General features: G+C 33.6%; 5 protein-coding genes and 1 non-coding gene across 9 annotated transcripts; 3 read left to right on the top strand and 3 right to left on the bottom strand.

Moving 5' to 3' along the window:
* Positions 1-3,127: 3,127 nt before the first annotated feature.
* LOC144569679 (F-box/kelch-repeat protein At5g60570-like) lies at positions 3,128-6,801 on the bottom strand. Of its 2 annotated transcripts, none has more exons than XM_078320131.1 (5): positions 6,655-6,801; positions 6,500-6,539; positions 6,323-6,376; positions 6,203-6,225; positions 3,128-5,159 (listed from the first exon to the last, which is right to left on the bottom strand). In XM_078320131.1, exon 5 carries the CDS (start codon positions 5,068-5,070, stop codon positions 3,739-3,741), a length of 1,332 nt encoding a protein of 443 aa, XP_078176257.1. In that variant the 5' UTR covers positions 5,071-5,159; positions 6,203-6,225; positions 6,323-6,376; positions 6,500-6,539; positions 6,655-6,801; the 3' UTR covers positions 3,128-3,738. The 2 variants fall into 2 exon arrangements, 1 of the variants encoding a protein (XP_078176257.1); XR_013516128.1 differs by lacking the exon at positions 3,128-5,159 and adding an exon at positions 6,111-6,149.
* A 17,184-nt stretch (positions 6,802-23,985) lies between these two features.
* Positions 23,986-30,689, bottom strand: DOT2 (SART-1 family). Its single transcript, XM_078319475.1, has 12 exons — positions 29,893-30,689; positions 29,661-29,787; positions 29,153-29,216; positions 28,922-29,035; positions 28,086-28,182; positions 27,904-27,970; positions 27,761-27,820; positions 26,985-27,603; positions 26,078-26,448; positions 25,663-25,883; positions 25,258-25,339; positions 23,986-24,383 (listed from the first exon to the last, which is right to left on the bottom strand). The coding sequence occupies exons 1-12, from the start codon at positions 30,474-30,476 to the stop codon at positions 24,300-24,302; spliced, it is 2,490 nt and encodes an 829-aa protein (XP_078175601.1). The 5' UTR covers positions 30,477-30,689; the 3' UTR covers positions 23,986-24,299.
* A 1,011-nt stretch (positions 30,690-31,700) lies between these two features.
* Positions 31,701-36,256, bottom strand: LOC144569619 (NAC domain-containing protein 21/22-like). Its single transcript, XM_078320071.1, has 3 exons — positions 35,980-36,256; positions 32,615-32,886; positions 31,701-32,289 (listed from the first exon to the last, which is right to left on the bottom strand). The coding sequence occupies exons 1-3, from the start codon at positions 36,161-36,163 to the stop codon at positions 31,924-31,926; spliced, it is 822 nt and encodes a 273-aa protein (XP_078176197.1). The 5' UTR covers positions 36,164-36,256; the 3' UTR covers positions 31,701-31,923.
* On the top strand, positions 32,982-33,055 carry TRNAV-AAC (transfer RNA valine (anticodon AAC)). Its single transcript has one exon. It is a non-coding gene; the product is annotated as a tRNA-Val (tRNA).
* A 15,450-nt stretch (positions 36,257-51,706) lies between the features above and the next one.
* On the top strand, positions 51,707-59,488 carry LOC144569459 (lysine-specific demethylase JMJ18-like). Of its 3 annotated transcripts, none has more exons than XM_078319819.1 (12): positions 51,707-51,970; positions 53,908-54,133; positions 54,233-54,304; positions 54,532-54,609; positions 54,705-55,301; positions 55,694-55,933; positions 56,051-56,212; positions 56,371-56,742; positions 57,124-57,736; positions 57,832-57,935; positions 58,515-58,700; positions 58,925-59,488. In XM_078319819.1, exons 2-12 carry the CDS (start codon positions 53,936-53,938, stop codon positions 59,273-59,275), a joined length of 2,973 nt encoding a protein of 990 aa, XP_078175945.1. In that variant the 5' UTR covers positions 51,707-51,970; positions 53,908-53,935; the 3' UTR covers positions 59,276-59,488. The 3 variants fall into 3 exon arrangements, with proteins under 3 accessions (XP_078175945.1, XP_078175947.1, XP_078175946.1); XM_078319821.1 differs by having other exon boundaries at positions 51,755-51,962; positions 53,905-54,133; XM_078319820.1 differs by having other exon boundaries at positions 51,755-51,970; positions 53,905-54,133.
* A 7,888-nt stretch (positions 59,489-67,376) lies between these two features.
* FLS2 (Leucine-rich receptor-like protein kinase family protein) lies at positions 67,377-71,487 on the top strand. Its single transcript, XM_078319818.1, has 2 exons — positions 67,377-70,618; positions 70,972-71,487. The coding sequence occupies exons 1-2, from the start codon at positions 67,441-67,443 to the stop codon at positions 71,304-71,306; spliced, it is 3,513 nt and encodes a 1,170-aa protein (XP_078175944.1). The 5' UTR covers positions 67,377-67,440; the 3' UTR covers positions 71,307-71,487.
* The last annotated feature ends 170 nt before the right edge of the window (positions 71,488-71,657 follow it).

Genomic DNA, 71,657 nt, shown 5'->3' with positions numbered 1-71,657 from the left:
TTTTCTAGTTGTCTTTCATCTTCTACCAATTGTTTTTCATTTTGTACTGGTTGTCTTTCGTCTTCTTCTACTTGCATTTCATCTTGTACTTGTTGTCTTTCATCTTGTGACACGCCTCCCCCCCTCCACTCATTCTAAAGTATATGAGTTTAACTGGTTCTAACCCTTCTCTTTTAGGTTTTCAAATTGATTAACATCGAGAGAGAGAGAGAGAGAGAAGGGAAATTTTCAGAATAAAGATTGCATTTTTGAGAGAAGGGGAAAAAGGAAACTCGGTTTCCAAAGAGCGAACGAGAGGAACTTTTCAGAGAGAAGGTGGAAATAAATCAGAGCAAAATGTGTCATTGACGAGTAGGACCTACCTGTCAGTGACACTGTAGACAGATTTGTAAACGAACAATGTTCTCGATTCAAATATTAGATATAAAGAATATATTTCATCTGCTCATTCATATCTGAAGTATACTAGAGAATACCTCTAAGAGGCAATTCCTCAAAGGGAAAAGCAGCACAATTGGTTAAGAAAAAGTCCTACGATCGTCGGTTATTCAGAGATCAAAAGTTCGATTTTTCTCACGACTTCACAGATTTTGTGAATGTTTTGAAAAAATGGGAGCAGTCCCTCCCATTTGTAAAATTGAAGTTTCCTGAAAAATCCTTTTGGCTTCTTTTATTAACAAAATTACTAGCTTCCTCACTGGTAAAGTCTCGACGATCTATTCTCTGTACATGTGTTTTTTCAATACTACAAGACAATTTGAGAAACCAAAATAAAACACAGCAACTCCATCCATATTACATTTTTTCAACATGTCACCTTTTTTATTCACTTGAAATCACTTTTAGTAATATTACTATTTTTCTAGAGTTTGTTATTAAATTCCAAGATAATCATTCAGTTTAATTTCTCGATTTAATGGGTTATATTGGATGAGTAATTAGTTCCTATTCTTTTGAATAAGAATAAATAATTACGTGATGTGCTTGTAATATTCTCCTGGATCAGATTCCAAGTTTACATTCACCTTTTTTTATCACACTTAAGTCCGAAAATTTACTTGTGTAAATAATAAAACTATGCTTTGCAGCCGCGCGAGGGCAAAAGAAAACATAACCTGATTGATTCATTGAACAGGTGAGCCCGCAAACAAATGCAGTTCAATGCCTAATTTAACAGCCCATTATTATTTTGGTGTAAATGGATTTGGGCTTGTAGTATGCAGAAGGCTAGCCTATACAAAACAACAGGCCCGTTATAGTATGTGAAACAGAGCATGGCCGAGCTAAGAGACGATATTGGAGAACATAATGCCTGGTTCAAAACAGAGCATTCATTATTGAAGTGGTCACAGCCCCAGGTTTCCATTCACTGCCCCAAGGATTCCATTATTAAATAGTAGGTGGCTTTTCTATGGAATATTCCCAAGTTATTCCTATAAAATGTGATTTGTGATAATATAGTTGTGCCCACAGATACAGATACAGATACAGAGTACATTGAGTTTTCTGCGAAAGCAAGGAAAAAAAAAATTGAATCAGGTTTTAGCTGACTCCTCAAGCGCAGAGATGAGTTTTTAAATCCACCCAATATGCTGTAGTGGAAGTTAAGGTCTATTCAGAAATAATAAAAGATTTAAGAGAATGCAAGCACTTACAAGAAAACTGATTTGTATCCATGATACTCCAATTGCTACTGCCTGACATGGATACCTTTCTCTTCATGTACTACATTTACACGAATGTTTTTGTATAATAACATTTTAACTCGGGCATAGGTCGTATATATAAATAAATAATAGTATCAACACAGGTCTTATGGGTTATATATAATAGGCCAAAGAGGAGAATAGCCGATAGGTATTCTGTTTAATTTTTGTTTTACATTAAAACATCTGACTCCCAAAGTGGTATTAACTATTAAATAAAGCATTTATTTTACTAAGTGCTGGACTTGCAGCACCACCTTATACGAATGACCACATTTACATCATTAATTAATTGTCGACTTATAACAGTTATATCATTTATTAATGAGTGAGTCTATGGTACTATGCATATTACGATTTGTTACTGTGCTACGGCTCTATATTTCAGTTTTTAAATCCTAACGGTCGATCCGAACCGTTCATCTTATTCTACATATTAATATGTGTTTGGAGACCAAATTTTACATTTTTTGAAATTTTTTTACTATTTTTTTAGATTTATTGAAAATCACTGTTTTTGGATGGTCCAGAATTTTCAGATCAAGTGATTTTCTAAATATCTAAAAAAAATAGTAATTTTTTTTCAAAAAATGTAAAATTTGGTCTCCAAACACATATTAATATGGAGAACAAAATGAACGGTTCGGATCGACCGTTAGAATTTGAAAACATGAATATAGATCCGTAGCACGGTAACAACCCGTGATATGCATAGTACCATAGACTCACTCTTTATTAATTGTCTACTTGCAACAGTACTACAGTATTGCTGTATAAACTATACATACCATAGACTCACTCTTTATTAATTGTCTACTTGCAACTTATTAATTGTCTACTTGCAACAGTACTACAGTATTGCTGTATAAACTATACACCGTCCCACTAGTGTCATGTTATAATACAAAATCAACCTTTTCTGTCGCTAATAATAGAGAAACCAGCAATTTACATTTTTTTTTAAGCTAGTGGCTTTAAATGCCTACTAACGAATTTACAATATTTTAAACCTTGCACCACTTTAATTTCTTTCATGGAGCCAAAAATTAAAGCAGCTTTATTTGATAATACTAAATGATTTCTACAAACGCAAGGTGACAATATTTGATGACGTAAAATTCTTTTTTAACCAATAATTAATGAACTTCTCCCATATTTTCATCTACCTGCTACTGTGTACACAATTCACGTATCATTTATGCACATTATGCAGATGCATTTGAAGATGTTTGGTATCAACGCACCAAGGTGCCAACACTAAATAGTCAGCAGTCACTAGTCAATATTATCAGTACATATTACTTAGCATAATAGCCCAAGTCTATGCCTCCATGGAGCCAACGATGGTGAAATTATAGGTAAAATTATGAACAAGAAAATGGAAAACATTCACAAGCATAAAAACAGAGAACACAGAGATAAGAGATGCAATAAAATTTATCCCATTAAGAGCACGGCAAAAAGAGTACAATGTTTTATGATAAAAGATATTAAAGCATATCTTTTTCCTCCTCTTTTGTTTTTTCCTCTTTTTCTATCTAACATACTCTACTGTTATAACCAACTAACCACTTGCTAGTTACTGCTACTCACCCAATTAGCAGAAAGCCTCCATCTTCAGCTTTCAATTTTTCTATGTTTGTTTCTTATTACATGTCTTTGAACAGTTTGTCACTCAGCACAGAAGGGGTTTATCAATAAGGAGAAGCACAGAGGAAGAAGGGTTCATATGCACGACACGGAGGATTGAGGGGTGGAAGAATTAAAAGAGAAGAAAAACAAAAGAGCAGGTTGGACACTATTTTTTTTTTTTTTTCACTTTTGGATTTAAGGGCAAAATTAAAGAAGGCAAGAATACGAGGGGGGAGGAGGGGAGAGGATACTTTTGGGATTTTTTGTTAGATATGAGGAAGAAATGAGAGAAGTAAAACAATTTCAGAAAATAAGGGAGAGCCACCTGCTAAACAGAAAAACCTACATTGACATCAGTCTTGCTACTATCAGTGCGCAATGTCCAAGGTTATGCTCTTACTCAACAACTCATGATCGCGCAATTTTCCACAAACAAACCAGCGCGTTCCCTGGCAACTAGAATCTCCCAAGGTGCATGTGGGTCCCCTTCAGGGGACCATGCATAAATCACTACCCCATGAGTCTCCGCCACCCACTGCCCCATGACCACTATCAGGCTATCCCCACAGCCTCTGAACGCCATGCCCCACCCATTTGTCGAGGCCTGCACAGGCAACCCCTTCACCACATGCCAGGTGTTGTTTTCCTTGTTGTATTTCTTCACGAGATTGTCGTCCTTATCTGCTGCATAAAGCTGATTGTTTACCACGGCCAAGAGAGGCGGCGACTGGGAGACCCTAACCCCAATTGGGCACATGTTCATGATCCGGCGCCAAACCCCAGTTTCCAAATCAAACTCCTCGCCACAAGTTAACGACTCACTATCTTGAGTCAGACCGCCTATGGCATAAAATTTGCCGTCCATGAAAAAACCAGCCGACAGTTTGCGAGCCTGCTTCAAGTCTGGTAAGGGTTCCCAGGTGCCTGTTTCAGAGTTGTACATTTCAGCCAAGTTAAGGACCTTTCCAGTAAGGTCGATTCCACCTGCTAAGATGGCAATGCTGTTAAGGCTAGCACATCCGAAAAGGCATCGTCCATGGAGCATCGGCTGGGCCCGTGACCACTGATTGGTGACCAGGTTGTACATCCAAATAGCAAGCTCAAAAGTTTGTCGGCCAAAAACCAGAAGTCGAGTTCCGACTGCCAGCGACTCCTTGTCGGCCATTTTGAAGCACTCATCACATGGGATTCGAGGCATTGGCATCCACCGCCTTATCGAAGGATCAAAGCCCTCCCATGGCATGCGGCTACTAGATACGTATATCCAGTGCTCTTGAATCCTGAGTGTCTGTCTGAGATTATACAAATAGCCACTTGAGATTAATGATTTTAAACTCCTGCTTACGCATGCAAGGATGGGGTAGTTCGACCGGCTTGATACTGCGAGGCAATCTAGGGCAAGTTCTTCAGGTAAACCAGGCAGGAGACAGTTGGCTGAGTGCTCATCACTGACTATCTGGCATTTCGAGTGCAGTTTGGAGATGATCTGCATCCTCGAGTGCAAGATAGAGAAATCTGGGTTTGGGACGGATATATTAGTTATTAGTTTTTTTAAGCTGTTTGAAAGAATGTCACTAGGGGATAGGAGGGACGCAAGTATGCTTCTATGCAAGGCATATGGGTCCCCACCTAGGGTTTTCAGGAGGTGAAGCATAATGGTGATTCGAGCAATAATCAGAGTTTTGAACTGGAAGAACTGGGAACTGTCCATTTTGTTTTGGGTCTGCACCATGTTGTTTTGGATTGGAATGCTTATTTCAGATTTGCAACCAAATTAGAATGAATGATAGAACGAACAAAAGTGGTTATGGTAATAATCTCCTGCGAGGAAATAGAATTGGAAGTAACAATGTTAAAAACTCAATGAAAATTAAGTACATAAAGAAAGCATTGCATGAAGAAGTAATTTAAAAGTTGGCAATGGTACAATTTTAGTTGCATGAACCTTGTTCTTTGGTGCCTTATTTTACCATCTACAATAACCTTTTGCATGTTTCAAATTTCTTTTTATCACTTGAGAAATTGAAATTCTTTTTTTTTTTAAATATAAATATATTCAAAATATCACTTTTTTTTAACTCTGATTTACATCCCCTTTATTTTTGCTACATTTCTAGGGAGTTTACAACATTAACATGTTTCAACCAACAATATCTCAATAAGATATCTTCCAAAAAAGATTCCCTTGTAAATTTATATAAAATACCACACACAATATTTGCGGAACCTTCATTGCTGCCACAGTTAAAAATTAGATATAAACTTCTACGTTACCCGTTTATAGGCAGTTTGAGAAATCAATAACAATTGGTTATAAATAAAATATCTTATCATTTTTAAAACCCATAATTAAAGACAACTTAAGTAACAAAAGGTACTTCTCTCGAGGATTAAAACTAATCTAACGCTGCAAAACGGATTATGGGAAATTTAGATAATATTTAAACTTGAAAATATGAATGCTTGATAATTTTTTACACAAAATTAGATGATTTCTTCCTTTGCCTTATTTAATATCGATTTAGATTAGTGACACACATCACCTGAACAAATTAATTGCTTTTAGAATTTCCTGAAGGGAACATCATGTAATATCCTAGAAATTAACCTACAATTTGATTTGGGGATCAAAGCTCCAAGTCACAAAATCAAAATTAGGTATTGTTCATAACTGAAAGGTACCACATTGAACTGGACATTAATTAAAAAAGAAAAAAGAATACAATGCAAAAAAGTAAAGCGTGCTTGTGTCAGCGTGTGTCGGTGTGTGCTTGTGTGTTTGTGTGATAGAGAGAGAGAGAGAGAGAGCACCTCACTGATCCTCTTGGCAGCCGCTGCCAAGTTTTTCAAAAAAAAGAAAGCACCTCACTGATCTCCAGAGATTAATCTGTTAAATCAACAAGAGAGAACGTCAGGATATCAAACTAGACGAGAACCAAATAAATCTAAGAAAAAGATGGAAAAACAAGAAAGTAGAACTTCACCTTTTTCCTTTTCCGAAAAACCTCAATCAATTGAAACTCAATCAACTCCGAAACCTGAGAAAAAAGAGAGAGCTGAAAACTATCAGTTCTACTCTAAAAATAAAAAGCGATATGTACCAAAAAGAATCGCAACAAATTTTAACTGAAGAAAAACTATATAGAAAACAAAAATCTGACCTTTCTCTCTGTGACCAATAGCGATTGTCAACTTTACTACCTGCGAAATGCCGCGTCATCCCATCCGCCATGAGCCGAAAGAACAACACTTTTCAAAATGAAAAAGACAAAGGAAGCAGGGGCAGAGAGGAGTAGAAATAAAGCTTCGATCTTACCGTTTGTTCCTCTCTTAAGCCACTTCTCTCGGTCCAATCAAAGATCGCCTGACGAGCCTGTATAATCAAGTGGTGGAGACCACCATTAGTCGCCAATTTTCGGACGAGAGAGGCGAAAGAAAGCAACCGATAGAGAGCCGTGCGACTGAGAGAGTGTGTGTTATATATTACTATATTAGTGCCTATGGACGAGAGTAGAAATATTTTATGAGCGGAAATGGATGAATGGATGGATAGGATGGAATTAAATGACCAGGGAGCCTTTTATAGTTGGAATCAGATGTCCTGTCTCTGGGTGCAGGAAATTTCTGCTTACAGAGTCACTGCGGGTGGACCCGATTACTGTTAAAGAGTCTTTTAACGAATTCGGGGCAAACCGATGGATAAACCACTGTTCTCGCGAACTCGCCTTCGGTTTCTGTGTTCTACTGTTCTTACTACCTGGCTGCTGACTGCCTCCAATGAAATGATCAAATGAAGCTTGAAGGATAATCTCTGAAGAACTTTAGCATTGCCCCCTCAAATGACATATTTTACATGTAGCAGATTGTTGAGTTCAGTTTAAAGAATGATTTTGGAGATGAGGTCATTCGTATTTTTTTGCTTCTGTCCATTTAATTTTAAATATTATATTTATTAAAATATAAATGTTTTTATTTTTATTTTCTTAAGGGAATATTTTTATTATCACTGCATGTCTATCATTATCAGAAAAATGACTCTATACATATAGTTATGTATGGTTTATTTTCAAAGGGCATTCATGCCTTCTTCCATCTTTAATATAAGCAGTTATGCACTTATTTATAATTCGTTTGATTATTAGTTTTTTTAATACATAAAATTATACAGAATATATCGATATAAACATTCTTATTCTACTATCCAAGCATATCCTTCTATAAAATTATTTCTTTTTTTATTTTGTTCTCACGGTTAGACACATTTTTAGATCACCGTTGTCATATATTTCTTAATTGGATTGATCATATCATAACATGTTAAGCAAAGTATTTCAATAATTGTTTTCATATAAATAAACATTTTTTATATTATAAAATCAATATGATACAACATAGAGAGGTGATATTAAGGACTCGTTGGAAAATCATGATATTCGATGTTTAAATTTCTAAAAAAAGAAAATATCTATCAAATTGCAGATTTATTACCCGTTAGATAGGATGGGCATCAGATATGGATTGATTTTGAAATTGATCAATCATGCACTGACATTTTGGAAATTTTAACTGTTCAATTTATCAAGTCTCAAACATTGGCCAAATGTTGTCCAAATTGTACTTGTCTTGATACAGATCTGATGTATTTGAAAAATAAAACATACATAATTTGGAATTTTTTTATTTTTACGAGTTGTGACTTTGTTATCATGTAAAACAAATAAGTATGTTTTACGATATCATTGCATCGTAATTCTAAATTCTTTTTCCTGAAGATGATATTCTACTTTTCTACTTTGTTAATTTTTTTTTTTTTAATATTGTCATGTCTACTTTAACAGAATTATTTCAAATTCTCACTTAAAAGCTCCACAAAAAACAGTTCCAACGAAACTTATTTTGAAACAAAATTTAAAGTATGAACCATACGTGGGTTTTACAATTTCAAAGATATATGGACACTTTGTTTTCTCAAGGTTTAACATCAATTTCGACTAAGAGAAGTTTTTATTGCAAGGAAATAGCCAAGGTGATAAAGGGCACTTTAGTAAAATGAAAAACCACGTGGGAGTAGCACGTAATTACTTTCAGGTAGGGTATTAATACTGGGGCGGGTACGGGTACCCCGGGTATACCCGGGTAGGGTACGGGTACGTCTCGGGTACGGGTAGGTCGGGTAGGACGGGTATAAGGGTAAGGGTATCTCGGGTATATTTTTCAAAAACCATACCCTACCCGTCCTATACCCGTACCCGTGTACCCTTGACGGGTAGGGCGGGTACGGGTATTTATTTATTTTTATTTTTTCTGGTTTTTTTCTGGTTTTTTTTTGCTGTTTTTTTCTGGTTTTTTTTTCTGGTTTTTTGTTGGTTTTTTCTGTTTTTTTTTTTGAGGGAAAAACAGAATTTTTGAATTTTGAATTCGGATGAACAGTACTCGGGTACTAGGGTACGGGTATAGTCGGGTAGGGTATGGTCGGGTATTGGTCCAAAAAAACGGGTCCGGTCCGGTTTATGCCCGTACCCGCATACCCGAGTACCCGACCCATACCCGGGCTCGGGCACGGGCGGGTATGGTCGGGTATACCCGACCCGGGTATTGTTAATCCACTACTTTCAGGCAGTGCATCTTTTATGCCTATCTGGCAACTTAACTACAATTCTAACCCATACAATTTCTTCATCTCCCAAGTGATATGATATGATATCTCAAAAACACAAGGCGGTATTGCAATATTTTATTTCGTTAGTCTCTGAATTCGCCAGTGTATCTATAATCTATCTACAACTGGCGGCGAATAATACTAAAACAAAAAGCTTATCTGAAGATAAAAAATAAACAAAGCCCGTGCAAAATCCGCGTTGCCAAATCGAACAGTCTGGATCGATGAGACGATGGCCAAATTATTTGAACGGTTTAGATTTATCAAAGAGAAACCCAGCATGCAGAGAGAGCGGTCAACCAGAGAAGTCATCCAGCAGGCCTGCACGTGAGGAGAGAATTTCCAATTCTTTTGCCTTCTAAAAATTGTATGCACCAGGTGTATAAATTATTAATAGCAAATTACAGCAGTATTATAGATGACACTTGCTTATTTTTTATTTGTCATATAGTAGGACTATTCTTTCGAACGAGTTTTTAACCTTTTATCTAAATTATATTTGTTGTGTAATAGGTGGTAATTTTATAGTGCGTGTATTTACTGGCCTTCTTTTGAGACATAGAGTACGTTATGAACCGGGTTCAGCCAATATTTTCAACCAGAAGTGAACACCGCAAGTGCCGTTGAGCCGACCAATGAAAACTCGATTCAAACAATTTTGCCAACTAATTATTATGTGTGTTTTGTAGAAAGATTTCGATGATATTATCGTATATGGTTTTGAATGTTGGTTTGATCTGTATTTATCGTCATGACTAGATAAGAAAACCTTGTACTAGCGTTTGATCGTTTGCAGACTTTTGCATGTATGTCCCCTAAAATGCTTTATCATTTTAGACAGAAAATTTTATTTTAAAAAATATAATTAAATATTTTGTCAAAAAGGAACAAGATATGGAAACATTTTTCGATTCAATAGAAAAAATGTCGATTCAATTCCTTTGTATATTTTTTGCGATTAACACCCTGTTTGGATGGAGAGCAGAGGAAGGAAGCGGAGGTGAAGAAAAGAAGGGAATGGGAATAAAATAGAAATGAAGATTAATATATTTAATATCTCCATGTTTAGATAATTAATGAGAGAAAATAAATTTAACTTTCTTTTTCATCTTATTTCTTGTTTGGTTAATTAAAATTTAGAAGGTTAATGTAACACCGTGAACTTTTAAAATTCAGATTTAATTAAAATAATAAGTGGTTAAATCAAATAATATATATATATACGTATATACGAAATTAGTGACGTGGATGGTGAAAAATAATTATACGATTAATTGTGTTAAGAGAGAGGAGCAATTGCGGTTATATAACTCATTTAAACAATATCGAACAAGTGGAGGGTTTATTTTGCAAAAATACCACTTACAAGTGGGGGCCCCTTGTCATTCCCTCCTCTTCCCCTCCTTCCTTTCCTTTCCTGCCCCCATCTCTTTTCTTCTTCTTTTCCTTTGTTTCCGCCAAGAGAGAAAGAACGAGAGAGAGAGAGAGTGAGAGAGAGACACCCCGGTGACCGTATTGCGCGAAAACGGAGATTTAGGAAGAGGAGCTCAAATCTCGCACATCCATCCGTTCCATTGGTAATTCCCCTTCCTATTTCTCTCTCATTTCGTGATTCCTTGTTTTTAGGGTTTCGGTGAAAACCCGTAGAATCGTACCAAACTTATTATTCCGTGCCTTTGTTGTTTCTATAGTGTAAATTGACTGATTCCGTGTTCCAAAGTGCCACCAAATTTCCAATTTACGGATTTTCCCAAAAATTGATTAGGGTCGAAATTGCAAAAGTGCCGGAATTTAATAAATTGACCTATGTATAGATCCTAACGAGCACGGCTAGCGGGATTGACGAGCTTACCGAGTCGCGAGATCGCGGACCCTCTACGTGCCCTACATAACCAGGTGCGGGGGTTCACGGGATCTGTTTTGGGGTTTATTCGTAGAACTAAATAACGGTGCATATTATTATATTTATGTTGATTGCTTGATTTAAATAAACTGTGCATAGCATGTTGAATCTCTGATTGAAAGCATTTGTTGCCGCATTGCATTAATTGTGATATTAGTGTAATTGAATTGTATAACTGTTATGATTCTCATGTTGGTACGGTTTATCGATTGTTGATCTGTCGTTTTGAATAAGTGAGTGGAACCACAGTATGACTTGGATTGATTGTGTGAAGTGAACAGTGTATCATAGTGGAAAGTCTAGCTAGCTACTAGACTTTCATCCAGGACCCTTATGCGCATCTGGAGAATGGCCCTAGTGAACCCAGTACCGGTTGGGTAAGGGAAGTGCAGTGTAATTTTAGGTAGAACTGTGGTTCGGTGATTCAGTGAAAGTGTCAGTGATTTCTTTTTGAGAAAAGTGATATTCTGTTGCATATTCGCGGAATATGCCCGTGTATATTTTAAGTGATGAATTGATGAAATTGTATGACTTGAAACCAGAAAATAGAACTGTTAAGCCAGAGGTGATCGATAGTTGATATCTGTACCTCATAACCAGACTTATATATATTATATCTGTAAAACCAAATCTTTCTGGAAATTCGTTGCTTGATGTTGATTTTTTTGTGAATTGAAACCCGTTTGAATCTATTCCCGGTACATGTGCATTTATTATTATTGGTGAATAAATAAATAGATGCCCTATTGCTAGTGTATTTAGTTCTGGTGATGGATTTCTCACAAATCCAGTAGCCCTTTAAATTCCGCACTGAGAAAACGGATGACAGGTTTTCTCACCCCCTCCCCTCGGGGAATTTTTCCCTTTGAACTGATATGTGCAGGTAAACGCGAGTGAAGTGGGACTCGGGCTCGACGCGTGAGTTTAGGCCGAGCTAATAGGTTATGCCAAACCCTTTATGTCCATTTTGAATGTGTAGTTGAACCCGTAGTCGGTTATTTTGATGAATAGGTTGTTATCGAACCGTATTATGTTCTAAAACCCTAACGGTATGTTTTAAATGGTTGTTATGATTTAAATGTTGAAATTGCATTTTAAATATCATTAAAATTGCTAGTGAATGGGGAATAATTGTTTAGTTATACGGGGATTTGATCGGGTTTGAAAACGGGGTGAAATTTCACGAAAATGGGCAAAGGAATGAAAATCAGTACCCTTATTGCGGGCCGCAATAACCCTATTGCGGGCCGCAATGAGAGTAGACAGAAAAATTCGCAGCTTAACAAGCCAACCAGGTCATTGCGGGCCGCAATGAATGGAGGCAGAGGCTCCCTTCAGAGGCTGGGAAATTTTGGAACTTGTTGCGGGCCGCAATAAATTCATTGCGGGCCGCAATGAATGGAGTCAGAGGTAGTTTGCAGAGGCTGGAAATTTTGGGAAGGGTTGCGGGCCGCAACAGCCCTATTGCGGGCCGCAATGGGTTCCCAAAAATACTGTTTTGGGTATAACTTGGCCAAATTAAATCGGTTTTGAACCAAACTTGTTTTAAATCAAATCATATGATAATTTGACTAATTTGGACCGTCGGTTAAAGGATTTTCATGCAATTTGACTTCTCCAAAATAAAATTTTTCGTGCTCTATTGAGCGGTGCTTCGTAACCTCAGACAACGCTCGCAGGGGGCTGCCGCCCCCCTGCCACCCCCCGCATACTAATAGAATCGGGCCCACACACATAAACATAACAATTTATATATATATATATATATAAATCTACATGAACAAAACCGTATTTTAAAACAAAACTGCGCGACCCCTGTTCCGGGGTGTGACAGTTAATGAGAAATTCAGTAAATGTTGTAGGTTTGTGACAAAATTTGTATGAGAATTATATTGGTAAAATATAGTATTGGATATTTGTGTGTGTGTGTTTTTTTTAATATTTGTAACGAAATTTCTTTTCATCCGTTATATTTCAAATTGAGAGAGAAACTAATTATATTAATTATAATAATACAAGATTAAATCTTTCACCTGTATCCTTCACTCCCGACATAATTTTATCAACCAAACATAATTCGACTAAAAAATTTCTTTTCTTTCCATTCCCTCCCTTCCTCTACTCTCCATCCAAACAAGGTGTAAAGATTGAAGTCTGCATACAAACTCTGAACCGAATCAAGAAAATGTTTAAAGAATTTCCTTTTTATTTAATACATTTTTAAAAATAAAAATAAATACATTTTAGAGGGGACTGTTAATTAAATCCCACAACAAACTTCTAACGCCATTTAAACTACGCGCAGTGCGTGCATTAAATTTTAGGTACAAATGATTTAGTCAAAGTTACAATTGATTGTGTTTCCAATTTCAAAATTTTAATGATAAACTTCTAATTAACATCATAAAAAAAATTCAATGTAACTGAATTTAGTGCGAGCATTAAGTGTATAGGTCATAATTTCAGTCCAGATGTAATTTATTTGTTTTCAAAGTCTATTAATATTCGCCCATGACAGTTTCACAATTGAGTTGTCCACCACCAATGCAAGTGCTGCTATACAACTTTTCAGACGAATTTTTTATTTTCACCATTTTTGAAAAACAAATAAATCAAATAGCAGCATTTTTTTTTTTTAAAATCATTTTTACCACGTCCGCAGTTTGAACTTGTGAAACCAACTTCTTCACAAGTTCAGATTGTGGGCGTGATTAAAAAAAAAAACTGGTAATTTGATTTTTTTTTTTTTTTGTTAGAGATGGTAAAAATATAATTTTCTGAACTTTTCAGTTTCAACCTCTAATATTATGCACAGGTACAATTAAAAAATGTAATAAAATATACTCCTTTTCGTTGTTTATTGATGTTTTTAATTCATATAATTTTTGTATAAGCTCATATAATTTGGAAGCGTCAGATTTGTTAGACGAACAATCATATATCATTAATATAGCGTGACAATTTTTCAAAAGATAGAGAAGCGTCATTCTAATGATATTTATGTCGTCTTACAATTTTATAGCAAGAAAAAAATATTTTTTTTCAAAATTCGTCGTGCATGGGACGTATCCACATCCATTTTTTAAGCAGTGTCTGCACACACAAAAAAAAAAAAATCTTAGGATCGTCTTTTTATTTTTTTTTCCCCATTTTTAATAACATTATTATCTATTTTATACATGACCGGATCTACTGTAGCACGGGGGCAGCTCCCCTCCTCCGAATGTTTAATTTGTAATTCGGGTTAAATTTAGTGTTAAAATCAAAATAAATTTCTTGAATTATGATTTGTAATATTAATTATAAGTTATAGAATCATAAATTATAAGTCAGGGTATTGGAAAATAAAAGTCAAAACATTATTTTTTTATCGAGTACCCAATTAGTTAATGGGTTTAAATCTGATAAGTTATTTAAACCCGATTCGATATTTTTTTTTTGCCCCCCGACGAAAATCCTGAGCCCATCTCTGATTTTGTAGACCTCATTTGAATATACTTTGGCCAAGCGTGGAAATAGAAAATAAAATAGTAAAGAAATCAAATGTCTGAAAATTTAACAATGAGGGGATCTTGAGTTTGTTCCGACTGAGCAATTAACGTAAGTGCTTTATTTTCAGCTTAATAACGTTATTATCTTGGTTATAAATAATATTATTAGAGACGGGCTATTGACCCATTGTGTTTTTCAAATTAAAGTCGTTACACAGATAGTTAGATTCAAACCATTTAACATTATATCTAGAGTGAGTCTATGGTAATATGCATATCACGGGTTGTTACCGTGCTACGGCTCTAAATTCAAGTTTTTAAATCCTAACAGTCGATCCGAACCGTTCATCTTGTTCTCCATATTAATATGTGTTTGGAGACCAAATTTTACATTTTTTGAAATTTTTTTACTATTTTTTTAGATATTTAGAAAATCACTTGATCTGAAAATTCTGGACCATCCAAAAACAGTGATTTTCAATAAATCTAAAAAAATTGTAAAAAAATTTCAAAAAATATAAAATTTGGTCTCCAAACACATATTAATATGGAAAACAAGATGAACGGTTCGGATCGACCGTTAGGATTTGAAAACTCGAATATAGAGCCGTAGCACGGTGCCAAATCGTGATATGCATATTACCATAGACTCACTCTTATATCTATATTAAAATATATGAGGAAGGCTTTTGTGCTATAGATAGCATAGGTCTTCTGTACTATGGTCTCAAAAATTTATCATATAAATTTCAAATTTGGATCTAAGTAGTTCAGTATATAAATTGATTATATAATGAACTTGTAAAATATCAATTTTTATTATTTTTTAAATCATTTTATTATTTTTTATGATTTTTGAAAGATGGCAAAAAATATCTTTAAACATTGACAATTTCCGTTTATTTTTAAGTCATTTTTTTTGCTATCTTTCATAAATAATAAAAATAGTAAAAATTTATATTCTACAACTTTATTATATAATCAATTTACTGAGCTACTTATACTATTCATAGCACCTAAACCTTGCTCAAAATGTATTTGGAAATTAAATTTTATATGTAGAAAATCATTGTTTTTAATGATGTACAATCTTTTGAAAAGCAATGATTTTTTATCGATCTAAATTATAGTAAAAAAAATTGAAAAATATATTTAATTTGATCTTCAAATATATTTTAATATGGAGATATGCTAAGTAATTTGAATTAATTATTTGAATTTTAGTTTTCAGGGGGTTAGAGCTAAACCTCGAGCAATATGTGCTAAAATTACTTTTCTTGTGTACAATTGCATTAGGATTTGAAATATGTGCTGATACCTTGGTGGGAAATGATATGATTAGAGGTATCTCAGGTGGCCAAAGGAAACGAAATTTTGGGTGACTTCAAAAGATAATAGATCATAGATACCAGAATGGGATTGACTGTCAACTTCTCACGAAATTTTGGGTTTGTGCCGGCCACCAAGTATCTAGCCTTAAATAAATATGTGCTGATACCTCGCTGCAACCACCAAGTATCTAGCCTCTCACGAAATTTTGGGTGACTTCAAAAGATAATAGATCTGTCCTTAAATTATCGTTAGTACTTCCTACTGATGTGTTGCATATTCCTATTTTTTGTGATGATTTGATTACACAGGAGGAGGATTTGGATGAGAGAGTGCAGGAGCACAGGGTCTCTATGCTTACAGATGGGTCCGACACATGGGAGGACGGTGAAATTTGATACTAGAGTGCAGCCATTTTGTTTTTAGTTTTGAGGCCGTTTCTTTTATTAGTGTTTGCTAATTGGTTGGTTATTGTTTTGGACTCTTGGATTTTGGTTTTTCGCTTTGATATGCTGTAGGTTGGTTTACATACGTTCTTTTGTAATTGATTGGTACAAGGAAGGACTAGTACCACTGGTACCAGTACTTGCCTAACATTGTATGGTTTCGATTTATAAAATCGGTGGAGTAGTCCACTATTATATAAAAGAAAACTATTTAAATTTTAAAAATAAAAATATAAACACGAACTAAAACAACATCTTTAATTTACAAATAACAATAACCCATCTCATATTATTAGCTAATTTAAATTTACCATGAACCAATTCAATTCAACAATAACAAATACTTTTTGAAAACAATATATCGGAAAAATCGGAAAAAAGATCGGCTGTTATTCTAATAACATCCGTTTAGATGTTTTCATGTGAGAATCTCAACAAGACATTTTTTCATACAAGAATCTAAACAAAATTAAACGGCTGCTATTGGAATAACAACCGATTTGTTTCCGGAACAATCACACCATCCTTTAATAACATTCAACCCACAAGAAATCAAGAATCCAACTGGATCACATCCCCTCTTCAGTCTTCACTGCCCTTGCTGTTAAATACATTAAATAAAAAGTTAATACTATACGAACTTTGAACATGAACAGCTGCGTTGTAGATAGAAGAATAAGAAGGAATAAATAAACAAATATTTTTTTTATCATCACACTCGTATCTCAGAACCTTCTTAGTTCTGCATCTTAGCTTCCTATCTAAAGGCCAGTTCGGCTGTCAGGTGGGAACGGAAATGGACTTGAATTCGGTTCCAATTTGAATGGTCAAAACACTGTGCGCGTGGGAAAAAAAAATTCACTCTGAGTGAATTTTTTTTTCCTTGAACACAATAACAGCCGAACATGATCTAATAAAGTACGAAAAACTTCCCTCGTAATTTCTCCTAAAAAAAATTTCCCTTGTAGTTTTTTCTATACCTTCAAATAAATTTGCTCTTGAAACAAAAGAAACCTATGTAATAGTTACTTTGTAAATTATTGGATCAATGCAATTGTCTACATGCTTTAAATCAAAAAAAAAAAAATTACTCTCGAAATTATCGTGAATTCGTGATAAAAGTGACAAAATTTTCTCCTATTTTTTTTTATGAACATCCGTAAAAATGTGAAGATTCAAATTTTCGAAGTTGCTAAATTAATTGACTTTTTAAAGTAGTTAATAACATAATCATATTCTTTATCTTTATCTCCACGCTTGCTTTTTGCTTCATCCAAATTATTTGATTTTCAGAGTCGCTAACAACATAAATGTGAAGATTAAAATTTTATGTTTTCACAGGCGTCAAATATTATAAAGTTGTTAAGATAAAGATGGAACAGATTTAGAGACTAGACTTGCCGATTTTTTTATTTATATCCAAAAAAAAATTGAATTTTAAAAACTAACTGAACCGGTTGTGAAATTTTAAATCTACCCAAACCGGTTCACGGTTAACCGGACCAAATTTCCGGTTAACGGTTAACCGGACCCTTTGAAATAGTCCGGTTAACCGTTAACCGGAAATTTGGTTTGGGTCCGCTTAACGGTTAACCGGATTTGTGCATTTTCCTTTCTTTTTTTTTTTTTTTGAAAACAGAAATTTTTTTTGTTTTTATTTTTTGTATTAAAATATTAGAAATGTTGAATATATTTCTTTGAAAATAGATGGAATACAATATAATTTGTTTTATTAGAAAAACTGCAACAAATAACCCGGATCAATATTTTTCAGATCGGATTTTTCGCGGCTGTAAGAAAAATTAATATATTTATTTATGTATTATTGGAAAAAAAATAAAAATGCTTAGATTCCGAGTTATTGATCCCGGTTCAAATGTCACTTCTAAGTAATCTAGAAAATATTATGATCTTTCTAATAGATTTAATTTATTAAAAGTTGTATCTATTTTGAAAAAAAAATAAAAACTTTAATTTATTTAATGATTGGTATTCAAAAATAATTCTCAAAATAGATACAACTTTTAATAAATTAAATGTACTAGAAAGATCATAATATTTTCTAGATTACTTAGAAGTGACTTTTGAACCGGGATCAATAACTCGGAATCTAAGCATTTTTATTTTTTTCCAATAACACATAAAGAAATATAGTAATTTTTCTTACAGTCGCGAAAAATATGATCTGAAAAATATTGATCCAGGTTATTTGTTGCAGTCTTTCTAATAAAACAAATTATATTGTATTCCATCTATTTTCAAAGAAATATATTCAACATTTCTAATATTTTAATACAAAAAAAAGAAGGAAAATGCACAAATCCGGTTAACCGTTAAGCGGACACAAACCAAATTTCCGGTTAACAGTTAACCGGACTATTTCAAAGGGTCCGGTTAACCGTTAACCGAAAATTTGGTCCGGTTAACCGTTAACCGGAAATTTGGTCCGGTTAACCGTTAACCGGAAATTTGGTCCGGTTAACCGTTAACCGGAAATTTGGTCCGGTTAACCGTGAACCGGTTTGGGTAGATTTAAAATTTCACAACCAGTTCAGTTAGTTTTTAAAATTCAATTTTTTTTTTTTGGATATAAATAAAAAAATCGGCTAGACTTGACATCGTTACACCGAATGGAAATAGAAATCTCCAAATTTTTTAAAAAGTATGATATATTTTTCTTATTTTATTATGCATATGAATATCAAAAATATTTATTAACAGTGATAACATATGTACATTTTAATGCGCGGAGCACTCACTCTTTAATGCAGCAGAAACATAATTTAAAATGCAATGGCTCAATTCATGCAACTTAATTTTAAGATGGATGCCAAACTGAACATATTGGATAAATTAACATGGCTAATTCCAACTAGCTCAATTAAACATAAAATTCTTACCTTAACAAGTTTAATATGTTCAGCAATACAGTAAAAACATAATTTAAAATGCAATGGCTTAATTCATGCAACTTAATGTTGGAATAGACGCCAAACTGAACATATTAGATAAATTAACATGGCTAATTCCAAAACTAGCTCAATTAAACAAAAAAGAATCTTATCTTAACAAGTTTAATATTTTCAGCTCAATTCATGCAACTTAATTTAAAATGTTCAATTTATGCAACTTATATGAGTAGTTAATAATCTCTCTATAATTGCTTGTAAGTCTGCTCCTACCAACTAGTCATTACCTCTAAAATTTTAATTCATGAATCATGCTACCCTATCAAACATAGAATGAGATCCGGTGTTATTCTTCCCATGCTCTTCTCTCTATCTCTTTCCCATGTGATGTTCTTTCTCTTTCTTCTCTTCTTTGAAGAGAGAGATAGAGAGGAAATGAATAGCAGCAGATTGGGATCCACCAAACATAGTTGTTACCTTTTTATTTTATAGAATTTTCTGTTTAAATTTATCTAGTATGTTCAGTTTATGCAACTTAATTTAAAATCAGCAATTTACTCTATTATAATTTTTTCATACTAATTCGCAAAACCCTAGTTGTTAGGTTTTAATGATAATTTTTGAAAATTAAGTAAAAACAAGATTTCTTTTTTGTACTTTTAAATACTGAATTCTCAATGTATACTTGAAGCTTCCGATCAATAAAATTCAGCTTATTTCTTTTCTTCTCTATTGGATAAAATTCTATTCTCGTTAGCTTTTATTCCGACCAGAGTGTTAGTCACATCTTCCAGGTACGATTCTTGAACCAGGTCTGACCTGACCGGAGCTAGATCTAAGATCAGCTCAATCCACTGGCGACCGGATCCGACAGGCCTAAAACCCGACTCGGTTTTTAACTGAGCTGACTAATTGCGATTTGCGAGCGTGGGAAACTGGGAATAAACGGCAGCTTTTAATTTTTTATCTCTTGCGTAAATAAATAGTCGACCTTTCTTTACAGGCTGTCAAAGTGGATAAGGATGCAGTCCTTTCAGCGAGAACTCGTCTTTTGTTTCCGTATCCTCTTCAATGTAACTTATTGAGCAGCAGCATGATGGCCGTCTCCAAAATGACCCGTTACACCTAAAAAGTATAAGTAGTTTCTCAGAAAATGAGAAATAGAATATTTACTCGACAGTACAAATCATAAGTGCAGGCTGAAAAGGTTTCTTTTACCAAAAGAAGGCAAACTCAGCATAAAATATCATGCCTAGCCCCTAGGGCTTTTCTGAGGGAAAAAAAAGGAAGCGTCACTTTTTTTTATTTTTATTTTTTTTATCACAGCCCGACGACTCGTAGGCTAAGGATTAGTAAGGAAGCGTCGCTTGATAAACAAAAGGAAATGGTAATTCTCAGGCCAAGTATTGAATGCGGCTTGGTTTACGACGTTAATCACGAAAATAACACTTTTGTCGCTTTGTTCTCTTTTTAAATGGTGCATTGGAGTTCCCGCCACATTTTGACCGTTATCATTCCGAAATTTTTATTCATATAAAAGTAAAAAAAACAAAAAAATAGAAAATGTGTAGGAAATTTAAAAATGAAGAGGTAGGATAGGAATGAGCCATAGTGTCCCTGCCATGCCATAAGACATTTCAAATAAAAAATATAATGAAAAAAATAAAAAAATACTCATGAGACCATAATTCATCTAAATCAGAAAAAGAAAAAAATTGAACCGCCATGACTCATTCATATCTAAATATTTAATTAAATGAATGATAGACATGATAGACTTCAGTAACACAATTAAAGAAATTCTTGAAGTAAAACTTCCGTGGATATGAATAGTTCATGGCAGCTCAGTTTTTTTTTTTTTTTCTGATTTTAGATGTGTTACTGCAGAACGTCAGAACTCCTTTCTGCCTTTCTATTTTTCAATTTTTCACGCACCATTTTCTATTTTTTATTTTCAATGGATAAAAATTTCGGCTCTTCTTTTGACCAAGTGCGGTTGATGAAGCCATGTCAGGTCAATTCCGCTGAAAGTTTGAACGATAAACAAATGATGACGGGCTATTTGGGGCCGTCGCCAGTCAGGTACCATTTAAATGGTTAACAATCAGTTTGTTGGAAATGTTGCTTCAATTCATATCAAGGTTCTAAATAGCGATTATAGCGGCATAGCGGGGAGACCAAAAAAAAAGCTATTGCGAATAGCGTAGCTATAGCGGAAGCTATCATACATAGCGATTTTCCCTTTTCAAACTTTATATTCTATATTTCTACTAATTATCAACATAATCAATATTAGAGAATTGATGTAACAACTAATCTAAGTCTATACATTTTATCAATTACGCAAATAAGAAGAAAAAAAAAATCTAAAAAGTAACATTATTTAATAGTTTATACTTCATGGTATTACATATTATAATAGACAAAGAGCAATTAATTTTATAAGGTAAATGAAGTCAATATACATATTTAAACATTTTATAATTATAATAATAATCAAAATCAGCTTTCAATTGAAACGAAAGATAATAATTTTACAAATGAACACTATAAAAAGAGTAATCAAAATGAAGAATTAGTATTTGAATGTTTCTCGATATAGAATGATATAATAAATCACAAATAAAAATAGAATCATATAGTTTGGTTTAGTATACTTATCGTAGAAGACCATGTAGTATTAGAAATAAGAATAGAAGTACAGAAGTCCATATAAATTGTAAAAAAAAAAACCATGTAGCATAGCGGTAGCTATAGCGGGTCTCATATAGCGGTAATAGCGGTCAGCTATTATAGCTATAGCGGTCGTAGCTGAGTTAGCGCAATTTTATCTCATAGCTTAGCGTTTATGGTCCGGAAAAGCTATAGCTAGCTATTTAGAACCCTGATTCATATACATCATGTTGTTTTTCTATGAGGCATGCAATGTAGCGCTCCATAGTGCATACAACCGAGATAAACTCCAAGGTCTCCCAGCTGTGGTCCCGGGGAATCAGAATTGATTTTAAAATAAAGATGCATTATTTTAAATTACTATGTACCGATTTTTTGTATGTATATAAAGTTTATCTGAAATTAATTTTTTTCGGAAATATTATATCCACAGTAGAATCTTGATACAAAGTACTAGCATGTCCAAAAATCATATCCACAAGTCATTAGCATAAGTGTGTCCAGAAGTCGGACACGCTAATGCCGTCTCCTTCTTCATAGCTAACATGCTTACTTCTATTTCCTCTCAAAAAGTAAAAAAAAAAAAATGCAACTTTATGTTGTTGAAAATAATTAATTCAATTTGGTGATGGAATTAAATTTGAATCACTAATTATTTCATCATTTGTCGAATTAACAAATTTCTTAATGGACGTGTCCAATTCGAATAAAGGAGTTACCAGTAGCGTGTCCAAAAAAGAGCTGACAATATCCCAACCCACTTTAAACGTGCCATGGCCAGTTACCAGCTTATTTGGTTTCTTTTTTAATTGACAACAGTCAAAGATTCTGGCTAAGTTACCAGCAGTAACGTGTCCGGTTTGGTTAAGAAGTTAGCAGCAGTATGTCCAAACTCTGAGAAAGGAGTTAGAGAACACTGAGAAAATCACTTAGATCTAAAAAAATTCTGCACTATTCAGATATTTAATTTTCTAAAAATCTAAAAAATAGTAAAAAAATTCTAAAAAATATAAAATTTGGTTTGCAAGTACATATTTATATGGAGATTATGTTGAACGGTTCGGATCGACCATTAGAATTTTGAAAACTCAAATATTAAGCCGTTGCATAGAGGCCTTCTGTGCAACCCATAGCACCGTAGCCTTACTTTTTGATAAATAGAGAACAGAATGGACTGGTCACTCAATGGCGTGTTCAGAATGGGAGGCGATATTGTCAACTCTTTTTCCGGATTAATGGTAGCTCCTTTGTTTGAGATGGGACATGTTACGCCAAATTCATTTTTAAAATTAATAACGTTACTGTCAAAAAGATCCTTTCTAAAAGTTCCGACATATTATTAGCAACTCTTTCATCCGATTGAACGTACAGCCTTCTCATCGCTTTCTCTTAGGATATAAATCTTAGGACATGTTATAGACTAGTAACTACAGACCCAAAAGTATTGGATACTGCCTTCTCATCGCTTTCTCTTAGGATATAAATCTTAGGACATGTTATAGACTAGTAACTACAGACCCAAAAGTATTGGATACTGCCTTCTCATCGCTTTCTCTTTCCCATTTTACTCTTGCTTCCCTTCCAAGGATCACAATCAACTATCAAGATCGAACCCAAGAGATTTTCTCGTACCAGTTGGCAGGCGTTACGACATAACTATAGGAAGGATCATGTCCTAAAAGGTCACTCTTAACCTCCTACAATGAATCGTGTGTAAACTTTTTGTTTCTGTATCTCACAACCGAACTAAATTTTGGAACTTCATCCAAAGTTCTAACATCTAGAGAAGTGGGATGTGCAAATCAATGTTGCAGATCAAATCGTGTATGTAACATCTAGAGAGGTTCCCCAGTCTCAGACTGCTGTCATGCACTCAACTTTTCTCGAAATGGAACAGAAAACTTCCAACAAGAACACACAAGCTACAAATGTACCTGTTATGGTATTTTTTTTCAGATTCCAGTACATGAATAAACCGCTTTTAAGTATCAGAAAAACTGCGCCACTAGCTTGTTATGGTTGAAATATAAAATTCATCGTGAAAACATCCCATGCCAATTTTTGATAAATATTCTAGCACTTTTTATTAATTTGTTTCAGTGCACTGTTTCCCTACTGATTTTAAAACTCATAATTCTTATGATCCCTCAAAATTTTTAATATGTACCATTTTAACGGAATGGAAGCTTGGTTCGGATACCTCTCCTCAAGTATTAATGTATGAATTGAAGAGGTTTCAACAAATTGTAAAAAAAAATTATATTATCAACTGAGCCATATTCATAATATTCAAGTGAACCAAAAAAAAACTACATAATACATGCAAATTATCAAATGAAAGAGCTTTTACATCATAAAAATGGCTAGTCCGTTGTAACATATGAAAGATTTGCAATTAACATTTCACTAGCTAATGTACCAGATTGCTTGACAGTTGACACCAAGTAAAAATCAAGTCGCTACTATTCAAGACTCCAGATTGCTTTTACTTCCTTTTTGCTGTATACAAATTGCAAGATTGAGCTAGATAATGAACCATAAGAGCCCAAAATTAATTCTTTGATTTTTTAGGCGGCGGTGGTGGAGGCATGCTGGCTGCATTTGCATTCCTCTTTATTCCCAGGAAATGCTCAACCTGAGGAACACATAACCATAATAAAATTAAATGACAGGACATATTTGACAAAAAAAGAAGAAGAAGATAAGAATATGACATCAACAATATGAAAGCAACTTCAAAATAAATAAAGTATCCTAAGGTCACACCCTTCAAAATAAGGAAAATTATACACCAACAAAACATAGAAAAGATCACCACATTCGAGTTGCATAAAAATGCAGTACATAAAACCCCTTCTCAATCAATCATGTTACTTTAAATTTTTGGGTTGGGGTTTCAGTTTCCAGTTGATTCAGAGATTGAGTTGTGTCAGGTTTAGAGTTATTTCTGATTTTGGGCTATTTTGAGTCTTGGATCCATCGAGTCTTGAATTAGTCGGGTTTAGTGTCAGGGAAATGGGGTTCTTCACTCAAGTTGCTTTGGGTTATCACAAAATAAAACTGATTTTGTGTAGCAGTTGAGTCTTTGGGGTCATTTCTGGTTTAAGGTGCCATGTCAAGCAGGTCATGTTAAGGTTTCAGGTCCAGTCAAGCATGGGTTTGCTCGGGTTTTAGGTCATTTGGTTTCAGGTTTAAGGTGGGAGACTGGGAGTTGATAGGGTATGGGTCGGGTTTCAGTCTGTTTGATTTTTCAAAATTACTGGATCAGATCTGGTGGAAACCCAGGTCGGTGTTGCAGTTCCTTTGGGTCATGTCAGGGTTGCCACCTGTAGCTCGGATATATCCTGTTTTTGGTAATGGGCCTAGGGGCATAATGGATGTTAAAGTCATTTATAGATGATGAAGTCCTGAGTTGTTAAGGTATAGAAATTGCGCCAGGGTTTAGAAAACATTTAGAACTTGTAATGAAGCACAAAAGAAGTACAAAAAAAATAAAATAAAGAAATTACCTTTCTGTCCCCAAGCATAGGTGTCAAACTCCCAACATCTTTCTCCACTGTTGCAAATCCACTGCTCGGGTCGCTTGTTTGCCTAAAATACCGTACAATAAGGAATCAACATACCATTTACAATTTTTCAATTCGATACATTGGTTTATAAAACCTCAGAAAAGATGATGAAATTCTCTCAAATCCTATCCCTAACAACAGCGAATAATCTCAAAGTATCCTCCCATAAAGATAAGGAGTCGGGAAGGGCATTTTGGCTAGTTTTTGAACAAAACCTTGTACACATGTAAGCACAAGGACATGCAATTTTTTTAGAAATCATGCCTTTGTATATTTTGAGGTCTTGGGTTGTCATTTCCAAAATGAAAAAAAATAAACAACCAAAATAGAAAGAAATAAATATACCCAGGTTTGACATTGCCGCTCAAGACCAGGTAAGGTGTCTTCATCCGGGCCTGGGCCTCTCTCATTTTCTCCATGGAGTGTAGAGGTGTGTCAGAGTCTCTCATTTGTTTTGTCTTTAGATCCTCATAAAATTTCTTCATTCTCTTTTCTTGCTTCATTTTTCCTGGGCCCTTCCCATGGAACTTGTGTGACAGAGCCCTAAATGCTTCCTTTGGTGTCATCTGTTGTTGTTTTTTTTTTTAAAAAAAATACTGTTAGAATGAAATTGCGGTGACACAAAAAAACTTACAAATCATAAGGAACTCTTAGCCGTGAGAAAAATCCAAGTAAAGAGCTTGATTTTCATTTATTATTTTTTAAACAAATAGAAATACTATATCCCCTATCAAAAGAGAAATTCATAGATATAACTTACAATTCGGCCAAACTCATCAGTTCTCTCAATGCGGATCTCCTTTTCTTTTGGAGCTGGTTCTTCAACTACACCTACTAACTTACTCTTCTTCTTATCCATTGTTCTACCACCCCAATCTATGCCTTCATTCAATGTTCCCCTTTCCTTTAATAATTTCAAAGCACCAGATAGACCTTTACCGACAGCTGCCTCATGGATTATCTCATCAGGGGTGATCTCATCTTTTTCCTCCTTTGGTAGTGGTTCAGTTGCAGATTCAGATTCTTTGACCTCTGACCAGCCGGTAACCTCCATATCCTCAATCTGTTGTGTTGTTTCAGGCTCTGAATCGACATCCATGAAGACATCTTCCGTTTCAGGTCTAAGGGTCTCTGTAACATAATGGTAAACAGATAGCTGCAGATTAATATTAGATCCAATATTAATAACCCAACTGAATATCAATAATTAGAGTTGACACCACATATCTATAGATTTAAGGGACACTTGTCTTGTCCTCAAATTCTTATTTTTATTTTTCTTCTTATCTCTAATATAGTGATATCTATCATGCTGTTGTTCCTTCTTTTTCCATTCAGAGAACCTTATGATATTAATACTAAGCTATATTGTCTTATAATTTTAAACCATTTTTCCATGAATTACTATGCATAACTCATTGTTAGGTAGGAATTTGCATACTAGCCAACACAATTCTCTCTTAACCTCCCTCCCCCTCACCTCTAGGTTTAATTTTTTTCTGCCTCTTTCCATAAACCACTCCTAGCTCTTGAAAAGACAACCCCACAATCACTAAAAGAGAAACCAGAACAAAATCAATTCGGATGAAGTACCATTGATTTCTGAATTAGACCACAGCTTGGCAGAGAAGAAATAATAACAAGAAAATTAAAAAAAAAATACGTACCTTCTTTCATCTGAAGACCCCATACAAACTCTTCCATCTCAGTTATAATCACCTTACCCCCTTCTGCTGCCTCCCCTTCTATATCCCCTTCTACCTTCTTCTCGGTGGCTGGAACAGCAGTCTTAAGGATATCCAAATCATTTTTCTCCTCCTTCTTCACTGCCAGCTTCCTTGCTTGCTCCACTGACCTCTGCAAATCCTCATAGTCATCTCCAAAAACAAGTGGCTCATTTTCTCCCCCGTCACCTTCTTCAATTTTTCCAATGGTTTGTACCTGTCCCTCCCTTATAACACTAGCCGCCGCCTCAGCCTTTTCTATAGCTGCTTGGTATGAATTCTTTCTTGCCTCTGCATCAGCTTTCTCTTGTTCTGATTTAGCAGCTAATCGAGTCGTGTCTTTACGAGAGCCAAGATCTGAACGACCCAGGCCAGAAGCAATGGCCTCAGCTTCAAGGGCATCCAGGTCCAGCTTTTCTTTTTTTCGAAGTGATTTCTTCTTTTTGGGTTTCTTAAATCGGAGCATTTCCTCTGAGGTGTAATACTCTGATGAGCTTTTTGTATAGGCAGTTAGGTCAAGAGATGGCTTTTGTGATGAACTTCCCTCAATCCTTCTTCGAAGCTGTGAAAATAATAAAATATTATGATATTTAAAACCATAAAATATGTAAAGCTGCACATGCTGTGAAGTAAAACAGCAAAAAGGAAGTTCGGACAAGAGAACCCCCCCACCCCCACCACACACACACAGAAAAGAAAGAAAAGCAGGTCCTTATTACCTCTTCAAGTTTCTTTTCAGCTTCACCAGAGAAGCGGCCACCTTCATCCAAAGTTACACCCTACAAGAAAAATAATACAAATCAGCATAAGAAAAAGCGTATCTAATCTAGAAGGCACAAAGCAGAAAACATAAAATTAGCACCTCATCCTCAACTGGGTCGTCATACTGTGGCAGCATTGGTTTCTTAATGCCAGTGTCATCACTAAACCTGGAGTTTAAAAACAAATAAAAAGCAGAAAAGTGACCCAAAAGTAAGGAATGACTAGTGAAAATTTGTATTAAATGGTAACTAGAAGAAAAACAGAGAAGTAAAAAAAATGTACTTGTCATCATATATTCCAGTCTTTTTTTTGGCGGACTGGTACAAGTCATCTCTGCGCTTCTGCTCTCCAATCTCCACATTTTCAAGCATATCGACATCTGCAAAACAAAGTGCAAGTATAAAACAAATTAAAAAAATGGCAAATGGCAGTAGCATTTATCTTGATTAAGAAACTCTATAATATTCAAACTTCTCCTAAACAAAAATTTACAATAGTAATACCATGGGAGCCCCCAAAACTTTTCTTTTGTGACAAATAGGCCGCAAACATTTATATGTAAAAAATGCCCACCCAAACTTTCTAATACATGAAAATTAGCACTCAACTTCTAAACTAACATAATTAAATAATTTTACAATGACATGACCATAGTACCCTTGATAAATTTATCCTTATTCAGAATTGAGTTTGAAATAATAATAATCTCTTATTTCATATTGTTTATTATTTTCCATGCATAATAAAAACAGTTTCATTAATTTTGATCATTATGAAACTAAGTCTTTCCTATAAATATAAATAAAGCATACAGACAGAAAAATAAAAATGAAATAGCAAGCATTTCACGTGCCTACATTTTCTAAAAGAAAATTTACTAACTTCCTACAAACTTAAAAGCCAAAAATCATAAATACTTCAAATATTATACTATAAACAACCGAGAAAATTATGGCCATTTTACCCTCAAATTTGATTAAGTAGAAAATTAACAGCTGAGGTTCATTGTCACATATTATAGAGTTCTGGGGAGGAGGGGTGAGTTATTGTCAAACTAAAATGTTGGGGGCCTACAGCGTAACTAAGTGTCAGACTTCAAATTGAAATACATTTAATACCTTCATTGATGTCATCACCGGCTAGAATACTCTGATCTTTAAGTGTCAGAACAACAGCCCCGCCTTCCATGACTTTATCAAGGCCATGTAATACCTTCACTCCAGCAAGGTGGTCTGAAAAACAAAAATATTGTACGTGTTCAGTATAGAAACTTTCTAAGCAAAGATATACCAAACAGCATAAAATATACTTTGATCGTGCATAACAACCAAAAGACAAGAAATTAATACCTCCTCTACTTGCATTGCCCCATTCATCTTCATCATCATCATCACTTCCAGCTAGCAACTTATCCTGAGGATTTTATATAAAAATAGGTAAACTTGTAATGTATTTTCCTATCTGCAATAAGCACAACATTTTGGAAACACTTCCAACTAAAACTTGGACAATCGGCAACTCGTCAAATTTAATCCATAATATTTGACAATTTTCTCCAACTGTGCTTAAACTGTTTTTTTCCCTCTATGCAGCAACTAAACTGATATCAAGCAAACAATCGTAATTTTGGAATCCAAATTACATGAACTCATTATGAATAAATTTAGTTAACTTTGCCTACCCTGGTATTGATGAAGAGTTCCCTTTGGAAATAACACAATAAATTCAAAAAAAATTGCAACACAAGAACATTGGATCTGTTTGCAAATATTGTACATTATTGGTTTTGAAAAAAAACCCACCTTCCAAGAATTAGACATAAAAAAGTTATTGTTTTTAATAAAAGTACCAACAAACCTGTTCTTCCAAGGCTTGAGAGCGGTGAATGGCTTTCTCTCTTTCGAGCTTTCTACTTTGGCTAACCCAAGACAATACCTCTGAGACATTCTCTTCTTCTTTCTCCTTCAATCTTTCTTCTTTCATCCTGGAATTGTAATCTAAATTTAGAGATAAGTGCCACTATGTATCAGAAAAAATATCATGAATTGCACCAAAAGAGTTAACATAAATTCAAATTTCCGATACTTACTTTAAGATCTTTTCCCTAAGCTCGGAGGATTTCTCTTTCGGCGCGTCATCTCTCCCAATTTCTCTATTATCTTTGTCTCTAGATTTTGATTTCTCATCTCTGTCAAGGCTTCTCTCTCTAACCTTAGATTTATCTTTTTCTCTCTCTCTGTTCCTCTCCCCATCTTTATCCCTTTCCTTGTCCCTATTTCTACTCCTCTCCTTCTCCTTCAATTTATCTCTCTCTTTCTCTCTGTCTCTTGGCTTTTCTCGATCCTTTTCCTTTTCTTTCTCCTCCTCTTTTCCTCTGTCTTTCTCCCTAACCTTTTCTTTGTCTTTCTCTCTGTCTCTGTCTCTGTCTCTATCTCTATCTTTGCCCCTTTCTCGCTCCTTCTCCCTGACATTACCGCTATCCCTGTTCTCCCTATCCTTCTCCTTATCCCTATTCCTATCCTTGTCCTTCTCTTTATCCCGATGCCTCTCCTCTTTCCTCCTATCCTTACCCCCGTCTTCGTGCCGATCTCTACCTCTATTCTTCGAATCCCTATCTCTACTTTCGTCTCGATCCAGCCTTATCTCACCAGGCTCCAAATCAGTGACCCCCATCGAAAAGTTGATCGAAGAAAACTTCGAAACAGGAACTAAGGAAATTCAGCTACCGGCAGGTGATGAATTTGAAGGAAGGTCGATATTCGTACAGAGCTAGGGTTTATGCCGAAGAACTGGAGGCAAACATGAGTCGGAGAAGGAGAATCGGCTTCTAGTTTGATCCGACGAACAACCAAATATCGTAGGTTTTCCGGGTATATGTCCGTTTCCAACGGGCTTTGGAATATCGGAGCGTTGTGCAATTGTTGAAATGAAAGCGGGCTGGAAGGGAAGATTTACGGGCCCTGTTCGGCCCATTATCAGAAATGAGTGTAGACATAAAAATTGAACTGTTTTTTAATTTTTTTGAACTAAATTGTTATTTTCTCACGCAAACAGTAACTCGAACAGCTCTACAAATCTTAATGAAGCGTTACAATTTTCCTACTGGTTTTTCAGCTCATTGAAAATTCTGCTTTATGGGCTACAAGTAAATTAAGGGCTTTCACTAAATCCGACGTACGGTCCATGTTTCGTAAATTTTTTATTTTTTTTGTAAGGCTTTCTTTTCTGGCTTTGTTTATTTTTTTCTTTAACAAGGATAGGTACTCCATTTTAAGTAAGGCTCAAGTATTATAGATAGTATAACATTTTTCGTGCTACGATTTAAAAATCTTATTGTATGAATTTCAAATTTCGATTAAGTAGCTCAGTAAATTAGTTATATAATGAACTTATAGAATATTAATTTTCACTATTTTTTATGATTTGTGAAACATAACAAAAATTAGTCTAAAATATTGACAATTTTTTTTTTATTTTTAAGTCATTTTCTGCCATCTTTCATAAATCATAAAAAATGGTAAAAAAAATCTAAAAATATTAAAATTTGATATTCTACAAGTTCATTATATAACCAATTTAATGAGCTACTTAGATTGAAATTTAAAATTTATACAATAAATTTTTGAGACTGTAGCACGAAAGACTTTATGCTATCCAGTACCTAAGCCTTACTCCATTTTTCCCTTATCTTTCTTTCTTTTTGGGATTTGGGGAGGGGGCATACGGATTTTAAATTTATGCTCATAAAAAATATTGTGGCAGCAGACATGAGCGAGTACACATGCAAAAGAACCAAACAAACGGGTTAATTAGAAATTGCACCCTACTTGAATGGGGCAATCGAACAACTTATTTTCCCAAAAAAAAAAAAAAAAATCACACCACACAACACCTTAATGTTTAAGCAAATTTGTTTGCTTAACATAGCAATAAAGCTTCCTTTAAATCAATATACATCCTAAAATACACATGAATATATACACCCAACAATTAATATCCATGCATGTACACGCAAGGTTTTAAATACCTAGAAAGAAAAAATAAAAATAAAGAAAAAGAAGAACTATAGAATTCAATCACTTAATTATCAATCAAACCCTTTCGAATCAAATTAATGCCCTTAAAAGGGATTCCACATGTTAGATAATCCGTGTTCACTAATGTAACCATCCACTTGTGCGTCGAACTTGGTAATATTACTTAGAGAAGTCTTTAAAGCCTTCTTGTCAGAGTCTAATTCTAAAATCCCACTACTGGTATCTGAGCCTTTGAATACCATGGGAAATGCTGCAAAGTTAGGCCGGTGGGTTGTCGAGCCCATGCCGGAGAAGCAGGGCACTTGCTCTGGTTGCTCAAAGGTAATGTATGATGTGTCGACAAGAGGAGGCATAGAGCTACTGCCAGATTCATTGAGAAAAGACTCGATGTTTGATCTTGGAACAGTACTTCTGCTCTTGTTGAAAACCTTGCAGAGAACCCAATCTTCCTGTTTGGGTTCATTGAAAGAAAATTATCAGAACAAAATTGGAGTAAATTTTCCAAAATTTAGTGTATTCAGCGATTTTTCTGCTTCATTGGCTACACAAATAAACAATCCACAAGTAGAAAAAAAAAAAAAAAAAGACTGATACATTCGAATTCGTATATAATATGTTTTATAATGGTATTGGCGAACAATGTTATTAGTGTTATTAAAATAAATGAAACTTCTTGGAATGCACAGACAGCTTACAGCTAGCATAGTAAAGCCAAGGAGAAAATTGTGAGCAGGTGCATGCATGCATCACTTTGGCATGAGTTGTACTACCTACCTTATGTGAAATCTTGGGCTGTTCGGCTGCGCCTTCCATGCGGAACTCATGCATGACCCATTCAGTCTTCTTGCCCTTTGGAGCTCTTCCCTGGTAGAACACTAGCGTCTTTCGCATTCCCACAAGCTGCCCCTTCCTGCTAACAGGCCGGTCTTTTCCTGTCGCCTTCCAGTAGCCGGACTGAGTCGCTCGATTTGTTCGTTGTCCTGTTGCATACTTGCGGTCTCGCAAGCTGAAGAAAAACCATTCCTTGCCCGCAACACATGCAATTTCTTTTCAAGTAGAACAAACAAGTTACTCAGAAGTGAACTAAACTTACATGATATATATTTAAATATATAAAATCATTTTCTGCAAATGATAAGGTGGTGTCGTGGTGTAGTTGGTTATCACGTCAGTCTAACACACTGAAGGTCTCCGGTTCGAACCCGGGCGACGCCATTTATTTCTGAAGATATTATTTTTGTCGTTTCATACTTTTGGCGTTAGGCCGTTGGCTCATTTTGGGTATCTCTCTGCTTTTGGTTGTTTATTGGGGTTGCCTTTTAGACCCTTAAACATGCACTGAGCCTAAATTTATTGAGAATTTATTATCCGAATTCATTTTTTGGTCGTCACACTTGATTAGCTTGTAGAAAAGGGACCCAACTAAAACTAATGACATGTCATTATCTGTTATGAAAGAATTTCATTCTAAAGAAAACTCACATCAATTTTTTTTTTATTCTATTTTTCTTTACTGTTTGTGATTGTTTATTTGGTAATGTTTAGATATGCCCTTGGACCCACTACCCGGCCAAGTTCTAATTTAGGATATCTTAATCTTTTTCAACTCTCATAAATGTCAGATTTTGTTTATTCTGGATCTTACAATATCTGCTTTTCATCATAGCTTCATAATATATTTGTAACATCTTGTATCAGGAAAATCCTAAAAGGAATATAGATCAACCAATATTCCTAATACTATAGTAAAAATAATAACTGGAACAACGAAACACTATTATAATACAAATAAATAAATCATCAAGCTAAGCAACTAGACAAGTATAAATAAATAAATAAATAAATAAGACTAGTTCTAAATACTTTTTTTAATGATATTTCAAAATGTTATCCGGAACCAGCTGGCATGATAAAATATTTGAAGGCATTAATTGTTAATTATTTCTGTGTGTGTAGAATTATGATTTCGTTCAAGCACCGTTGTTGATGTAAGGTTTCTGGTTAAGGCGGTTATTAATTTCAAGAGGGATGTGGAAGTGCCAAACTATAGTTAATTAGGCAAGAGAATGAATGTTTTTGTTATGAGATGACGAAAATGCCAGAAAAAGATAGGCAATACTTGTGGGTATTGTTCTCTTTCATAACAGAAAAGGCTTAAAACATGTGGGCATGTCAATATTGCACGCCATATTTATTTCACACAGAAAACATACATAGGCGCACAAACCATAAAGGCAACAGTCACAAGTCACAACACAAATGAAGTTTGCAACTTTTGCATGAAAACGAAGTTTAAAGAGAAAGGGGGGGCTGCATGTAATTAATGACTACATATAACATGCACAATATATGGCCTAATAGCATATTAATGAGAAAAATAAAAACCAGGTCCAAATTAATATAAAAGGGGTTACGTACTATATATCAAAGGAATATGTGAAAGAAACTTGAAATCATGAAGCATGAAGATAGTCTTACATTGTAATTTTTTGGTCATTTTTTTCGAACTTAAAAAAAAAAAAAGCATTATATATACGCATCTGTCGCATCTTTGCTTTATGTACAGGTATATTGATTATCTAGTTTCAAACAATTAAAAGCTTTAATTAACTGATCAAGTGATCCAGGCTTCTATTTTATGAACTTCATGCTTTAATAAGTCCCATAGTTTCATGTTCATCTTTTTTTTTATTCACACAAATACAAGATCAATTAACAAATAAAAGTCTAATAACATAAACTATACAAAAATAAAAATACCAAACTAATTTTTTTTTAAGGTTAAAAATACCAAACTAGTTGAGTCTTGTTGTATTTGAATATAATAGAATCTGTGGATAATGATGCCAAAAAACAAATTGAGCACGACCTACTCTCTCTTGACTGTTTGGATTGACAAATGAAAAATTATTTAGGAATGAATTCAGGTGCTAGATATATATATTATTCCTCATATAATACAACTTAATTGTTTGATCATAAGCCCACTTGTGTGCATAGTCAAATGAAAGGTTTAGGATGATTATATATCCTTAACTATTACTGTTATATATGAATTTATCACGGGAAAGAAAAATGAAATAACTACTAGGTCAAGTGAATTCCAAATCACAATTAGGCAGTAGTACAAGCATATATATATATATATATATATATAAGAAAACATATTGGGAATTGTCCGGCTATTTTTCAATAAAGTGTTTTTTTTTTCTGAAAAGGAACTCATTTTAACTTTTCACACTGAAATTTGTTTTAATATGTCTATATCATTTAAAGTTTAATTATACTGTAAAATAACAAAGGTGAAAATTATTGTAAGTGTAATTTAGTTCGAAATCAATTGGAAGCAATATTAGTTGATAATTATTAGTTGTATTTAAAACTTTTACGCTGATGCATCATTTCTTCAAGAAAATAATGTTTTTTTTATTAGTGCAACTGTTGCTATTTTCAAAAGTGCAAATGCTACGTATATATGTACTTGTTTGAAAATTTTAGAATGGAAAACAAAAGCAAACTTCTGTGCATTTAAAAGATGAACAAATGTACAATTGATAATATATAGAAAGGAATATTATAAAATTACTCACTCAAGCCTCCCTTGGTAGTTAGGGAACAGAATCTGACAGAATGTTTTTTTTTTTTTTTTTTTTGGGGGGGGGGGGGGGGGGGGGGGGGGGGGGGTGTTTAAATCTCACAAATGTGAGGATGAAGAATAATATCTCCAAAAATCAAGATCACTTTGAAGAACAAACAAACATTAGAAACTAGACATGCACACATCATGATTCATGCTAAAAGATCCCATAACCAAGTAGAAATTAATTTAAAGGACTAGTACTTTCAAATACAGCTTGTGCCTCCTAAAGATCAAACAAACACTAACCAGAGAATTCTAAAAGCAATATATAAACGTCAACTATAGAATTAAGTAGGAATTTAATAAAATAAATTAAAGAGAAAAAAAAGTAGGGATCACCTATATGTCTCAGGTCTCAAGGTCACTTAGAAGTGCAAAGATCCAACAAAACTATGTATTACTTTCTAGTGCAAGAATAGAAATTTTCACTTAAATTTAACTCAAAGAAAGCGTTAAATTTGAAAAAAAAAAATGAACTTTGGGAATTAGTTGTATTTACCAGGGAGATCCCATGGCTCACACTTGTTGAGGTCTACATCTATCATCATGGGGCAATAATAGAGGCTGGAGTTGTTACCACCGGTGAGTTTGAACGAGAGGTAATCTAGAACAAGTTCATCATCTCGCGGGTGGAAGCGAAATCCGGGGGGCAGCCGGGCCTCCATCATGCTTATTGAGCCCATATTTTTGGAGGAGGGGGGGACACAGAGAGAGAAGAGGGAAGGAGGAGGAAGGTTTTATTAAAAGAGATTTAGAAATAGTTTGGTTGGAGGTTGGGTAGGGTAAGAAGTTAATGGGAATTAATATTAATAGGAGCACAAGTCAACTTATTATAGGACAATTTTCTTCAATAAAAATGTATTTTCAGATCTAGTAAGGTGGTTCTAGAATTGATAAAGCTTTTTTTTTTCTTCTTGTTAATTTAGACAATTAAATTATCATTAATATTGTCATCATCATTACTATTAAAATAAAGTATTGTAATGGTCGTTGTTGTTTTTATTTTAATAAATGGAGGAGACACTTAGGCAAAAAAAAAAAAAATACTATTTAAATAAAGATAAGAAGGTTGAAATAAAAGAATAGACAAGGACAAAAGAACACGGGGAGAACAGAGATAGGAACTACTCACAAAAAAAAAAAATAATAATAATAATAATTTCGAGAAGCAATTAGTATTGGAAGAGTTGTTTAACATATATGCATCATGTCTCTGTAAGTTGTAGAATTCTTAATTTATAATTTGACTGAAAAATGTTCCAATTTCTAAGCTTTGAACCAAAAATGATTCTGTAACGTTAAGCAAATGTTATATAAATAAAGAAACGGTGTGGTAGTTAATTGGCTCGTTCTGCTTTTTCTTGTAAAAAAAAAATCCAATATATATCTTCCTATACAATTTTGTGATCTTCTTCATTTTCGTAACAATTGTGTTTGTATAAATTTTATGTTTTTTCAGAGTTCATTTTATACTCCATCAAGTGGTTTGAAAATGATAACATTAATTGTTTACAACTAGATTCTTCATTCTTTTTACTTGTTGATGTAGCATAAAATGAACTTCAACAACCATCAAAATTTGTATGGACATATCTTTCGAATAAGACCAACAATTTAGATTCTGCTTCAAATTATGATATATATAATTAAAAATAAATTGTGACATTTTTTAGCACTAAAAACACTTGTGACACTCTTTTAATAAAAAAAACACATTTTTAATAGTAGTAGAAGTATAATCTCCACTATTACAAAAATCTGTCATTTGATACTTTATGGGGTTGTTCGGCAACAAAGATTAAGCCTTCTTAAGATTTAATCTGCTTACTTTAGCTTTCTTAGCTGCTTAATTCTACCGAATACCGATTCCTTAGTGCGGATTAAGAACACCTCCTTTAGCCACTTTTTGTCCGACTTTTCACTACTACAAAAAAATAGAATCAGGATCGGTTATATACGCATATCAGTATCGGTTCACAACCGATCCTGATCAGGGCGATTCAGATACCAAACAAATCTGTATCGGTTTTACAACCGATCCTAATAGTTACTATCTGGATCGGTTGTACTGTAGAACCGATCCAGATGTATATTTTAAATTATATTTTTTTTTTAATTTAGAAAACAATTATCAGGATCGGTTGTACTGTAGAACCGATCCAGATGTATATTTTAAATTAGATTTTTTTTAAATTCAGAAAATAATTATCAGGATCGGTTCTTACATAAGAACCGACCCTGATAGTTATTTTTCCTTTTTTTTTTGTAAAAAATTCTATCTGGATCGGTTTCTAAGATAAGAACCGATCCTGATGCTTTATTGAATTTAAAAAAAATATTTTTTATTAAATGGCCAGCTTCCATATTTATTTAGCTGGCCAAAATGCTAATTTATCACAAATCCTAAATTATCAATAAAACACATCCTAATTTAATTATCAATAAAACACATCCTAAATTAATTATAATCAAACACATCCTAACTTATTACAAGAAATTCATGTTCATATATGCATGCAAATTCGGATAAAACACCCTAAATTGTTGTACTTCTTCTCGGCTTTATTTCTTTCAGCAAAATTTGGACCCACATTTGGCGAAAGTCGGCCAAGCGTTGTACCGTATATTTAGCGGGAATATCATGCATTTTTAGAATTTAGAAGAGCATATATATACAATTAAATTGTGTATTTTATTATATTTGAAGCAACAATGCTTATTTTTGAAAAATTTATAAATGCATATATACCTTTAATTGCGGAAAAACATCGAGACAGTGCTTTATTATGTATTGCATGAGCAACATGGTATAATATGCACATTCCTAGCCAGCTGGTTGTTATGGGCACTATATAACAATTTTCAAAAAAATAAAATGTTTGTATTACGAGCATACAAATAGTTTATATATATATATATTCACAAATGTGTGCATCTAGGTCATTATAATCATATCGCAATAGAAACTATTACCTTGCAATCGTTACCAACCGTTAAAGAAGTACTCATTTCCTTCATGAAGACGCTGTTGAAATATGAAAACATTGAACAATCAGTACTTACGAGACATATTTAAAATGCTAATATAATAATAAAATCATTAGTATTATAAACAAACGTAAAATTTAGGAAGGCACTTACTCCTCGATAGCAGCAGTGATCATTAGCATTCTTTTACACTTCTTATCGGAATCGTACACGTACAATGCATGTTCTCTTGGCATAAGGACGACCAATATCCAATGATTTCTGCATGTTAGGTTTGTAGCATGTCATATTATTCAATTTATATGAATTGAAAGAAATATAATAAAATGAGAATATATATATATATATATAACACTGACATCTGATGGTAAGGTATGAAGATCAATCTCTTGTCCCGATTTTCTCGGAGTGCTTTCCCTATGTATTGAAGAACACGTCCTCGGTCATCATTCAACAGGTTGGCATTCGTTCGATTGGGGTCCATGAAACCAACCTGCTCATGTCGGTTCACCCGCGCGCCACACTTTAGTCATGTCGGTTCGCCACTTCCGGTGACAAGTAGTCATTTTCTGATAATAATAGTCCCTCACTTTTTCGTCATCTTTTATACCCCAGTTCAGCTGCCAAACAAATAGAAATCAAAATTTAGAGTTAGTTAATATCAAATGAAAGCTTGTGAACTTAGTACTACGTTATTTACCTTCAATGTTTCACATATTTTCAGCTTGTTCTCTTCTGGAACATCTTTCCAGAATTGAAAACTTATAGGAATATTCCTTCTCACCAATATACCGAAAATTCAGTTGGAAAAAATGTTGTATCCTTAGCAACAACCGGCCTGTTAAACTTGTCAAGTTTCAGCTTTTTGCCTTTCTCGTTAAACTTCTCCTTAATTTGGTTAGGGTCTCTTCCTCGTTTCTTAACCGAGGCTGTCTCACTATTGCTTTCCATATCTGAATTTGCAAATAGGTATTAGTATCGGTTTTCGTGTTAAAACCGATCCAGATAGGTATTAGTATCGGTTGGTTAGTACAACCGATCCAGATAGACCGATCCTGATTCCAGTTTTTCCACTAGTGTTTAATCCTCTGTCCGGACCTTAAGGCACCTCTATCTCTTCCTTTAATTTCCTTAGCTTTCATCCACATATTAAGACAACCGAACATCAATTCCTTAGCGCTCCTTAAATTCTTAATCCTTCACTCTTAATCTTTTTTTTGTTTAACGGCCCTACGTACAAATATAGCAATAAGACTCGTCTAATCAGTAAGTCTCCAACTAAAGAAAAGCACTTCATTCTATGTTGTCTTTTGATTTGAAAGGCATATGAAACATCACAATCTACTTCCAAAATTGAGCGCTTCTTACATCTTAGTTGTCCATTTTTAAGACTAGTGATATCTCCTGATTCTCCTCGTCTCATCAACCATTGTAATTAACTACATTTAGTCCAATTAGCTATAATTTCTCATTCTGCTGAAATTAAACCTATGACATAAAAAAAAAAAAAAAAAAAAAAAGTTAAGAAAAGTTAGTGGTGGTGTTTTTTTTTTTACCCAAAACTTGATGTGAGAAAGGACTTGTATTATTATTATTGTTGTTGTTATTATTATAACGACTTTCTACCACATAGGATAGAGCATAATTAGTCCTGGTCAAAGCCATACATTACATTACATGCTAACATTATATTGGTGCGGATCAGTTTAACCATTTAATTTAAGTCAAGAGGTTGAATTTTAAAATTCAAGGTTCAAATATTATCCGCCGACTCCGTACGATATTTCATTACGGCTACCAAACATTTTAGCAAGAGCCAAACAGAAGAAAATTGAATTGTAAAAAAAAAAAAAAAAAGAAAGAACGGTGCCAATTTGGTGGGGATTTTTTTATTGATAGTAATCAATAAAAAAGAACAGAGAGAAACCGTAAGAGTACTAATATTTTTATAGCGACAGTAAATATTACAACCAATAAAAAAGAACAGAGAGAAACCGATTCGGTACTATGTGTATCAATTCTAAAATCTAAACCAATTAGAACAGTAAATATTATACCGAATCTCTGCGAAATAAAAAAAAAATCTGAGTTAGGATCAATGCATATAATGCTGATTCAAAATTTGACATTTTTAGAAATTATACCAATCTTACTACCAATAAAAAAATACATATACTCTTTCTATTTCTCTCTCTTTTTTTCTATTAATTACGACCAATAAAAAAATCCCCGAATTTGGTACCGCGGACTACCGCCTCAGTTTCTGATAGTAATGATGTTCCCAACTTGAACCATTTCAGCCGAAAGCCCCTTTGCTATCGCTTATCCCAACTGAAAGCTACATTTTTGTCATGTTGTTCTAAGATGCATGAATTTGATAACATTTGTGCCTAAAAATACTGTTTTTCTGGATAATTAAAACCAGCAAGTAGTGCCATTGTTGATAGAAAACGATCGATACAAGCCCATTTACCGGCTGTGAATTATTGGAGCACCCATTTCATTTTTTTGTTAATTATTTTCATCCGTCAAAACTATTTTAATTAATTATGTATTTCATGAAATTATAGAGTTCATCATTTGGTAGGTCCGTTCTATGATTTTTGATTGGGTCATTGGAGAGCAACGTTAGTGTCTCTCTCCAACCAACCTAGTGAAATTGATTCTTAAATTAAATTGGATTAATTTTATATGTGTGGATAAGTTGTTTTTGAAGCGATGACAAATGTTGCACAGGACAGATGGAGATAGAGACATGTTAAGTTAGTCAAATAATTTATTTATGTGAAAAACCAACAATAGAATTTTGTATTCTATGTTAAGTCCGTTGTATATTAAAACCCTCTGAAATTCCACCTGTTATGTCCTTTTCAATTTACATATTCATATAAAATTAGACAGCCCTCTACTATTAAAAAAAAATAATAAAAGAGCTCAAAAAATTTATTCCAGAAATTGACACAAATGTTTAATATGTTTTCCCGACAAAATCCAAGAAAAATTTACAAGAGGATTGAAAAAATCAATTGCATAAATGTAACTATTATATAGAAAGCAGTCAGGCGGGCATGTTTTCAGACTTTCGATTTTGAATTTTTTTTTTCTTCCGGGACAAAAAAAGTAAACTTTTAACTGCTTGGATTCTTCAAACAATAATTAATTACTTATTAATTTTATTTTGTTATGAGTCAACATTCGAGTGCTCAGCAGAAGACAAAGCTAATACCACTTGCACGCTAATCATCTACCAAATCTTTCAACAAAGTGAAGAGGCATGAACATATTATTATTTTAATTTTATTAAAGGTATATACTCCAAGTGCTTTATTCAAAATCTTGGTCAAAGTTCGAAAACTCCGTATTCTCAAGGTGAGGTGTACTTCAGCCTTTAGGCCATAGATTAAAAAAAAATTCGTATAGTATATAACACTATGCCAAATGTATACCTTCTTAAATAATAATAATACAATAAACGGTTTTTCATTCTAGGGCCTACAATACCTCAAAATTATGATGGAATCATTATTAAAGAATTCCTCACCCCAGACCGCATGAATTCGCATCCTAGATATCTCATATTTTGCATGACTTTTTTCTGAAAAATATGAACCGTTCAAATACGTTATGCACAAATCTCAAAGCTCAAATAATACTGGCCTCCTATGTGCTATCTCCGAATAGACACCGGACACGTCGGTCACGCAAAATATGAGATATCTCATACTCGGACCACATTATCTATTTTCCCTTTCGATTTTTTTAAAAATAGTTGTTAGAAACTATTAATTTCGGGATAAAGGAATTCACCAGAAGGGGTGGATTAGTTTTTTTTTTTAAAAAGAATATCATAGAGGATTGTGTTGGATTTTTTTTCTATTTTTGTAGGCATGTACAAGATATTTTGATGGTTTTGAAGGATACATCAAATATAATTTATCTTTATTTATTTTTAACACGGATTGTATTGGTTGAAGTAGGCGAAGAGCGACAGATCGAAAGATACAGTTGAGCTAACTAAAATGGAGATTAATGTGTCAAATACGCAAGATCTAAATTCTAAAGTCAAAACTTTTGACTTAATCGAGGTACAATTTGAAAATCATCATTTTCAGTTCCACTTGTGCGTTTCTTCCTTTTTTTTACCCTCCATATATGATTTGGGGCACATCATGCTGACAAGGCATGGAATAACAATCAATTTTTTTATGGTCAACCTCATTATGTTAGTTCATTTGGTACTTTTTTTAGCATGCAAGTACAATAGTAGTAACATTTTGTGTATAAGCATATCTTTATATTAGAACAAAATAATTCAAATAAAATAAAGTAAAAAATTAAAAATTTGTTACCAAGATCTCTAAGATTATTATTTTTTGGTCTCATGTATGTAGTTCTGTAAGTCATCCAAATAATTCGAGATTGTTACTTTTTAGAATTGTTTGGCAAATTAGATCAGCAACAGTATCATGTGTGATATGTGCAAAACATTTATTTTAGGTAATATGTGCAATCAAGTTCCTCATATTAGTTAAGGGGGGTAAAATGCATGATTCAGAACAAGAACATATTAGAAAAGAAATGACAAGATGGTAAAATAAGTCTAAGACAACTGTTTTCATGATTAAACCAACATCCATATTTTAAAGAGTCATATTCTGTAATTAAATCATGCTTGATAGCTTAAGAAACTAAACTGAAATTCCCATTGAAATATTTACCTTATTAAAATATGTCTGAAACCAGTTCCTGATTAGTTAAAAGGATGTGACTTTAAATGCAGGATAAAAAAGAAATAACATATTAGAAAAGAAATGACAAAATTAGTTTAAGCTGATTAGTTTTGAATAATCTATCTTTAGTCTAGTGACCAAGTCAATACTCTCTACATGAGAGATTGCGAATCTAAAAATCGACAAAAAAAAAAGAAAAAAAAAACTTATCGTGAATATTTAAAGTTAGAAAGCTTGTTTTTATCATGAGTGAGTCTATGGTACTATGCATATTACGATTTGGCACCGTGCTACGGCTTTATATTCGAGTTTTCAAATCCTAATGGTCGATCCGAACCGTTCATCTTGTTCTCCATATCAATATGTGTTTGGAGACCAAATTTTACATTTTTTGACATTTTTTTACTATTTTTTTTAATTTATTGAAAATCACTGTTTTTGGATGGTCCAGAATTTTCAGATCAAGTGATTTTCTAAATATCTCAAAAAATAGTAAACAAATTTCAAAAAATGTAAAATTTGGTCTCCAAACACATATTAATATGGAGAACAAGATGAACGGTTCGGATCGACCTTTAGGATTTGAAAACTCAAATATAGAGCCGTAACACGGTACCAAATCGTAATATGCATAGTACCATAGACTCACTCTTTTATCATTATCTTAAAGAAAATCAATTGTTTTCCGGGTTACATCAACATTCGTATTTAAAATAGTCTTTTTATATTAAAAATATATATATATCAGAGCAATTTTTGTTATCCTGACAAGTATACACACCTCTCATTTCTTAACAGGTGGCATTATTAGGCAATGTTACTAGAAGCCAAATACCATTTGATTTGGACTTGGAATTAATCTGAATTTTGTTAATGATGATAATGATATACTTACATTGATGGTATCGTGAGAGACAATGTAAAGTGTATGACAGGGTCCGAATTTAAGGCAATATTTTGAAATGTAGTTTTCAATTATATACTGCATAGCGTATAAATAGTATGTAAATAATATATTTTTAAAATAATTCAAAATTTATGAATTAAATAGATTTTTTAGTCAAAAATAAGAAAATACAATAGTAAACTAATATAATTTTAGACTTATTAATTGATAAGAATCCTATTGTTAATTTTATATATAACCTAACGAGATAACAAAATTTTAAAAAATTGGAATTTGTTATTGAATATCAGATGGCATGCTACTTTGTATGAAATAATACATATATTTACCCAAATTTAATCTACACGCAATCTTAGAGATTTTTTTTTTTTAATGCTAATCTTAGAGATTATGATCTTCTATAGTTGAAAGAAATCGAGAACATATAGGTTCCATATGTATATACCGCATCAAAAGCATCTTCTTAATCAGTAGAATGTAAGAAAATATGATTCGGTGGCCGAAAATAAAATATTAGGCTGATGGGCTGGTTTAAATGGACTGATTAAATGACTTAATTAAAGATGCGCATCCAGTGCATATTGTCAACAGATGTATGGTATAAAGGCACTATTAATTAAAAGGCGCTATTGAATAGGTGCTTTATTACATACGTTGCATCTGACTTGATTAAAAGGGCGCATATTATCTGATGCGTTGTTAACATATGCATCCAAGTTTAATTAAAAGGTGCATATTAACAGATACGCTATTATCCAAAGAATTAAAGGTGCGCTATTAAAAGGAGCATTGATTCATATATGCTTAATAAAAGGGTGCATCTTAATATCCATATCTTTCGGCTTATTATCCACAGAATTAAAAGGCTACGCTATCCATCCTTTGTCATATTTATCTCACCTATAAATGATTGCTTTAATGACAGGCATAAGTAAGATATATTCTAACAGTAATGTTGATCCTCTCTTCATCGATATTTCATAAAGAACAAGTTGTCATTGCTTAGAAAGAGAAAGAGGAGAGAAATCGTTTTGCAGCTCTTCCGACGGTTTGCGAAGAACGTTTTAAGTGTTGTTCTACAGATTACTATGAATAAAGGTATGTAATCTATTTGATTAATTTACACGTGAAGACTTTGATTTCTAAGATATTTGATTTGCTTTTGATGATTTTTAATTCTCCTATCGAAACTTTAAAGATGATTAGTTGTACTTATTTTTTATGATAAGAAGTTGAGCACGAAAAAGTCTACTTACATAGAAATATTTTCACATTTGAACATGTCTTCGTCTTCTTACCAAAACTACTACATCATCTCATCTATAAGAAGATACGTTGATGAAAAATTGATCACATAATTAAACGAATAAATCTCGACACTATCCATAGCTTAAGGATTCCGATTTCAAGTATTTAATGTAATGAAATGTGTTTCTCCTTCGATATCGAGTAGAACATGCCATTGTTTCCAATGCTGTTGTACTTTTCTGGATATGTTGCAGTTATTGTATTTAATATCATAAACAAATTTGGAAATTGTTGAGTTCGAATTCTTTTTTTTGGTTGAAAGTTCGTAGGCGATTGTATTAATCCAACGATATATAAGATAGCTATTACATAGGTTTCTTTTGATTAAAATAAAAAAAAATATGAAAACCTATACATTGAACTACTTGTAAAATCATCTAATTTGCTATGTCAGAAAATAATATATATGTGAAGTCAGAGAATGCAAATTGATCTATTCGTGCCCGAAGTAAGTAGGTGGGCCTTCTGACTTTCTTCTTTGAGAATGTGGACACAGCAGTAATTTTTCAAGTTGCATGGTTGGCGGAGTACGCCGTATCGAGTCCTTTCTTGAGGACGAAACGTCTTCTTCTTTTCAAAATCGACGCCGCTCAGAGAAATGCACAGCCGAGAGGCACTGAATCAAACCGAACCGAGACAGTCACCACTTAGAGATGAGGAAGAGAAGGGCACTGAATCTGATCGGACCGGGACAGTCACCACTCAGCCAAAAAGACACTGAATCAAACCAGACCGGAAACTGAATCAATCGGTCCATGACAGTCACCACTCAGAGAGGTGGAAGAAGAAGAAGAAGAAGGGAAAGAAGAAGAAGAAGAAGAAGAAGAGAGGAGGAAGGAGACAACTCTTTGCAATTTTGTCATCAGCAACAACCATAAAAACGCGTACCTTATTCATATATATAGTTATAGTAGATACTACGAGGGTGGAAACGAATATACAAAACTCTCAGTCGAACCCGAAAAATAGAAATGAACGGACGAGACGACGAGCAACAAAACTCTTAAACAGAGTCATCTGCTCGAATAAAGCGAGACGAAATAGATCAGGCAGACAAAAAGAGATGGAGGTGAAGCGGAGCGACCGAATTAGTGTTGCAACTCTCAAAACGGCAAATCTTGATCGCCTTCAATATCACCTTCTGCGAAGCTAACGAAGTGACCTGCGGAGTTTACGACTTTTCTATACCTCGAATTCGAATTCTAAGTTTCTAACCGTTAGGTGCTAATTTACGCTTCTCTCTCGCTATTCATTTTTCCATCATCATGCTCAGGTCGCACTTCAGGCCTAGTAACAGTGCTTCAATTTTTCGAGCTTAAGATGAGTATGCATTTTCTTTTAAAAAAATATGTTGGGCTTCTGAAAAAAATCTAATAACGGGCCTTCATTTTCTTGGTAAATATAAATGGGCCTTAATTTCTACCAGTACGACAATATGAAAAGAAAATTTTCACCTATGTGAGTTCCTCCTCCGTTGTTCTCTCTCCCCTTTCCTTTCTTTTTTTAAAATTCATTTCAGTACGGTCTGTCCCGTTTCCCAAGTTAGGAACTGAAATTCCTTTGTTTTAGTTGCCACGTTATAATTTGTATGGCTAATTTCTATACAATTATACTCCCACTATTAAACATTAAGCATTTTGGTAAATGATTTATAAAGTATTGAATGACCGATTTTTAGCAAGGTAGCTGATATTACATCTGTTTACAAGCTAATTACCTGAGTGTGACATTAATATTTACAGAGAGTTTCGTCACAGACGATCCAGTAGCTGTTTCGGATCCGAACATGGAAGTTGGAAGAATACGTGGGTGGGCGGAAAATATCTTGACGAGATTTGCACGAATCTTAAAAGCTTGGTGGGTGGCCCGTGTGGGCCCACGGTATTCTTGCGACGCATGTAATAACAGGGGTATGAGCCTATGAGGGTAACAGCCTTTTGTTTACCGAGTAAACACGGAATGAATTTCCCTCGCTTCTGTATTTTCCTTGCTGCTCCAGTCAAACAGGTCCTCTCCATTTTGATAATACTGGAGACGTCGGTAGCTTATCTAATTCTTGGATTAGGTTTGCTGATATCAGAAAATAAAATAAAGGGTATTGGATAAGAAATTTTAGGATGATTGGAAGGGTAAAGTCGTTTATCCGCAAATCATAGGATTAAATATAAAAAAAAAAACTTTCAATTATGTTTCTTTATTTGTGTTGCGTGTTTGCTCTTATCAATTTTAAAATATTAGTATGGTGTACATATATTACAACAGTGACATATTATAAGATTAAAAAAAATATCATACAAAATAATATATTTTTATTAAAAAAATAAACTAATAAAAATAATTATTATTCAATAATATCTATAAATGATATTAAAATATATTAGTTCTAAATCCAAATTATAAATAAAAAAATGTCAATTAGTATAATACAGTTTAATTAGAAGAGTAGAACTAGGGTGCTCTTAAGCTCACCAAAACTTTGGTGAGCTTAACTCTCAAACTTATCAAATCGATTTCAAATGACGAATCTGAACCGTTGAAACCCGCCTACCTTACGTGTGATGGATCTACATGTGAAATTTTAAAAAATTCGAATTAATTTAGTATAAAGTTAAGCGGTCAAAAAACGTTCAAAAATGAATGCACTAAAATTAATTTATTAACCTTCTAATTTTGACCGCTTGACTTTATACTAAATTAATTCGAATGTTTAAAATTTCATATATAGATGCATCACACGTAAGGTAGGCGGATTTCAACGGTTCAGATTCGTCATTTGAAATCGATTTTATGAGTTTTAGAGTTAAGCTCGCCAAAACTTTGGTGAGCTTAAGAGCACCCTAGTTCTACTCTAATTAGAAATAACGTCAACTTAGTGTAAATTGAAGATATTATTATAGCAACTATATTATACATCTTAAGAGTAAGGCTTAGGTGTTATGGATAGCATAAAGACTTCTTTATTACGGTCTCAAAAAAATTTTGTATAAACTTTGAATTTTTTATCTAAGTAGCTCAGTAAATTGGTTATATAGTGAACTTGTAAAATACCAATTTTTATTATTTTTGAATTTTTTAACTACTTTTTATGATTTATGAAAGATAGTAAAACTCGGACGAATATAAATTTACTTTCATGTAAACTTCAAAAGAAACATCTCATCATCAGATAAACATATCGAAATTCTCAACAGAAAATTATTCTCTCAGATGTTGTCTAATAAAATCTATGTATCTATTGCATTACAACAATATTAACAGACCAAAAATAGTAAGACATCAATAGTTTTTTTTCAAAAATATCAAAGTATATTCAATTTAATTTTGATCATATGTGTGGCGAGTACGTGTCTAAATAAATTTGGATTTATATATATAAAAAGCATCAAAAAGATGCATTAAATATAAAAAAAAAAGACAGACTATTTGATTAAGAGGACGAAGTTTAATCTTTTAATCACAATGGTTGACGTATTGTTTACGTACTTAATATAAAAATAGAGAGACATTGTCCACAACCAATTTTTTGGATGATTGAAATAGTAAAGTCATTTATTTTTCAAATCCATAAAAATATCTTTCAATTATATTTCTTTATTTGTGTTGATGCTCTGATTAATTTTAAAATACATTATTTTCCTGAATTATTGTCCCATTTTTTTAATGTAATTATTTTTTCATGTTTTTTAAAAATAAAATTATAAAAATACCTTTGTATTTAAAATGATATACAATTATGTTATTCTGAAACTTTGTCTCAATTTATCCTGTTTTCGTAATCTATTCCTGATCACAACACCGAAGAAGAATTAATTATGTCTTTAATGGTAATTACGCCCTTGTACTTGTTAGCCAAATTTTAAACAATTAGGCCTCCTAGTTAGGATTTTCAAGATAGGGATTCGATTGACTTGTTTTTAATTCACCAAATTGATAATCAACAAAATTTAAAATTTAAAATGGAAAACCTTTTTTTTTTTTCCCTCTTATGTATCTGATTTTCTACATGTCAATTAAAAAACTTGTTCATCTTCCATAGTATATGTTGTGAAAGGATGTGTTGTGATCAAAGGTTTAAATAGCGTATATTGCGTCATAACGGACTGATTAAAAAAACAGCAATATGCCCAAATAGCGCTGTTATAGTGCGGAATTGCGCGCTATAACGCTGATAGCGTCATAGCTTTTATGATACTACACCCTCGCGCTATTTAGAACTTTGGTTGTGATACTATACCTGCTTTTATGTCTGTCAAAAAAGCATGATCCAAATAATATTTTTCTTTAGGAAGTGATGTGTTTTTTTTCTTTTTTTCTTTTTTAACAATGACTCTTGATCTGTAATTTGAACCTCATAGCTTTAAAAATTAGGACGTAATATTCCATGAATTGAGCGGTATTAACTCTACCCCAAATCCACGTGTGAATAAGTCCAAAATTGACGCAAGGTTTGCATTACTACACGTATAGTGGCACTTTACTATACTCTTGAAAGTTGAAACTTCACCTGCCTTGGTCAAACACTGAGGTTCTTTGGTGATTTAGATGCTGGCGGCAGTTAGCAATTCTATCTTTAAATAATGAAACCCTAGGGACATGAAGGAAATTGGAGGCATCTAAACCGGGAACTTCTGTTTTTTCAGGCCTGTATAGCATTCTATGCGGAGCAAAGGTTTCTTTGTTTTACCTGAACATGTGCAATGTGTGGTGCTGATTTAGCTGTAAATTAGATTTTCATCAAATATGCATAGATGTATAAGACAAACATATTGAAAGATATATAAAACAGTATATTCCATAAATATATATTGAAAATACTAATAAAATAAATAAGACACTTATGAAAATTTGAAATAAGTTTTATATAAATAAGATTCCCTAAAATAGTTTTATATTTGAGGTATTAGTCAACATCTATAGTATTAAAGACTATACAAGAACAATAAAATACTAATATATTTATGAAAATTACAATAAATTGCGGTGCAAAGATATGATATATAAACTACATTACAATAACATTTTTGTTATGTATGGTGTTAGAAATTTTTTGTTTCATTATGTATAGTCTCAAAGAATTGTACAATAACATATATTCATACTTATGTATGAAATTAATAGATTTTGAAATCCTATGACATACATCACTATGTAATAACATGCATTGTTTTTATTATATCATTTAAAATTGCTATATATATATATATATATATTTTTTTTTAACAAATTTGTAATTTAACAATCAAAATACTCTACAAAGTTCCGAAGGTTGTAAGTTTAAAAGATAGAGTATAATGAATATGGCAAGTATTAATTATGCACATCTATAATAAAAAATCTTGCTATTTTGTATCTTCAAATAAAAGTATTTTCTCTTATTTAAAATTATATCTTCTATTGAATTTCATACATATCTTTTACATTAAAGTTTGCACAAATTGTGTCCCAATAGAAAAAAAAAAAAAATAAGAAACACAAAAATTGCTTCCGCCAATGATCATATTGATACTTTAATTTATCCAAATGAAAAAGATGAAAATTTTAGAAGAAAACATGCTATTTACATATGGTGATGTTGTTATCATGGGAACCCTTAAATTAAATGTGTTAGTCTCAATATTTTCTAAAATTTTAATTTGTAACAGAATTTAAAAAAAAAAATTATGTCTAATATTTATTTTGATGTTTAAAAATTAAGACAACAAGGATCACATTAAATTTTTTGGAAGTTCTTAGTTGGAAATTTATACTACCTAACAGAACATTATATTGTCTTAAAAAATGCTCCGCACTAAGAAAGACGTATGCTAATAAAATAACAGTTTTCTAATTATAAATTATAAATTATAAATAATACAATATTTCAAAAAATGCAATCGACCGGACATTAAAAAAATAAAAAAATTACAAAATCTGTACATTATTTATCAACAAATGCTTTAGATAGACAGAAAATTTACAGCTAGCTTCAGGAATCTGAGCCACACAAAATCCAAATCTACGACATTAAAAATTGAGTTTATTGTCTTTTCTTTTGTTGGTTGGATTCGGGTTTCAGTTAAAGCCTAATAGAGGGTTGTCTTTTTGGAGTCTGTTTCAATAAAGTAACTTAATTTTTTAGTTTTGATCTGGACCGTCTGATTAGAAATTCTGGTCAATTCGGCCCGTTCTGAAACATCCAGGCTCCTTTAATATTAGTGTAAAACAGATCGCCGGTCCTGATCAAAACTTAAAATGTGAGTTTCTTCAGAGGATTCGAATTCGTGCTTTTGTGTGCTCCTCTCTGTGTTCCGTTTGTTTGACCCATCTCTCTCTTGTGCCTTATCGCGCGAGCGGTTAATTGGCACATACAAGGGCTCCTATAATTAGCCAAATAATTAAAAGAAAAATCAAATTGTAGCATCCTTCAAAAAAAGAAACAAACGCCTATTACATAGAAACAGAGAGTCGAGGAGAGAGAGTTTCTCTCTTCTCGTAATTGCCTTTATAAAATAAAGGCACCGTTTCAAGCCTCGGGCTTCTCCTGATGCTTCGTTTCAAACTTCCAATTCTGTGAAAAGGTCAGATTTGTACCGATGTTTTCTCCCCAATTTATTTTGAATTACTATTTGTTTAGTCTGTTAAATCTCTGCCTGGTACAGTTGTTGCATGTTATTTGAATTGGATCAAACACATTGTTAGATGAGTTGAGGTACCTATTACTTAGGCTGGTAATTCATGTTTGAGGTACCTCTTGTGCTAATTCCGTAATATAGTATATTTTGAGATGACAGGCCGTAGATCTGTAGTTTCAAAACATTAGGTTTAGGAAAAAGTTATTTAAGGTATTTACTATTGATGTGCGTTGTAGTTGGGGATAATTTGCATTTGGATCTCTGATCTGGCGTCAGATTAAATTATGCTTAAAGGTTTTGTCAGGGTATATATATATATATATTTTTTTTTCAACTTTTTCAACAATTTCTAGATTTGGTATTTATTTTCTGTTTCATTGGTTAATTTTCACAATTCTACACAGTATTTTGTTTCTTTCTGTTTGATCAGTAATGATTTGAAAAAAAGTTATAATTAAAGGAAATATCCATGTTGTTGTAAGTAGTATAATTATGGGCATACTGTATCTTTAGTTAAATGATTACGGGTTCCTCAACCCAATTATCAGAAATTCTACCTTTTATATTGGAATTTTGAATATTTGAGAACTTAAAAAAAAGAAAAAAAAAACTGGTATAATATAACGTCTGGTCTTAGATTATAGGTTGAGAGGTTGGCATTTGGGTTTTTTTTTTGTGGGAATTCGGGTCCTATTTGTTGTTACAGTTCTTACATTTGGGTTTCTAACTTTTCTGATCCAATGAATTTAGGGATGGCCTTATTGCTTCCTCTGGTTTATTACTCTCTGTATAGCTTTTCAAAAGTTTATTTGCAGGTTTTATTGAGTTTAATTTTATAAATAATTGTTCTTTTCATAGATGACGACTTCCTGCGCTGTTGTTTAAGTTATGATTTTTTTTCCTTTTTGTTCTTTGAAGTTGTTTACTAATTGCTTTGTTTAGTCTCTATGTAATTTTTAAAACTATTAGGAAATCATCGTACCAATTTAAATATCACATCACCTATTGCATATAACCAATTACTAGAGGTCTTTTTAACACATTTAAATGCTTTTGACCCTTTTGATTAGCAAAAATCTTATGTATTGTGAAGTTTCTGAACTTAGGTTTTGTCCTTTGTCTAGTTATTCTGATATGTTTGCAAATATGTTGTAATTGGCTATTTCTTTTCTTGTTGAGTCTTGGCAGAAAACAGCCTGTCTTGCATACATTACAACAGTCAGACGTCTCGCTAGACTTATCTGATATATATATATATATATGTTTTTTTTATGTTTTGAATTTACTTACCCTAGATCTAATCTGGGTATTAAATATTAGCCACCAATAAAGATTGTCTTTTAATTCACAATGCTTGGGATTTGTATTTTCCTGTAAAAAGTTTAAAAATGAGTTAATTTGGACAACCCAGCAAAAGCTTTAAATAGAAGTATGTGATTGTTTCCATAAAAAATGAGTCCTTATTTATATGTGACTTCGTGTTGCATCTTCCATATATTTATATCAAGAACACCACAAATAGTTCAAATCTTTAGTGTGCTACAAATAGTTCTTTTTGTTGATTTTTTTTTTATTGTAGTTTTCTTTAAGCAATTGTTAGCTGTAGCAAAATAGCAACTGTTATCTTATCGCGAGATACATACAACTGGTACTTCCAGCTTTTTACTCTCAGCATGTATATTGTTGTCAGCGTAGTTTGCATGATTCATTGTATTTCATTTAGGTTATTGTTTTGTTTGATGTATATCCAGAGATACCGTTGTGCACCAAGTAGATTGGCACTGCTTATTAGGACCAGCATTTGTGTGAACTGCCTATTATTTTGAATTGTTGAGCAAAAGACTAAGAAGAACCAAATAATTGATATTTTTATATTTAAGCAGGATTTGAGTAAGGGTCTATACGACATCAATGGAGGAGGTTATGATAGACTGCATCAAAGTTGGTAACAACTCTGAAATAGACTCCACAGGTCAGACAATGTTTGACGAGCAGGTTGACACAAACAATTCAAAAAAAAGGAACTTCAGACAGAGAGGTGGTGGCGTCTACTATGGTGCCTTTGACATGAGCTCTGATGATGAATTGGAATTTCAGTTAACTAAAAAGGTTCTTTTTCGTACCAAAATTTTTCACTTGTTTTTCCCAAGTTAATTTAAGAACAAGTAAAGAATATATTTCTTATATTAGTTTGAAATTTTCTTGCAGGATCTTTCATTGAGAAATCTTAAGCAAAGTAATGATGCCACAACAAGCTCAAAAAGGTCAAGGCGTGAAAAGGTACAGATTGAGGGTATTACACTTTTTATACGTACCAGTTCTATGCTTTCTTGAAAACAAATGGGGTTTGATTCTTATCTTTGGTAATCATATTTAAGTACTTATTCTTATTATTGTTATTCATTTGTGTTTCCTTTTTGTGCTTAATCAAGTCACTAAGCATTGACCAGAATCAAATGGGACGGCCTTGGTATCAGGAAGTTCATTCTTTTGGTAATATTTTGTAGGAGCATCCACAATGGCGACCCAATGAAGGGTGCAGGCCTCAAATTGAAGATGCCCCAGTCTTTTACCCAACTGAAGAGGTATTACATTTAATTATAACTGCTGTTGCTTATTAACATTTTCTAACTGTACATTTTAGCATGATTTTTTATGATGCACCGATCTGCTTTTACAGGAGTTCAGAGACACACTGGGGTATATTGCTCGGATACGTCCACAAGCTGAGAAATACGGTATCTGCTCCATTATCCCACCAAGCACATGGATCCCACCATGCCCCTTAAGAGAGAAAGATTTCTGGGAACGGGTTGAGTTCACAACCCGGGTCCAGCAAGTGGACAAGCTCCAAAACCGTGAGCCCATTAAGAAGAGACTCAAGACACGTCTACAGAGGAGAAAGAGAAGGAGAAAGAGATTCAGATTTGGGATGAATAAAAGGAGAAACAATAATAACAACAACAACAATAATTCAAATTCATCAGAAAATAAGAATGAGGATAATGAATCAGATTCTGAGGAGAAATTCGGTTTTCAAAATGGGTCAGATTTTACCTTAGAGGAGTTCAAGGATTTTGCTGACGAATTTAAAGAGAGACATTTTAGAGTAAAGGATGATGTTAATTGTAGTCATAATGATAAAAATGACGGTAGTTGTAGTGATAGTGATAAGAATAATACTAATAACATGAGAAAGGAGAGGTGGAGCCCTTCAGTAGAAGAGATAGAAGGAGAATATTGGCGAATAGTTGAAGAAGCTGATGAAGAAATTGAGGTATTATAAAATAAATTTTAATATCATCTTTTTGTTTGTTTGAAATAGAAGGTGCGATATTTGACATAATCCAAAAGGCTTTGGAAGTATAATGTATATATAACTCGACCAAACATGGAAATGTTTTTTCTAAGCCCCTCCTTTCCTGTTTGCTTCATGAGAGGCCCACAATACTCTTCACTTTCTGGTTTCTTTCCCTCCATGAAGAACAAAAGAGGGGTAATATGGGTAGTCTTAAAAATATTAGAGGAGCAGGTGTGAAATTTACCAAATGTTAGGGTTTCCAAGATAATTATCATGCGCTGCAAGGTTATAAAAGATATTTGCTGTGAAATTGTATTTAAATGTAAAATTTGATATACATTGAAATGTGTTTGCTAATTTAATTCTAGGTACATTATGGTGCGGATTTGGACACCGTATTATTTGGGAGTGGCTTTTTGAAACCAACTGGCTCAAGTTCAAGATTAAACTCTTATCCGATAGAGTCAGACAAGTATGTGTTATCGGGTTGGAACCTAAACAATCTGCCCCGTTTACCTGGATCCATTTTGTCTTTCGAAAAAGAAGAAATATCTGGTGTTGTAGTGCCTTGGCTTTATGTAGGCATGTGTTTTTCTTCTTTCTGCTGGGTAAATCATTTTAAAAATGAATCTTATTTCAAAAAATTTCACCTCGCATTTTAATGATAAATATCTTATTATAATTCACCATCATTAATCATGATAATATATGTATTTTCTGAATAGCATGTGGAGGACCATCACTTGTATTCATTGAATTATATGCATTTTGGAGAACCAAAAGTGTGGTATGGAGTTGCAGGAAGTGAAGCTACAAAGCTTGAAGAAGCCATGCGAAAGCACTTACCAAAATTGTTTGAAGAACAACCACATCTTCTGCATGAGTTGGTAATGTTACATATCAACAACATGTACTAAAAAATTCACAATTTTTTGTATTAAATAATACAAGACTTTTTATTCTGAAACAATTTCATAGCTTCTGATAGTTCACTATTTGATTTTTTTTAAATTTTAAAAATGCTTTGGAAATGTTGTATAATCAGGTAACGCAGCTGTCCCCAACAGTGCTAAAATCTGAAGATGTAAAGGTGTACCGAGCTGTACAGAGGCCAGGCCAGTTTGTCCTGACCTTTCCTCGTGCTTATCATTCGGGGTTCAATTGTGGTTTCAACTGTGCCGAAGCTGTCAATGTGGCACCTGCTGATTGGTTGCCACCTGGTCAATGCGCTGTTGAGTTGTATAGAGAACAAAAAAGAAAGACTTCTATTTCTCATGACAAGTTGCTACTTGAAGTTGCAAAGGCAGCTGTGAGGGAAATTTGGGTGGGGCAGATGCATGAAGGAAACGGTTCAACAGAGAGGTGTACCTGGAAGACTGAGTGCGGGAAGAATGGGGTTCTCACCCAGGCAATTAAGGTAATATATGCGTTTTAGACATTGTTGTGAAGTTCTTCTGTAAATGCAAAATTTGAAGGGTATATGCCAAAAAAACAGCTTTAAAGGGTTGATATTCTCATATTCATTAGTTTCAAATTTTCTTGGTGTATTTTATGATTTTTTACTTTTGGAATTGATTTCTTTTAAAAACCGAAGGTGACATACATAGGAAATACTATTTTTTATATGGACTTCTATGGATAGATCTTTCCATGCTAATATTTGTGGTTAGCATGTTGATCGGTACCAATTTAGTAAAACATTCTTTGCTGGTATCAGTACAACCGTATATGTGGTGACATTCTTGTTATAAAACCTCCAAATTAACAATTTCAGTGCCATACTTTTTTTTCCCCTTAGGCGAGGATTGAAATGGAAAGGAAGGCAAGGAAGAACTTAAACAGTGATTTCCAATGGAGAAGAATGGAGAGTACTGATAATACTTCAACTGACAGAGAATGCTCTTCGTGCTTCTACGACCTCTATTTCTCAAGTATCAGGTGTGAGTGCAACCCAAGCCGATTTGCATGCCTTCACCATGCTGAACTTCTCTGCTCATGTGAACCAAGCAAGCGGGTTGTTCTTTTTAGGTATGACATGGAGGAGTTAACCATTCTACTGTCAGCATTAGAAGGCGAACTGTCTTCTGTGAAGAAATGGGCAGAAATCAGCTCGGATTTTAGTACGAGTCTCCCGCAGAGAGAGACCAAAGCGTTCAACTTAAACACAGAAGAGAGAGGCTCAAAACCTCAGATGGATGGTACTAGATCAAACTCTGATTGTGGGGCCACATTGTCATTGATTTGTTCATCCGAGCTGGCACAGCCAGGTGGGGGGCAAATTCGTAAAACAAGCCCCAAATTATTTGGGGTTGACATAGGTCCAACCTCACATTGTGCTGTTGAGCTACTTCAGATTGGTATGCTGATGCGAGGCAATAATTGGTCTTGCAAAGAAGCAATATTCACTAAAGGTACCTGATCACATTCAAATGTTTTTAGTTGTCTTTTATCAGATATGTTTTATCTTATATTTTATTTTTAAACTTTAAAATTGGGGTATCCGCAGGGTTTAAAAGCAGGGTAAAGTTCCACAGTGTCATTGATCCGGCAAAGAGATGCAATTATATTTGCGAAATTTTGGATGCTGGACTTCTGGGCCCTCTATTTAAGGTTGGTATTTCAGCCGTATTGCAACTTTAACCCAGATAGGTTGCTATTTGCATAGTAGACTTGGTTGTCTTGTTAGTATTTAATGAATAAAGGGTTATTGAAGATGGCTTTAAGTGTGTTGAGTAGCTGGCTTGGTCCAGTCAGCCCTGCTAGTGTCTAATTTTTTGATTAAAGAGCAAGGAAAAACATTTTTTTTATATGTTTTTTGAAAACCACTAGCTCTAGTGCATGGACAAAGGGTGCTTTAGGGTTTCACAAGTACCATTTGATCTTAAGATAATTGTTATTCATCCTTCGATCCATCAGTTACTATGTCAATTCTCCCACTATGAATACAGGCTTAAATCGTTCTTCTTTTGTGAACCATAAGTAAGAGAAAGACTAAAAGAAATAGTAAAAAGAGAATGAGAAAGCCATTATGCTCAAGAACAACAAAAAAATTTACTGGACAACTAGTCATATACATAGATATGAGACTGTCAGTGAGTTCAAAGATGATACACACAAATGCTAAATTTTTCTAGTGTATGTAAATCCCAGATTCCGTTCTCTTGTACTAACTAAATTTATCTTTGTTAGGTGACCCTGCAGGGAGAGAACCAAGATATTTGCTTTACTGGAGCCTCCCCAAATCAGTGCTGGAATCTGATTAAAGAGAGGCTTTATGCAGAGATCTCTCGGTTACCGGTTTCAAGCATTGCAGCAGCACCTGAACCTGTCAATGGGTTTGAGATGTTTGGCTTCACCTCACCCAACATAATTCGGGTAAACTGAATTGAACTTTATATATTAATTTATTTTCATCATTCTCTTTAGTTGGTATCGGGTGCTTAATTGTTGTTAGGGAAAATGTTTCTTTTTGGGCTTCGTTGGCCTCAGTGTTTATTTTAAACAAGAAATATGTTGTATTTGCACCACCTTATATTTAGGATAATCTATATGCTCTGTCAAACTTCATTTGTAATATGATTTTATTTCTTATTATATAGAAATTGGAGGCTCTGGACCCAAATTGCCAGTGCTCCAATTACTGGGATTCAAAATCCATTGCATCCCTACCCAAGGAGTTTTGCATGAAAATTGCTAAGTCTCCGGAAACCCAAAAGATAGGAGGCATCAATCTGTCCAAGATAGAAGATGAGAAAATATATATCAACTCCAATTCCTCACCAGAAGAGCTTCAAACGGATCAATTAACACTTCAATGCTTTTTCAATAAGGCTAGTGTTGAAGAATTGAAGGTGATGTACAGGATTTTCTCTAGCGGATGGGGTAGCCAGAGTTGGAGATCTGCTTTTGAGGTCTTGAGCACAACTCTTTCGAATCAACTGATGGACTAAAGTTAGGATGACTAATTGAGTATAGATGATACATTTTTGGTTTAATTAGAGATGCGAGGATAGCGTTAAAGTTTCTCTCTTACTCTAGTGTGTTATAGTTGTTTATTTTATTTTTTCTTATTTGCAATCTTATAGGAAAATAATTTTATAGTAAAGAAAATAATGGTAGATGATTAGAATCAATAGTAATTGACAATAATCATTCATTTAAATTAACCTGTTGTTTTATTGCTCGTGGTGTTATCAGATGATTCAGATCTGATCTATTCGATTATCTCGTCAACTATAGCGGAAAAGGCTGTTATAAGATTAGTAATCAATTGGTAGCTCCTACCAAGATAAATTAAAGGTATAAAATCGTGCATCATTATGACATGAATTTTTCCATAGTGACTATTTGATCATACAATCGATAAATGATATATTACCATTTAAAGAGATATGAAAGTCAAATGCAGCTAAGATTACATATCAATTCTCCACTTATTACTAAGTTGGTGCACTTTATTATTTTTCATTTATTTATTTGTTTATTTCTTGAGAAAAGTGGATATTGTCATTAATTTTTGCTTATCCTAAATTCATTAATTTAGAAATGCGGTTGTGACAAATAAAAAATTAGAAAGGCCTAAAAGTTCTTCAGGCCTTACAATTAGGCCATTGTGTTTGTCAGGGCTAGGAGTGCACAAAAAATTCGTAATTTGTGATTCGATTCGAGTTTGATTCGAAAAAGTTAAAAAAAAATTGATTCAAAAAAGTTAAAAAAAAAATTGATTCGAAATAGATTCGATTTGAAATTAATTCAATTTTGAATTTGAACTTGATCAGATTCGATCGAAATAGGTTCGCTTTTTTTGGTTCGAATCTCCGATCAACATCTACCGTCCAATTAAATTTTCACCCCCAAACTAGGTGAGATCTCAAACGCTATGTTCTTGATTTGACTCTCTATTTCATTAATTTTGTTAAGTTTTATAGTTTTATGATGAACAAAATTAGATTCACGAGTCTCTCCCTCTCTCGCTAAACCTAGCCGACTAAACACTCTTGCTCTTGCTCTCTCGCTCTCTCTTGTTTTGTCTCTTCTCTCCGGCCGACTAAACACTTTCTTGTCGTCGCCTCTCCTCCGCTTTGTCTCCTCTCTCCGACCGTTCTTCTCCGCTGTTTGTCTCCTCTGACCTCTCTCCTCCGCTGTCTCCTCTGACCTCTCTTCTTTGCTGTGTTTCACAAGATTACTGTCTCAATTGTTGATTTACTGTCTCAATTTCGAACTAATTTCGAACCAAATTCGAACTGACCTTTTAGGTTTGAAATTTATTTTAATTTTGAACTGAGTTTGGTTTAAAATTATTTCAAATTTAAATTCGAACTAGGACAGGTTTGATTTGGTTGGGTTCGTTTGCAGCCTAGTCAGGGCCTAACAAAATTTCTTCGGTCTTGTGCATTTCTACTAGAGGGTCGGCAGACATCTGTTTGGCCTAGGACTGGCAAAAAAGCTCGTGGCTCGTGGCCCGCTTGGTATTCGCTCGTGACTCGATCGGTAAGAGCTCGTTTGTTAGTGGATCGAGTTAAAATTAGCTCGCTCGCTACATACTCGAGCCAGAATTAATGAGTTTGAGTTTGGCCTGGCTCGGCACGAGCCAGCTCGGTCGTTAACGAGCTATATATTTAATATACATAGTTTAATAGTTTAATCGGATCCGTTCACTTCAGATTGGGGATATTATGGTCTATGGATATTATAGCCAGTGTTATGGCAATTGCACTTTGCACTGTGTTTAAGTTGATTGGTAATTTTATATGGAATATGTGTGAATTAATTATAAGCAATTAAGTTAATTTGTATGAATTTGTTTGATTTTGTATGCATTAATTTATTCTGTGAATATATTTGTATGAATTTAGAATTTTGATATATTTGTATGTATGAATTTAGCTGTAAACTTAATTTATAGTAGTTGATTTGCTTAATTACAATTGAATTAAGAGCATTCTTCGGTAATTAGTCATATAAATATTATTTTGTTTTAGCCATAATTGATAAGATGTGTTATGAAAATTTAAGATATAGCAGGAAAGAAAATATACAAATTTATAAATTTGCCAAGCTAATAACGAGCTAGCTCGGCTCGCTCGAACAAGCCACGAGTCCGTCTTGAGCAATAGTTTTAGCTCGGGACCTAAAATCTAAACTCGCTCGCTCAGCTTGATACACTAACAAGCCGAATACGAGTGTGACCTAGCTCGCTTTTTAACAGCTCGTTGCCACCCCTAGTTTGGCCTTTCCAATTTTCTTTTTCTAATTCTACCCACTAGACCTTGGTATTTCCATATCTTTTTGCCTATAAAAAAATTCGGTAAAAATAAGCACAATGTTGCGTATCTTTAAATAAACATTATCTCGAAACTCTTTTGTTTTTGTGAAAAAATAAAAAAGTCACCGATATGGCAGCATCTTCATCTCGGCACTGAGCAAATAGGTGCTCCTTTATTGTTTATTGTTACACGGTCATTTACATATACAGACGCGTGACACATTTTATGTAATTATAAAAGTAATATATTTATCATACTTGATCGTTAATGTCTTAATGATTGACAATAGAAAGTGTGCGCCTGTGCGGGAATGAAGACGTACCGCGTACGTACCATAGAATTATTTCATCCTCATAAATACTAGGGCTAAATAGGAAATCCAGGAATCTGTAACTGTTGGCGTCTTGGCGATGGCTTGGAGCCTTGGACCATGCGCTAAAGTCTAAGATAAACGGTACGGACAAAGAGAGGCACAGCGGATGAGGAGAAAAGATAATCATCTCCAGATGGTTATCTCCATAGTTTTTACGCTAAGTCGCTAATGACAACATGACAATTTTCAAGGGTTGGTACTTTATTGGATACAATTATCATAGCAAAGTTTCCTCTTGTATTTAAGTGTTATAAGAATTCATTATAGTTATTTTTCTTTGGTACGGGGTGTCTGGCTCAAGTTTGGCTCTAAATGCTAAATATGTTTTATTAGATAAAAATGAGAGTTGAATATTTCAACATTAAATATCCATAAGAGAATTCTCAACCGCATTCTAAACTTGTGATCTTCTATATAAATAATATTATATTAGTCACTAGATCAAAGATAGATTTTTAAATACTAAATATTTGATTATAATATCTTTAATGTTGTCCGTTTATCTTCATTAAAATTGTATGTCTAACCCAATTAATCTAACCAGTCTGATTTAACATATTAACCTGAACGACCCGACCCAAAAAATTATGGATATAGAATTTGAGGTTAAATTTGGATACATATTTTATAAAATAAGTTGAGTGAAATCCGAGAATTTATTTTTCTATAACCAAAATAGTATATATCATTATAGAATAAGGCGTTATCTTGTTAAATTAATTTTTCAATTGAAACTTTCTCTATTCCATTGTTGATTAGAATATGCTATTTTTTTACACTTTTTTTCGATTAATGTTACTAATATATTTATAACGAGTTTTTCTTAAAAGAAAATCCGTCAAATTTGTAAAATCCGATCACCTACATAAAGTTCGGATTGAATGATATGATCTTAATCTTTAATTAATGAATTAAAATAAAATTCGAGTATCTGACTAATTTAACAAGAGTGTGAATTATTTCGATATAAAATTGGAATATTTCGAGAAAAGTAACTTTCTTAAGAAAACTTTAAGTTGGATAAATTACTTAAGTCATGTAGAACTGTGGCTTAAGAACTTGGGCATGCTTAAGAAAAATAGACAAAAAAGCCTAAGAAAGTTATTTTAATTTTAATAAAGGAGCACTTGTTCAATAAACTTAAGACTCTTTAAAGTACTAGAGAGTTCTAAGGAAGCGTGATTTTTATCAAAGCTGCAAAATAAAAAAAAATCAGTGATTTGAATGAAACCTAACTGTCAGTGATTTGAATGAAACCTAACTACATCACAGAGTAAAGAATCAAAGTTGCACCTACCTTTGAAATATAAAATTGAAAAGTAATCAACAAAGATGTACGTGAAGGAAATTTAGGTGACAAGAGGTGTGAGCGATAAACCAATTTAAACCAATTTTAGAGATGCCAACGAAACGAAAGAAAAAAAAAATACTGAACAAGATGAGTGTTAATGGAGAGAGCGTGTCGACAATAATGGTTGTGTGGTGTTGGATTTAGAAATTATTGATTAGAGAGTCGCTAATTTACGCCGAAGAAAAAAAGTTTTTCCTTTCCTTCGTCTGGGATATGTTCCCTCGTCTGGGATATGTTCTCGCTCCTGACGAAAGAGAACAAAAAATGAATTAAATATGTAGATGATCTTAAGGAGCTCAGCTGGTGAGAATATAATTGTCAAGCAAATATACATTTTGTGGTCTTAAGGAGGTCTTTTGAAAGTCAAAATTTTAAGAAATAAGTCATATGAATTAAGATTTTGTGCTAAAGAGGGATCTTAATCTTGCAAAAGGAGTCACTGTTTAGCAAGATTAATATGGATTAAGAGCTAAAAGAGTCTTAAGAAATCTTAATCTTGTCCAGCCGAACATGCATGCACAACAAAAATTAAAATATTTCACTGAAGAAATTAATGTATCTCACTAAAAAATAGATCAAAGAAAGACTAAAAGAGTGAGTTCAAGCTTAATAAATGAATACTTGTTCGCAAGCTTAAGATTTTAGAGTACTAGAGACTTCAACACTTAATTTAAAGTCACCCAACAACACATAGATTAAAGTATTTCACTGAATTGATAAGTTCTAAACTTTTGACTGAGTCAATTACACACGGCATGCCCGAAAAATATTTAGTGCTCTCCATTATTTTTCTTTGGTTGAGTGGTATGTATGTGTGTAATTGATATAATATTCAATTTGTTTTAATTCTCACAAACGGATCACTGACCGTTGCATGACTCGGTCAAAGTACTTGATCAAAAGATTTTATGAGTCGTATGTGTAATATATACACAGTTACACACATACATAACCAGCTATAGAGAGATTAACAACATGAATAACTAAAGAAAAACAGCAAAAATTAAAGAAAGAAAAAGAAAAGAGAAACTAAAGTTACTAAACGCTGTCATACTTGAGTTGCTTCATGAAAGAATTTTAATCAATGAAAGAAAAGCACAGGCGTATATATTTTGTCTCTGACATTTTACTATGAGATTAATTCATTTTGCAATGGGTCTATATCTCTCTTTTCTTTTAAGAACAATATATCTCTTTTGTTATTTTTAAAGTTCCAATTTTACCATTACCTGAAAAGTTCATTCTGTAATTTTGAAAGATTTGGTGCATTGATGCCAAAAAATGGGTAAAAATTGTCAAACCGCGGCAGGATGTTATATCATCGTTAGAAAATGTATGTATGAACGCTCTGTGGGCTCTACACAATTCCAACAGCCGCAAATAATTTTTCTGGTCCCAGCCTCCACTCATTTTATTTCTATTGGATAATATTTTTTTCAAACAAAGAATTATGTCATATAATAAATTCTCTACAATTGATTTCAAATGGTATCCTTTTGATGGTTTTCAAACTATGTTTCATAGCAAAGTCGGACTTTATGACTGTGAGAGTCAATTATATACAAAATTTCATATTACGAATGAAAATCAAATTTATAGTACTCATAATATTTACTCTAAAATATATAGAAAATAATGTACAAATTTAAATTTTTTGAAAAATAATATGAGAATCAATTGATCCTCATTCTATCTTTATTACTAGCTACGCCTTCGCTCTAGTTCATATATCATAAGTTAGAGAGTCAATTTATGTTGTTATGCATAACATCAATTAACTAGTATTATGGTTTTAAATTTTAAGTTTGATAATCCTATTTAATAAAGTAACAAAAACATATTTTAAAAATTTTAAGCTTAATTTCTTACAAAATTAAAATAAATAAAATTAAACGGTTCAAATCATTTTTTGTATTTAAAATAATAGTAAAAACACCTTCAAAATACATATATGATCTACTTTTTATGCAGTATATTTATATTTAGATCGAATCGAGCAGCTCGAATTATATGAAACCGTTTGAATCTCGAAAGTCAAAAATTTGAAGTTGCGTAACCAATCAGATCGGTATTATATATGTATAATTAATTATATAGACTCGGATCTTATTGTTTTACAGATATATGGGCAGTGATATATTTTATCTAATTTTTTTAAGAGGAGGGTTCAAATGCACTCAAATTTTTGTGCACCCAAATGCACTCTATTCTTTTTTTATTTTATTTTCAAAGTCCGAATAGTAAATCCGAACCGTTAGATGCGATCTATATATTAAGATGTGCTTGGAGACCAAATTTTACATTTTTTGGAATTTTTTTACTATTTATTAAGCTACTTTGAAAATCGCTGATCCAATGGTCCAGAAAATGTAAAATCAGCGATTTTCAAAGTGGCTTAATAAATAGTAAAAAAATTCCAAAAAATGTAAAATTTGGTCTCCAAGCACATCTTAATATATAGATCGCATCTAACGGTTCGGATTTACTATTCGGACTTTGAAAATGAAAAAAAAAAAAAGATTTGAAAGATAAGGTGCATTTTGGTGCATTTGAACCGTCCTCTTTTTTTAAACAGTGACGTATCTTTATTTGTAGTATATATATAAAATTGAAGGATTTGAGAGAGTAACAGTGACCTACACATTTTCACTGTGTTTGACACTTTGATTAAGTGGACTGTGCATCACTCCATTTTCTCATGGTACAGTGTGGAACGAATAAATAAACTGTGTGGCCTACACATTTGGTCTTATAAGGTTGTCATTATGGCCACTACTGTCTCAAAAATAAAAATAAAAATAAAAATAAAAATTCTGCTGTCACTGGCAAACTCCGTCCTTGACCTAACAGAACCCCACGCGTTTCTCTCCCTTTCTTTCTTCTTCTTTTCATTTTCCCTAAATTAACACTGTCAACTTATTTAAATTATCTATAACAATTTTTAACTTGTCCTGTGGGCTGTGACGAGTTTAAGATATTAGAAATAGGAGTATTATACTTATCAAGTCCTCATCTTTTTTATCGCCTCTAGTTATTATTTATCAACTTAAAAATGAATAAATATATAATTAAGTATATATACATTGACATTAACGTTGGTGCATTACTTGAGTGTATAATTGTCCAATAGTCAAATATATATTTGGGAGTTCAGAAATGAGTTTAGAAGATCAAAATAATTGCATGACAACTATCAAAATGAGCATTGCCTTTACTCAAAATCATGTGATAGTTATCAACAGTTTCATCCTAATTAATATATGCAAGTATGCATTAATATTATAGACAGGTGCACATCAACATAATAAACAAGTGTATATTTTCAATATGTGAAAAAAATTATAGCAATTATTAAGATAATAAATTTATGGAAGATGGTTGTTACGCTTGAAAAACTTGCACTAATTTAATACGCCCGTAGACCGTAGTTGAATTGTTTGAATCACTTTTTTAAATTTCAGAATTCAAAACTTTAGACGATTGGTATCAACCTTTTATTAGTAATGTTTGCACTACGGATATACTTCAAATAAAAAAATAAAAATAAAAACATGCACTTCATAAAGTAGTAATAAAAAATTAAGAACAGAGAATGCCAGAGGACGAAACTTGAAGTCTATGTTGACTACTGGTCAAAAGAACCAATGCTTTTGCAGTTTTGCTAGTTGGCTAAATTTTTTGTCATTTCTGATGTCGGCTACAAAATGTTCCCACCTCATTTTATTTTATTTTCATTAGTCACTCTCTAATCTCTAACAATATTAGATGACATCTTGTCTTTTTCTTGGGGGCTTTGTCTCTTCAGTGGACTTCTGCACCAGCAATTTCTCTCGTGACATCCCATGAAGCATACAACTAAAACAAATTGAATCAACTGGCACTGGCAGAATGGCTCCAGCCTCCTAATTTATCAGATTTCCACGTACTGTTTGGTGGGCCGTGTGCGCACATTGCATTACAATTATAAAGCAGCGGTTTTTGAATTGTCAAAGTTTTGTAAAGTTGAGGGATCATTCTGCATAATAGTTGCATCTATATAATAACCTTTCTTCTCACTGGAGTCACGATACTCTCAAGTATTATCAAAAAGAAAACAAAACTATACTCTCTAGTCACTGACATTCCATGTCTCCAAAGATGAAACCTGAGTTACCTGACCATATTTTATCACTCCTGCTTATAACGCTTCTTCTCCCTCAAACCATCTTTTTAACCTTTGCCATGGCCTCCTCTCCTGTTTCAGATACGCAACTGGAGGCGTTAATGGCATTTAAGGCCTCAATTTCAGATGACCCATTTGGCACACTATCCAATTGGACAGACACAACCCACTATTGCAACTGGTCAGGGATTGCTTGTGATGCCTCCAGTTCTATAATCTCCATTACCTTCTTGGAGACCTATCTCAATGGCACCATTTCTCCATATCTTGGTAACATCTCTTCTGTTCAAGTGATTGATTTCTCTGTAAACAATTTTTCTGGACCGATACCACCTCAACTGGGTATGCTACCAAATTTAACTGAACTTATCCTATATGGAAACCTCTTAATGGGTCATATCCCACCCGAACTTGGGAACTTAGGGAACCTACAAGTGCTTGATTTGAGCAACAATTCCTTAACTGAAGGCATCCCTGACACCTTGTGCAAATGTACCTCCCTTTTTGCACTTGGGTTGCAAGTAAATGAACTCAATGGTAGTATACCGTCGTGTATTGGAAATTTGTCAGAGAATTTGTCAATTTTCGAGGTTTATACGAATGATTTGTCGGGCCCACTACCTCCTTCTTTTGCCAAACTGACAAAGATGAAAACTCTAGACATGAGTGAAAATCATTTCACAGGAAACTTACCTCCAGAAATTGGAAATTTTACACATTTAGAGATCTTACAACTTTATTCAAACCAGTTTGAAGGAAACATCCCTCCCGAACTAGGTCAGTGCACAAATTTAACCTTGCTTAATATTTTCAGTAACCGGTTTTCTGGTAAAATACCTCCAGAGCTTGGAAATCTTGTAAACCTAGTTACATTGAGGTTATATGACAACCAACTCACTTCCTCGATTCCTTCTTCTCTATCTAATTGCAAGTCATTGGTCTCTTTGGGCCTTTCTATGAATGGGTTGACGGGCCAAATACCATCAGAATTTGGTACCTTGAGTTTGCTACAAGTTCTGACCCTGCATTTAAACCAGTTAAGTGGTGCAATACCTCCTTCCTTAATGAACCTTACGAACCTATCATATCTCGCTCTTAGCGCCAACAATTTATCTGGTCCATTACCTGCTAATCTGGGTTCCCTCTACAAGCTTGAGAAATTGGTGCTTCAGAATAACTCCTTTAGCGGGCCTATACCTATTAGCATCACAAATTGCACCCGGTTATTTAATGCAAGTATGTCCTTTAACAATTTCTCAGGAGAACTACCAACCGGATTGGGGAATTTGAAAAATCTAACATTTTTTTCTTTTGGGAATAACTTGCTTTCCGGTAGAATACCAAATGATATTTTCAACTGTAGCAATCTCAGAACCCTAAATCTTGCAGAAAACAAATTGACGGGTTCTCTTAACCCAAGAGTAGGTGCACTCGAAAGCCTTGTAATTTTACAATTACAAGGCAACTCACTTTCAGGAAATATACCGCAAGAGATAGGAAACCTCAGTAGGTTATACCTACTGAAACTCGGTCGAAATAAATTCACAGGGCAAATACCTTGGTCTATATCTAAGCTCTCATCGCTTCAACTACTTGCCTTAGAAAATAATTTACTTGTGGGTCCCTTCCCATCTCAGCTGTTGGAGCTGAGGCGTTTGACTGTTCTCAATTTGGCAGTGAACAGTTTTTCTAGTAAAATACCAGATCCCATCTCGAACCTAAAATCTCTTTCTTTCTTGGACCTGCATGGAAATTTGTTTAGTGGGACAATACCAGATTCCATGAGTGAACTGAAGGAACTCCTCACATTAGATCTCTCACTGAACCAACTTAACGGGTCCATACCCAGATCCGTTATGGATAGCATGAAGAACATGCAGATAATTTTTAATCTTTCACATAACAATTTAGCAGGAGCCATACCACAGGAGATTGGAGGATTGGTTATGGTTCAGGAAATCGATCTTTCGAATAACCGATTTTCCGGCCAAATACCTGTGTCTCTTAAAGGATGCAAAAATTTGTACTCATTGGATCTTTCGAGCAATCATCTTTCTGGTGACTTGCCTTCTAGCATTTTCCCACAACGTGACTTGCTTGCAAAATTGAACCTTTCAAACAACAACTTATCTGGTGAGATTCCTATAACCGTAGGTGAGCTTAAGCATCTTATGTCCCTTGATCTTTCAAAAAATGAGTTCAGTGGAGGTATACCGGCTAGTTTGGCTAATCTAACAAGCTTAAAACAACTCAATCTATCATTTAACCAGCTAGTAGGACCCATTCCAAAAGGTGGCATTTTTGAAAGCTTGGGTTTATCTAGTTTAGAAGGAAATCAAGCTCTATGTGGTTCAAAGTTTTATTCTTTGTGCAGTGAGAAAGGCAGGAACTTTTCAAAAAAGGGAATGGTGGTTCTTATTGTTCTCTCTCTGATCTCCCTCCTTTTGCTAATCGTGCCTGCATTCCTTCTCATTTACCTAAGGAAAAACAGAAAAAATAAAGGTAGTCCACAGAGTGCTTGCCTGCATGAAGTTTTTGTTGTTTCGGACCTTAAAAGATACACGAAGCGTGACATAGAAATTGCTACTAATTTCTTTAGTAAAGATAATGTAGTAGGTAGTAGCAATTTAAGCACGGTGTATGAAGGAAGGATTGAAAATGAGGAGACTGCCGTGGCAATTAAGAAGTTAAATCTGGAACAATTTCCAACCAAATCCGATAAATGCTTCCACACTGAGTTATCCACATTAAGCCGGCTTAGGCATAAGAACCTTGTAAAGGTGATTGGGTATGCATGGGAGACTGGTAAGATCAAAGCTTTAGTGCTAGAGCTCATGGAAAATGGTAATTTGGATAATCTGATCTATTCAGATGGTGCCAATAGAGCAAAATGGAGCTCAATTTATGAGAGGTTAAGGGTTTGCATTTCAGTTGCAAATGGATTGGTGTATTTACATTTTGGGTATGACTTCCCAATAGTGCACTGTGATTTGAAACCATCAAATGTGCTTATTGATCGAGATTGGGAGGTACACGTGAGTGATTTTGGTACCGCACTAATGCTGGGCGTCGACTTGTCAGATGTGGTCAGCCAATCTGCTTCTTCTGCTCTTCAAGGTACCATTGGGTACATTGCACCAGGTAATACATATATATATGCATTTTGCACATTGTTTCCATTATACATAGTTCTAGTGCAGTTCAGCTTCTGGGAATTAAAAAATTATTTAGTGTATGCCTGCCATAACTGGCAAGAAAGTTGACTAAAGGTTGTAACTGTTTTACTTCGGTTTAAACAATTCAAGAACATAAAAGGTCTGTATAAACTACAATTTTCAAAAAATTTACTTGTTAAATCTTTTCAGCAGAAAGTACGACATACTTGTATCATTGTTTGTCTTAGATATAAGAAAATCAAGTCCATATTTTATTTAGCATTGTAGTGCCCTCTGTTTTTATCTTTGTTTTGAGACTATTTTCTCGTGTAATTGAAGAGTTCGCGTACATGCAAAATGTGACAACAAAGGTGGATGTATTCAGCTTTGGAGTTCTTATGATGGAATTGCTCACCAAGAGAAGTCCGACAGGTACAATAGAAAACAACTTGACACTTCAGCAATTTGTGGAAAACTCTCTTTCAACTGGGCTGGAGAGAGTTCTAGAGATAATTGATCCTGCTCTGAACATACCGAGCGAGATAGAAGCAGAGAAGATAGTTGATGTCTTGCACTTGGCCCTTGCATGCACTCGTTTTAGCGCAGATGAACGGCCTGATATGAATGAGGTGCTTTCTTCATTGATAAAGTTGCACAATGTTACTGGAGATTAAGTACTTTGTAGAAATGGAGTTTACAACTGTTATCTCGGGTATGAATGCTTGTCAAGAGATAATTTCTAGGATGCTCAACTTTAAATTTTAATACCTTTAGTTTGTTGCATTAACACCTTATGTACATTGTAATGAAACTTGGTTAGGTGATTTGACAGTTCTCTGTCCATTGCAAAGCAAATTTGGTTTACATAATGTATACCTCTGTGTGATCTACTTGTAACAAACGAACTCCAATCTTCCATACAAGGGGAAAAGAAACATAACTGGACCAATATTCGCAAACATCTGTACTTTTCTACTAATATTCACAATGTATGTTAAATTTTTAACATACTTTTTTGAAAGCAT

This window comes from Carex rostrata, chromosome 18 (assembly GCF_964058835.1).
Source record: "Carex rostrata chromosome 18, lpCarRost1.2, whole genome shotgun sequence".
NCBI classification, from domain to species: Eukaryota; Viridiplantae; Streptophyta; class Magnoliopsida; order Poales; family Cyperaceae; genus Carex; species Carex rostrata.
The sequence above is the reverse complement of the archived record's forward strand: the minus strand, read 5'-3'. Positions and strand labels throughout refer to the sequence as shown.

What these genes read in the sequence shown, in the direction of transcription:
- LOC144569679 (XM_078320131.1), bottom strand. Translation starts at nt 5,070, where the DNA reads ATGGTGCAGACCCAAAACAAAATGGACAGTTCCCAGTTCTTCCAGTTC.
- LOC144569459 (XM_078319819.1), top strand. Translation starts at nt 53,936, where the DNA reads ATGGAGGAGGTTATGATAGACTGCATCAAAGTTGGTAACAACTCTGAA. An exon ending in TTCTGGGCCCTCTATTTAAG is followed by an intron (nt 57,936 to 58,514) that starts GTTGGTATTTCA and finishes TATCTTTGTTAG; the next exon opens with GTGACCCTGCAGGGAGAGAA. An exon ending in CCTCACCCAACATAATTCGG is followed by an intron (nt 58,701 to 58,924) that starts GTAAACTGAATT and finishes CTTATTATATAG; the next exon opens with AAATTGGAGGCTCTGGACCC.
- DOT2 (XM_078319475.1), bottom strand. Translation starts at nt 30,476, where the DNA reads ATGGGGGTCACTGATTTGGAGCCTGGTGAGATAAGGCTGGATCGAGAC. An exon ending in CTTAGGGAAAAGATCTTAAA is followed by an intron (nt 29,788 to 29,892) that starts GTAAGTATCGGA and finishes TTACAATTCCAG; the next exon opens with GATGAAAGAAGAAAGATTGA. An exon ending in ACGACCCAGTTGAGGATGAG is followed by an intron (nt 27,821 to 27,903) that starts GTGCTAATTTTA and finishes TTTTTCTTGTAG; the next exon opens with GGTGTAACTTTGGATGAAGG.
- LOC144569619 (XM_078320071.1), bottom strand. Translation starts at nt 36,163, where the DNA reads ATGGGCTCAATAAGCATGATGGAGGCCCGGCTGCCCCCCGGATTTCGC. An exon ending in TGAGCCATGGGATCTCCCTG is followed by an intron (nt 32,887 to 35,979) that starts GTAAATACAACT and finishes CTACTTGAAAAG; the next exon opens with AAATTGCATGTGTTGCGGGC. An exon ending in AGCCCAAGATTTCACATAAG is followed by an intron (nt 32,290 to 32,614) that starts GTAGGTAGTACA and finishes GAACCCAAACAG; the next exon opens with GAAGATTGGGTTCTCTGCAA.
- FLS2 (XM_078319818.1), top strand. Translation starts at nt 67,441, where the DNA reads ATGTCTCCAAAGATGAAACCTGAGTTACCTGACCATATTTTATCACTC. An exon ending in CATTGGGTACATTGCACCAG is followed by an intron (nt 70,619 to 70,971) that starts GTAATACATATA and finishes GTGTAATTGAAG; the next exon opens with AGTTCGCGTACATGCAAAAT.